Here is a 72,089-nt window from a genome sequence, read left to right on the forward strand (position 1 = left end):
AAATCTGCCAAAGATTGTTTCCACTGCGCTATGTCCCACGAGGATCTATCAAAAGCCGGATCGTTAGCTTCATTCACCAATTTGATTCTGGCCTGAAGAACTGATTTGGCCGCCCATATATTTTCCTTGTTGGTAGCACGGGTTATCTCGTTCTGCATCTGAACAACAATTGTGGATGCATGATCCTCAGCTTGCTTCTTCTCCTTGGTCATCTTGGCGAGTGCCTTATCCTTCGTAGCGGCTATAGACCTCATCCCAGCAAGAGTCTCCTCATATTCTTCGACAATATTTTCATGGTGGCTTCAGGCCGAGTTAACAGCCTATACGAGAAAACGAGACAATATTAGAATAATATTTGATCCATAAATAAGGGCTATCAGGATAAAGGATCCTTACAGCAGTGAGCATCTCGAGAAGCTGTTTCTCGGTGTCAAAGGGGTTCTCATGCTCTGATCTTTTCTTCCTCTTGGCTCCTGAGTTGGCTTGGGTCGTGACTGGACGTGGCTCGTGCATTGGAGTGGACTTCAGAGTCTTTTTTTTTCACGAACATGCCGTCAATGTCTTCGAGGGAGAACTTGGACGTAGACTTGCCGGACTTTTGGGCACCTATAAACAAGTATTCACAGATAAGTTTTCAATTATTTTTACTTTATATTAAACTTGGTTATTGTTAGGGCACGGAAATTTGACACTGTGGATACGTTATCCTGACATATGTTCTTGGATCAGTTATCCTTAGACAGATCCTGTCAGGATCAGTGGTCCTCAGTACTTGGTATTATTAAGAATTGTTTATTATGTGTAGGTTGTTATTTAATAAGTATAACGACTTCAAGACTTATTCCACCGGATATCTCGCTATTGGACTTGTCAAACACGTGGTTAAATGGTTGTATCACGTTTAGTGGGAGAAGTGGCGGATTTATAGGACTTCTTGTTGTGTCACAAATAACTGAGTACTGAGGATATGTTATTCTTGAAGACATGTCTAGATCAATTATCCTTCTGAAAAGTTCCAGAGCTATGTCAGGATCATGGATCCTCGGTATTTGGTGTTGTTAACGGTTGTTTCTTATATGAAGGATGATATTTATCAAGTGTAACGGCTCAAGGACGTGGTCTACTTAATATTATACTATAAGGCACCTCCAGCACGTGGTCAATAGTGAAGACTAAGCTAGTGGGAGTAGTGCCATAAAAATAGGAGTTAGTTAGCCTTTATTTTATATATATTGAGATTATGATAAAAATTAGGTCACAACACACTCATTAGCTGCAGTCATTTCACAATACTCGGTTAAGAACTCTCTCTAGCAGTTCATACACATACACACTTAGATATTCTTTGTAATCTTTGATCATATCTCCACCTTTGTAACCCGATTTTTAACATTAATAAACTTGACGGTGATAATTTTCACCATCCGAGGGTTTTTTGTGCCGGAGATTACTATAATCACGTACTATCCGACCAAAGGTTACCTCGTTGATCCTTGACCGAAGTGATTCGACCAAAGATTACCCTGTTAATCCTTGACCGAAGTCATTTGATCAAAGATTGCCTTGTTAAGTTTTGACTGAAGTAAGATTATCGTAATTAAGGGCTTTTTCCCTCGTGATCAAATCATTGTGTTTACCAAGATTACAATTACACACTCGTCATTTCCGTGTTAGCACTATACCTCACTTAACAAATTTGGATACATTATCCTTAGCAGATTTTTGCCCAAAACAATTTGGCGCCCACCGTGGGGCAATTGGTGCTATAATCTATATTACTCCTATCAATTTTCGATTTTTTCATACCCATATCACTATCAATGGCCTCTCAATCAACCTCTGCTTCATCAACTATGTCATCTTTGATTCCTCTCTCATCAAGGACTTTGCCACCGATGCCTCCGCCAATCACAGGAGCATAACGGACGGCTGCTGCTGGAAGCAAGACGCAACTACCAGTCTTCCAGAGCTCTAAAACCGCTGCTGCTAGCGCCGGTGGTTAATACTTACAATGATGTTTCATCTATGTTTTCGCAGGTTAAAGCATATATGGAGCAGCATAACAAGACCAACCAGAGGATCCTTCGTGAGATAGAAGATCTCAAGAAAACTAAGAGGCCAGCGGAGGATCACACTCCCCTGATGCCCAGGATGCTGGATTTCACCAGCCCAGGATCCATGGCTCAGTTCTCGCAAGGATCATCTATCCTTAAACAGGTGTCCATGGGTCAACAGGCTCAAGGATCCTCACTGTTTCAGCCAGGATCATCTATCCTTCAACAGGGGTACATGGGTCAACAGGCTCAAGGATCGTCACTGTTTCAGCCAGGATCATCTATCCTTCAACAGGGGTCCATGGGTCAATAGGCTCAAGGATCCTCACTATTTCAGCCAGGATCATCTATCCTTCAACAGGGGTCCTTGGGTCAACAAGCTCAAGGATCCTCAAAGCTCAAGGATCCTCACTGTTTCAGCCAGGATCATCTATCCTTCAACAGGGGTCCATGGGTCAACAGGCTCAAGGATCCTCACTGTTTCAGCCAGGATCATATATCCTTCAACGGGGGTCCATGGGTCCACAGGCTCAAGGATCCTCACTATTTCAGTCAGGATCATCTGTCCTCCAATAAGTATCCATGAGTCAACAAACTCAAGGATCCTCGATCTTTCTTCCAGGATCATCCATCCCTAACCAGGGATCCGTGGGTCAACAAGCTTAAGGACCCTCAACATTTCAGCAAGGATCATCTATCCTTCACCAGGGGTCAGGGGGTCAACCAGCTCAAGGATCCTCAATCTTTCAGCAAGGATCATCTATCCTTTACCAGGGGTCCGTGGGTCAACCAGCTCAAGGATCCTCAACCTTTCAGCAAGGATCATCTATCATTCACCAGGGATCTGTGGGTCAACCAGCTCAAGGATCCTCAACCTTTCAGCAAGGATCATCTATCCTTCACCACGGGTCCGTGGATCAACCAGCTCAAGGATCCTCAACCTTTCAGCAAGGATCATCTATCCTTCACCACGGGTCCATGGGTCAACCAGCTCAAGGATCCTCAACCTTTCAGCAAGGATCATTGATCCTTCAACCAGGATCCATTGGATCATATCTTCAAGGATCCTTCAACTTCCAGCCTCAAGGATCCTTCTATTAGGGTCAAGGATCCTTAGGAGTTCGACATCAAGGGTCTTCAGAAGTCCGTGAAGGAGATATAATCCCCATGCGGACCATAGCTTCTAGTGGACCAACGCCTGTAGCAGACGCTTCTTACATCAGCCACTCTTCTGGAATGCCGACGTTCACGCAACAAAGAGGTAACTTGTATGATCCTATATCCTTAGATGCTAACCGTGGTTCCATGCAGGATGCAAGTATCAACCAAGCTATGGCTAAGGAACTACAGAAACTCAAGGATATGATATCCAATGTACCAGGGGTGATCCGTCCAATTCCTGAGATACCAGAAGGAAGCCACAAACTATCCAGATTTGCTCCACCAATCTGTGACACGGAGATCCCAAAATGCTTTCGAACCCCCAACATGAAAGTGTATGATGGTACCACTGATCCTGAAGAGCATGTAGCCCAATACAGGGAAAGGATGGAGATCAATCCGATTCCTGAGAGACTCAAGGAGGCTTGTCTGTGCAAGGGTTTCGGATCCACACTAATAGAATCTGCATTAAAATGGCTGCTAAGTCTTCCTCCCTTTTCTGTTACCTCTTTCTCACATTTTGTTAACTTGTTCAACAGCCAATTTTCTTGCAGTAGGAAATTTGAGAAGTTAACTAGTGAATTATATAGAGTTGTCCAACCCAATGATGGATCCTGTAGGGATTTTGTTACGAAGTTTGGCAGGGAGGCCCTGGAAATCCCTAATATTGACATGGCTACGGCTGTAGAAGCCTTCAAGATGGGACTAAATAGGGGCTCCCCCTTTTATGATGATCTTGTGATGACTCCTTGCAGGTCTCTAGATGAAGTCAGAAACAGGGCACTTAGATTCATACGGTTGGAAGATGACAAGAGGATCCAGGATCGTTTGGGGGACTCAAACGAAGCAAGAATCCCCTGACAAGAGTAAAGGATCCTCGTACAGAAACAACCACTCAAAGCCTTAAAGGATTACCTATCCTCTGCACCAGCTCTGATGAAGCCTGTGGATGGAGAATCCTTTTATCTATACCTAGTTGTTTCAGGAAATGCCGTAAGTGCCGTCCTTGTGATGGATCACGAAGGTGAACAACACCCCGTCTATTATGTAAGTAAAAGTCTTTTAAATGCGGAAGCCAGGTATTTTCATTTAGAAAAATTAATTCTTGCACTCATTATGGCTTCTCCTAAATTGAGACATTATTTTGAAACTCACCTTATTATCTTGAGAACTAACTATCCTGTGAAGAATGTTCTTAGAAAACTAGAGTTATCAGGTAGGATGGCCAAGTGGGCTGTAAAATTAAGTCCATACGATATCCAATACGAGCCAAGAACAGCAATCAAGTCTCAAGCACTAGCGGACTTTGTGGCTGATTTCACTAGTGATCTACAAAAAGAAGTTGACTTGGAGGTCCAACAACTGGAAAAGACCAATGATCCTTGGATACTCTTCACAGATGGAGCATCCAACATGAGAGGAACAAGATTGGGGATCCTACTGAAATCGCCACAGGGGGGACATATTACCCCAGTCCATAGCTTGTGAATTCCAGGCAACAAACAATGAAGCAGAGTACGAGGTTCTAATCGCAGGTTTGCAATTAGCCAAAAGCATGAGGATCAGGTATCTTCAAGTTTATGTAGATTCTTTATTGATAACTAACCACTTTAATGGCTCATATGCTGTTAAAGGTGAGAAACTAATGAAATATTTAGATGTTGTGAAGGAGTTATCGAAATCCTTCGAAATATTTAGTATTACACAGGTACCGAGGGAAGAAAACGATGGGGCAGACGCCTTGGCAAACTTAGCCTCATCTTTGAAGATTCCCGAGGATTTAAAAATCCCAATAATCCATATTCTCTCGCCAGCAATAGGTGAACATGAAGTTGGTGAGATAACGAATGATAAAGAAATCGTTATTTGGGATCCGTTATCCTCCTATAAGCAAGGATCATGGATCCATCCTATCAATAATTACATTCAAACTGGAGAAAATCTAGTCACCAAAAATCCCAAGTTCTTCAAACTCATGGTATCCCAATATATTTTGTTAGATGATATGGTATATAGATAATCTCTTGCAGGTCCAAATCTGAGGTGCATCGAGGATCCTGAGATCCAAGAAGTATTCAAGGATTTTCATGAAGGAGATTGCGGCAATCACACATGTGAAAGAGCGTTATTTTCCAGGATACTCAGAACTGGATACTTCTGGCCAACAATGAAGAAGGATGCAGTGGAGTATTCGAGGAAATGTGATTCTTGCCAAAGACACGCGAACATCCTTCATCAGCCGGCGGAGCCTCTGTATCCTATATCCTCTTCATGGCCTTTCATGAAATGGGATATGGATATTGTAGGCAAGCTACCAAAAGCACCCGGTGGAAAGGTTTTTATGCTTGCTATGACTGACTACTTTTCCAAATGGGTTGAGGCAGAAGCATTCGTACAAGTCCGAGAAAGGGAAGTAATATCTTTTATTAAACTAAATATTATAACTAGATTTGGCATTCCTGCTGAGATTGTTTGTGACAATGGTTCCCAGTTTATCGGGAATAGAACCACTAACTTTTGTGACAGTTGGGGCATCAAAATGATCACTTCAACTCCGGTTCATCCTCAAGCCAATGGTCAAGCAGAGTCTAGCAACAAGATCCTTATCAACAACTTAAAGAAGAAGCTAGGATCCAAGAAGGGAAAATGGGCTGAAGAACTTCCTTATGTTCTCTGGGCAGACAGGACAACGCCAAAGAATGCGACAGGTCAAACTAAGTGAAATACATATAATCGGTTTTTCAGACCGTTTATTCTTTAATTGTATATTTGTGTCTATCTACACAACGTTGGTCTCAAACTCTAGCACAAAGTACATATGCACGTTATTCAAACTTTTTGATCACCTGAAAAGCATGTTAAAACGGGTCAACTACAAATAGTTGGTGAGTTTCATAAGTTTGTACGAGATCAGTATACGTAATCGTAGTATTCACATTATGTTTTTATGTATATGATGTAATTATGCTAAGCCACAACTGAACCCTTGACGTGTTATACCACGTGGCCTCCACTGCCACGCACTCCCCGTGGTCTCAACTACCATATGCCCCCAAACATGTACTATGTCTAACACCACATAACATGTTACAACAGGTTTATATGGTCATGTTCAATTGCAAAACATGTCCCGACATACCCCACCGCCCCTGTCAATTGGGTTTGTTAAATCAATAGTACTATTCACATGCCACTGGTTCAAGATTAATCACTCTAGTTTGTGGGGACCTTAAGTGTTATCACTTAGACAATTCACAACATACATGTTTTCAAATAGATAAATATACATACGTGAGTAAATGTACAGTTTGATAAAATGACTCGACTTATAAAAGAAATTTAGGGTTTCAGTATCGGGATTGGTCGCAGGATTTGTTTTTGTTTTCATACAGGTTTAAGTTTACACAACGCGTACAATTTACTCGAATTGTCCGGAAATCTCTTTAAAAGTTCATTTTTATAAAATTCATTCCAAACTATGATATTTGAGCACTTTTGACGTTTTGATATACCAGTCAGTTCGGTAAATACAATGTTGTCGGCTTTATCAAAACATATACAAATTAAATCTTCAAATTATTATAACACTTTATATAAATATATATAAATTATGAGAATTTTTTACTAACAAATTAAAATATATAGAATTTTATGAAAATAATTCCAGAATTATTAAACTTGTTTAGTTATTTATGAAAATTCATTTTATATGTTATACTTAACCGATAATTCACTCGTTTATACCAAACGATACCCGAAAAATCTGATTATTTTTCTTGGTTGTCAAAATACCATCAAATAATCCTTGTAAAATTTCCAGAACTAAACTCTTTGGATAAAATTCCTTTTTGCGCATAATTCACCTGTTAAAACTCGATTAAATGAGAATGCACAACCCATATTTAGACTTATCCAATTAAAATGACATTTCTGACTTCTCCACAATATTTCATAATTTTTCAAGCAGGTTAGCTATTTTTCAGAATAAATAACCAATAAACGGTAATAAAATCGCCAAATATTCTCCGTTAATCAAAATATTACCAAATTTGGACAGGGACTCATTCATATGATTCTTAATTTCCTTGATGAATTTCAAAGGCTAACAACAAGCACGTCACAATCTTATCCTAAACATCCCCTAAACGAGCAATCGGTTGTTACCTTTGCGGTTTGCCGAGTGTTTAGGTCATTTTCTCGTCTCCCGGATCCATGGTTCTCTAGTTAGTACATCTACAGGTAGTATAACACAAACCAATCATTTAACATCAGTCATCAAGCCTTGTAAATTAGGATTTTGGTTAGGGTTTGAAATCGAGTTTTCAATCCATAAAAACGTAATAAACGTCCTAATCAGTGTATTTGATGAAAACATAAGATAGCTTATTTAGGAAGATTACTCAGGGGAGGGGGGGTCCCACCCCTATTTGCGGTCGCCCCATATAAGGGCTATTGGGCCTCTCTTTTGGTTAATTATGCCTCGTTTTGCCTGAAAAATGTTAAATCTCGGTCCTAAATTTAGTTCGGATTCGGTTTTTGGTGAGAGAAATAGTTCGGGTTTGATACACAACGCAAAAATGAGTGTGTTTTAGTTAATTTTTGAAGATTTTTAATAACGTACTGACTCATTGTAAAAATCCAAAATATTTTCTCGGATTGCTTAGAACATCTTATATAAGTGTTCTATAGGTCTTTTTCGGCTTGACTGATGATACAATGCTTGTTTTGGTACTAACGGTCGCGTTTAAGTTAACAACGTATAGTTAAATGAAACCCATTTTGTTAAAATGGTTTTGTACGTGCTGGGGTCTTAATATCAATATGTTAGTCACTAAAATATATCACCTATATATACACCTCCGGTATATATACGGGTCATAACCAGTATCATTCGGTTAATCGTTTAATCGCTCGGAATAAACGATTAATTGTATTATCGCTACATAATAAATAAGCCGTACCTAATTTTGTTACGAATGTCACATCCCCCCCCCCCCCCCGTTAAGAAAGTCCATCCCGAAATTTGATGTACCAACGACTTTCTTTTTAGGAAAAATGTGTGGGTATTTCTTTTGGAAATCATCTTTTCGTTCCCATTTGTATTCGGGTCATCATTGTGAGTTCCACCTAACTTTTACCAATGAAATTTTTCGTGTCGTAACTGTTTGCTTTTCCTGTCTACTATTTCTACAGGTTCCTTCACAAATTTTAGCTTATTGTTTACCTGTATATCTTACAGTGGTACTATTACCGTTTCATCAGTAAGACACTTTTTCAGGTTCGATACGTGAAACACATAATGAATAGTACTCAATTCCAAGGGTAGTTTCCGTCGATTGGCTACGTGGCCAACTTTAGAAATAATTTCATAAGGTCCAATATATCTTGGAGCTAATTTACCGGTCTTGTCAAATCTTATAACGCCTTTCCACGGGGAATTTAAATCACTTTATCGCCTACTTAAAAGGATAATGTTCTTCTACGAACATCAGCATAACTCTTTTGTCAGTCACGGGCGGCTTTCCGTTTCTGTTTAATCCTATGAATCTTATTGGTTGTTTCCTGAATCAAATCGGATTTTGTAATCTAAGTATCGCCAACTTCGGTCCAACAAAGTAACGATCTACATTTTTGCCCGTGTAATGCTTCATATGGTGTTGCTTGTATACTACTGTGATAACTATTATTGTAAGAGAATTAAATAAGTGGGAGGTCTTGGTCCCAATTCCCTTTAAAATCCAGTACACAAGCACGAAGCAAATCTTCTAGTGTTTGAATTGTTATTTCGGATTGGCCATCTGTTTGAGGGTGGTAAGAGGTACTTAAATCTAGGGGTTCCCAAAGCTTCTTGCATTACTTGCCAAAATGAGAAGTAAAATGACTATCCCGGTCCGAAATAATCGAAAGCGGTACACCATCTCGAGATACAATTTCATCTTTGTATATTTGAGCTAGTTTCTCAGCTGTATAGTTGTCACGAATTGGAAGTAAATATGCAGATTTGGTTAATCGATCAACTATCACCCAAATTGTATTATGCCCTAGAGGTTTTGGGATGGTGCGTTACGAAGTCCATGGTAATTTTTTCCCATTTCCACTAAGGTATTTCGGGTTGTTGTAACATACCCGGAGGTTTTTGGTATCCAGCTTTAACACGTGCACCTGTCACACATTTACTTGTATATGTGGCTATATCCTTCTTCATACCAGGCCACCATAAAATTCTTTAACATCTTATTGGTACCTGGATGAATAGAATATATGGACTTGTATACTTCATCAAGAATAAATTCTCGAAGGTTATGAAGGGTTGGAATCCAAACTCGATTTTTGAAGTAAAGTACTTCCTCAGTTTTCTATTCAAATTTCTTCTCTTTACCGTGCAAGTCTTCTTTTTCTAAGAAATCGTATTTTAAGGCTTCATTATGGGCGATACAAATCTGTTCGATAAGGCTACTCTGGACAATCATTCCAAGTGCTCGTACCCTCAAAGGTATAATTCTATCTTTTCGGCTCAAGGCATCGGCTACTATATTGGCCTTACCTGGATGGTATTTAATTTCACCATCATAATAATTTAGTAATTCCACCCATCTTCGTTGCCTCATTTTCAATTCCTTTTGATCAATTGCGTTGTGGGCTTTTGTGGTCCGTAAAAATTGTACACTTGGTACCCTACAAGTAATGTCTTCAGATCTTAAGTGCAAAGATAACTGTTCCCAATTCCAAGTCATGAGTGGTATAACTCTTTTCATGTACTTTTAATTGTCGGGAGGCATAGGATATTACCTTGTTTCTTTGCATCAGTACACATCCTAAACCTTTACGAAATGCATCACAATAGACTACCAAGTCATAAGTTCCTTCTAGAAGACTTAATATTGGAGCTTCACACAACTTTTGTTTTAACAGTTGGAAGGCCATTTCTTGTTCTTCTCCCCAGTCATACCTTCAGTCTTTTTGAGTTGGGAGGGTTAAGGGTTGGGCAATATTTTCAATGAAACGCCGGTAAATCCAGCTAATCCCATAAATTGGCAGATTTCTTTTGGTGACTTAGGCGCTTGCCGATTCTTAACAGCTTTTATTTTACTACGATCTACCTGAATTCCTTGTTGGTTTATGATGCGTCCTAAAATTTGTACTTCTTGTAGCCAAAATTCACACTTGGACAACTTTGCATACAATTTTTTCTTCCTTAACAACTCCAGAATTACTCATAGATGTTTCTCATGTTCCTATTTAGTTTTTGAGTATATCAGAATGTCATCAATAAATAGTATTACGTACTTGTCAAGGTAAGGTTTACAAACTCTGTTCATGAGATCCATAAAAATTGCCGGTGCATTGGTTAATCCAAACGACATAACTAATAATTCATAGTGATCATACCGAGTTCGAAAGACTGTTTTTGGAATATCTTCCTCCTGAATTTGGTGATAACCTGACCTAAGATCAATTTTTGAAAAATATTTCGCTCCCTGAAGTTGGTCAAACAAGTCTTCAATTCGAGGTAGAGGGTATCTATTCTTAATAGTTACCTTGTTCAATTCCCGGTAATCGATACACATTTGAAAAATTCCATCCTTTTTTTTCACAAACAAAACCAGTGCTCCCCAAGGCGAATAACTAGGTCGTATAAAACCCCTATCCAATAACTCTTGTAATTGATTGGACAATTCTTGCATTTTAGAAGGTGCAAGTTGGTAATATGCCTTAGCGATTGGAGATGCTCCTGGTATTAGGTCAATACGAAATTCAAATTGTCGGGTCGGTGGTAAAGCAGGTAAATCATCGGGAAAAATACCTGAATAACCTTATATACGTTTTCTATACGTTTTTCATTGGGGCTCTTAATTGTCGGGATGTTTTCTATATGTTTTTCATTGGGGCTCTTAATTATTACCCTTTCCAAATATACCATACAACCTTGGCGTAAATACTTCGGTACCTTAAGGTGGGATACGAGAGGCATTACATTACCATATTTCTCTCCTTGTATACTGATCGTTTCATTGTCCGAAAGGGGAATTCTATCAGTTTTATTCTTACAAACGATTTTTGCCTTATATTTAGATAGCCAATCCATACCGACTATCACATCAAAACTTCCTAATTCTACTAAGAGTAATTGATAAGGATTGGTCATTTAAAATAAAAGGGCAGTTTCGAACTAGTTGGTTAACCATTGTAGACTTACCGTTAGCGATTTCTATAGTATACTGATCTATTAGTTCACTAACCGGATTATTCCCCAAAGGTAAAAAGTTAGCAGATACAAAACTTTTATCAGCACCCGTATCAAACAAAACTGAAGCATACTGACAAGAAACTAAGAATGTACCTGTCACTACATTTGGGTCATGTCTCGCTTCACCAGATCCAATTACGAAAGTGCGTCCCCTGGCTGGGTTGGAAGTTCGTGCCTGTGCTTGGTTTTGCCTCCTCATTTCACCTTGATTCAGTTTGGGGGCAGTATCTCCTAAAATGTTCCGTACTACCACACTCATAGGAAGTACGAAGATTCATTTTGGGTGGAGTTTGTTGGTTGAGTTGTTGTCGGTTTGGTTAGGGTCGAGGTGGTTAAGGACGACGAGTTTGGTTTGTTTGAGGTGGCCGGTTAACATTTCTGTGGTGGCTCTGAGTTAGGGGCATAGTGCCCGGTCTTTCCACATTTATGACATACTACCGATCGACATTCACATACGTGATGCAAATTACATTTCCAGCATTTCGGTAAGGTCCATTTATACACTTCTTGTTTTACATCAGAACTGGTCATGGCATAATGTTTGTTCATCGGACGGGCTCGTTTATTCTATGGATTCCCTTGTACTTTAGTCCCATAATCAGTTCGTTTCAAACCTGATGATTCCCCTTGCATTCTTATCACACCACTCCTCATGAGATCAAAAGTGACTACACGGCTTGCGAAACGGTACTTTCCAAGGTTGGGTGGGCTATAGAATTTACTATACTTCTCACTGAAGGGGTTAATCCCCGAATATAGCATTCAATATGTTTGGGTTCCAATGTTACTAACCATGGTACTAAACGAGATAATTCATTAAAACGGTTGGTATACCCCACATGGTCAGCACTTCTAATTTTTAAGTTCCAAAGCTTTTGTTCCGGCCTTTGAATTTCGTTTCTTGGGCAAAAATGTTCCAATAGAGGGGTTTTGAGTTCAGCCTATGACATAGGATTTATCGCTTCTTGTCCCCTTGTTTGTACATTTGTGTTCCACCACATTAAAGGATGATCCACAAACATGTAGGTAGCATACTTGACTATACATTCTGGTGGACAATTACCAATATTAATTACTGTAAGGCCCCATTACCGGTGCCTTACTTTGGACGTTGGATTTACTCAAACACAGTTCTAAATATCATAGTTAAATAAAACATTCGCAGAATAATAATAATAATAATAATAATAATAGTCAACCATTCAGTACAAACATTCTTTACTTGTCTTTTAAAACATAACATAGATGATAATATCAAAACATCATGACAAATCTTCAGATGCCAGCTTATTCAATCTTGCCATGTGTCCTGCTCAAACCAGCTGTCTCAATCTGTTAACCTGTGTGCATACTAAAAGTCAGTAACGCTGAGTGAGTTCTAGTTAATCAAATCACTTCCTTTACATACACATATACGTGCCTGAAGGTATGCATTACATACTTAACCTGATCATCATTCTTCCATATACGTTCATAACTAACCTTACATTATAAAGAGTATTTTGCCTTATATACCTCAGATATTATTAGGGTCCGGTACCCTCCATCCTCTTAAATTATTTGGGTCCGGTCTCCCTTCTTCCTCCGATATTATTAGGGTTCGGTGCCCTCCATCCTCGGATATTATAGGGTCTGGTACCCTCCATCCTCGGATATTATAGGGTCCGGTGCCCTCCATCCTCGGATATTATTAGGGCCCGGTCTCCTTTTTTTTCTACTATCATGCCATACCTTTCAATATATATAATTGTAAGTTTCATACGTACATACATCATTCATCCATCATATACAACAATCATATCATCAAACCATCACCTGGCAGTGCATGCAATATACGAAGATCGTTCACGCTCCGACAAGCTTTCATTCACATTTAAGATATACATAAATACCATACAAATCTTACATGGAAAACACTCACCATTTAAGGTAAGTGTATTAACTATCACATCGAGTATGCACACAACCCCGAAAACATAACAAGGAATGGGGCTAGAAACTCACCTAAACACGGTTACGTTCACTTTTAATTGTTATTCCTTTCTTTAGCTGTGCGCGACTAACTGTATAACAATTACACGCATCAGTTAACTATCACTACTCATATCGTGTTTCTAGTCTAGTTATAACCCTTAACGAACGGGGGTCCAGGGGCAGCGCCCCTGGAAGCAGGGTTCTAGGGGTGGCAGCCCTAGCGGGGTCCAAGGGGCAGAGCCCCTGGCTGGGGTTAACTGTCTTAACACATTTTTCATTAGGATTTTTAAATTATTATCTACTTCGCTAACTCGTTCGCTATAACAAATTAAGTCTACTTCGTTATCTGCCATAGCCTAATTCATGGCCTAATTCTTAATCAGAACATGGCCTGATTTGTTACCTTAACTTAACGAATTGGTGAGTAACGAATCACCTGATTCGTTATCCTACATGATCTGATTCGTTATCCTAGTTAGTTAGCCTAATTCGTTATCTTGACGTGACTTGATTCGCTATCTTAATATAACGAATGGATAGATAACGAATTAAAGGTTCATTCGTTATGACCGCGTAACGAATGACCAGTCATAACCAATTATAAACAGTTCTTATCCAGACTTTGACTCAGGGTCAAAGTCAAAATCATCAAGAACACAAATTAGTCAACATATACCAGATCTGCAATTAAACCTTCGATTCTTAACGAAACATCACGATTTAGGTATCAACGAACTCGTATTCCCAGTGCCAACAAACCCTAACCATCAAATCAGCCAAACATGCGCGTTTAATGGGGTATTTGATTCACGTTTATATATGGTTCTTTTAGACTAACAATTAACCTATCAAGTTGTAATGGATTGCACTGTAGATTAGTTCGTTTGATTCGTTTTCATCACATTCACACAGATCTTGGATTACCTAAACAAATCTGGACCTAAATAAACGATTTCTAATTATAAACGTACCTTAAACGAGTCGATCTACGAACACGATCTAGTATTGATGTTGATTTGGTTCGTCACAATGTTCTAGCACCAACAAGCTCGGGATATAAAATGGTGTTCGTGTGTGCTTTTGATGGTGTAGGCTATGGTGTAGAGATGTATAAAAATGGAAAGGTTTAGGGTTTAAGGGGTATTTATACTCCCTTAAGCTCATAGACCTAAGGCCCATTTCATATCTTATTCCATCTTCTAAAATCCAAGCCCACCTTCTATTAGTTTATTTATCTAAACCGATAAACGACACACTATAAAATATACGAAATTTATTTTATTAATTCTTTTTAAAAGCGGGATGTTAAAATTACGAACTCAGTCTTTTCGATCCATTTTACCAATCTGTTGGGTCCCTCAGTACCCCTGATGTCTATCAGTTTACATGACGTAAATTGTTTAAGCGAACACTCCCGACGTGGGGGATTTGCGTTACCAGAAGTATTGACATTCGGTGGGGGAGTTGTATTCGTGACATTATTGGTGTTCAATATAGGTTCCGGGTTTGCAGTAACATTAACATTCGGCCAAGTGTTATTGTTAGTAACAGTATTAGCATTCACAAGGGGTAGTAACAGTTGCAGATGTATTAGTATATGGCGGAGGTGTAATATTAGTGGTCATATTGGTGCTCAACGGATGTTTAGAAGTTGTATTTTCACGAATACCAGCAGTGACTTGCGCTACTATAGTTAGAATCACTTCTTGTAATTGTCAGGCAATCTTTTCGGCCACTTCCGCCTTAGATATAGTATTAGCTCTCTTCGGAGCCACTCTATAACAATAATCAAATATATTTTAATTTGTACAATTTTCACCAAAGGAAGCACATTACCGAGATAATCATAATCATAAACACACAACTATGCCAAATAACACAATTGTATTACCCATAACTGTTATTGTACATATGCATGCAAAATTAGCGCATAGGCTTAACCTGGTATAGGCCAGCGCTTGTATATGTGTACCGAAATTTGTCACTAAGTGATAGACAGACTTAACCCGACAAGGGCCAGTGCTTGTAATGATAGTTACTCAAAAGCAATCTCCATGTCAGCGCAACATGCTGCTAGAAAATGCGGCATGGGATATCAAAAGCCTATGTACAACAAAACTATACTACTCGTGTTTCTATCCATTCATATGTATATAATATAACAACCACATAATAGCAGCCATCAAGGCCGTAATGATCTCCATGCAAATCCCCAACTTGGTCTTCACTCGATCCAAGCGCCAACGGTAATGAGTGTTTGACGGTTGTACGCCTCTCACTTCCCGCTGTATATACCAAATGTGGTGTTGCATCTCATGTATGTGTTGGTTGATGTTGTTTATTGATGTCGATTGTTCTATTATTTGATCAGTTAATAGTCCTAACCATGCTGAGTCGGATAAAAGGGGTGGCTCCGGGACTGGTGCAGGTAAACCGCATGTAGGGATAGGTATCTCAGTAACCTGGTCATGCGAGGTTTCTCCCCTACGGTATGTTGATCGAGGTGGGGAAATGGTGTGCTCAGGTGGACGTACACTCATACGGGCTATCTGGCGGATCCTATGAGTGGGTGCAGGTGCTGGAGTATGGTGTGTAGGTGAAGTTGGGGATCTAGGAGCTCTAACATGGGAATGGTAAGACATAGTGGCTCCGAACTCATGCCTAGGTGATTCCTAAAACGGATAACTATCACATCGGTAGCCCGATAAATCAGGTCGATCTGTACGTACCTCATGTGGGACTACTGCATCCCTTAAATTCTCATATACTTCCTCTGGTTCTTCTTCTAGATCTTCTTCTCCCTCATGCAGTACCAGTACCTCATAAGATGCACGATTCGTATCTCTTGACATATTTCTACACAAGGGTTAGAAATAAGAATAATATTTTTCATTAATATTAATCATAATAAGATACATACATGTAGTCATACAAATTAGCATATAATAATTTATATATAAATAATTAACATTAAATTGTATACACATATGTCGTCGTTTTTACCTATTTGAATGCTCAACGATTTTTTCCTGAATCTCCTCGTACAAGCAAGTCTGTTATTACGTTCCGGACCATAATAACTCCCTTTCCCATTCGAGTTCGTCCCGAAAGTTATCATTATATATTATTAATGGTTTTTTATTCCTAGAGATAATCGAGCCTACAGTTATATATTATGGTATCCTAAGGGACATCCTAATTCTTTATAGCCAATGGCTATGATACCAACTTTTGTCACACCCCGACTAGGTAAATGCGGAAGTGTAATACGGGAATGTAACAGACACATCTTGTATCAACCACATTGTTTATAAAGAAAATTAACGAACTAATTTACATCATGTTACATTGTTTTGTACTATGCTCACAAACTAAGTGAAATATACATAACCGTTTTTTCAGACTTTTTATTGTTTAATAGTATATTTGCGTCCATCTACACAATGTATAAAACCAGTCTTGGCTCAGTTTCACCGTTTTTCGTGTCTGGCCAAATTGGTCGTTTACGGGTTTTGGAAATAGGTAAGGTCACACAAACTTGAGTAAATTTACTTTTTGATAAAATGATTCGATTTATAAAAGAAAATTAGGGTTTCAGTATCTGGATTGGTCGTAGGATTTGTTTCCGTTTTCATACGGGTTTAATTTTACATAACGCGTACAATTCACCAGAATGTCCGGAAATCTCTTAAAAAGTTCATTTTTATCAAATTCAATTCATACTATAATATTTGACCACTTTTGACATTTTGATGTACCAGTCAGTTCGTTAAACACAATGCTGCCAGTTTTATCAAAACTTATACAAATTAAATCTTCAAATTATTATAACTCTTTATTTAAATATATATATAAATTATGAGAATTACTAACAAATTAAAATATATAGAATTTTATTAAAATAATTCTAGAATTATTAAACTTGTTTAGTTATTTATAAAAATTCATTTTATATGTTATATTTAACCGATAATTCACCCGTTTATACCAAACGATACCCGAAAAACCTGATTATTTTTCTTAGTGGTCAAAATACCATCAAATAATCCTTGTAAATTTCCAGAACTTAACTCTTTGGCTAAAATTTCTTTTTACGCATAATTCACCTGTTAAAACTCGATTAAACGAGAATGCACAACCCATATCTAGACTTCTCCAATTAACCCAAAAGGTTCTGTGTGATCTTACAATGATATTTCTGACTTCTCCACAATATTTCATAATTTTTTAAGCAAGTTAGCTATTTTTCAGGATAAATAACAAATAAAGGGTAATAAAATCGCCAAATATTCTCCGTTGATCAAAATATTACCAAATTTGGACATGGACTCATTCATATGATCCCTAATGTCTCTGAAGAATTTAAAAGGCTAAAAACAAGTACGTCACAGTCTAATCCTAAACATCCCCTAAACGAGCAATCGGTTGTTACCTTTGCGGTTTTCCGAGTGTTTAGGTCGTTTTCTCGCATCCCTAGTCCATGGTTCTCTAGTTAGTACATCTACAGGGTGTATAACACGAAACCAAGCATTTAGCATCAATCATTAAGCCAAGTAAATTAGGCTTTCGGTTAGGATTTTAAATCGAGTTTTCAAATAGTTAAAACGTGATATACACATTATAATCCGTAATTCTTTGGCCAAAAAAGCGTATGCTTCTGATTACTAACTATGTCTAAGATCATAACATGTTTTTTTTATTATTTTAAGGTTTTTTACATGGTTAATATACATTTTTATTAATCGTAGCATGTTCTTATGATTATAACAAGTTCAAAACAAGTTTAACACTCAAGAATTTTTAGAAATTAGATGGTGTTTGAGTTGGTTTGAGTTTTGTGAAAAATATCAAAGGAAGATAGCTTATTTAGGTAGATTACTCAAACGGGGGGGGGGGGGGGGTCCCACTCCTATTTGCGGCCGCCCCATATAAGGGACCATTGGGCCTCTCTTTTGGCCCAATATGCCTCGTTTTGCATGAAAAATGTTAAATCTCGGTCCCAAATTTAATTCGGGTTCGGTTTTTGGCGAGAAAAATAGTTCGGGTTTGATAAACAGCGCAAAAATGAGTGCTTTTTAGTTAATTTTTGAAAATTAAGAAAAACGTACTGACTCATCGTAAAAATCCAAAATATTTTCTCCGATTGCTTAAAACATCTTATATAAGTGTTCTATAAGTATTTTTCGGCTTTACTGATGATACAATGCTTGTTTTGGTACTAACGATCGCATTTAAGTACACAGCGTATAGTTAAACGAAAACCTTTTCGTTTAAACCGTTTTTTACGTACTGAGGTCTTAATTGTTGGGTATTATATTTTAGACCGACGCATCGAATCGTTACTCGGTAATAATGAGAAATTAAAGAAAGACAACAAGATATTATAACGAGTAATTGAAGCATTTTCCGGGTGAAATGTTATATTATATTTTATTCCTTTGGTCTTATCCAAGTGGCGGTGGAGTGAAGACCAAGGCACAAGACTAGTATAAATAGATGATTTAGGTCATTTGTTTAGATCATGTGTGCATTGTGAGAGTTTGCCCCCAGGGAAGAGCTCTCCCCGGATGGCCGTTTCTATATGTTTATGTATGTATGTATGAATGTATGTATGAGGGTTCTTGATGAGAATCATTCGATTAATGAAATCACACTTCTACATCTATCTTTTGTGTTTTGATTACAATTGTTCATCCTATTATTGATTGTTAATCAAATCGAACTCTCCACATCCGTCCATTATTATCATTCAAGAGTGAATATGTGTTATGATTCGATCCTAACCCGGATCCGAGGTCCACTGTTAATACCGATTATTCATGCTTCTGCACCGGGGCTTGGTTCACACAATTGGTATCAGAGCGAGGTTACCGAATCTTTCAGACTAACCGCAGAACTAGATTCAATTCGCTCTTGAATCCGCCATGGACGTTAAACTTGAAGTTCGTTGAAGTTTTTGTGGGTTTTTGCATGGATTTGGATGAACTTTCATGATTGAAGGATGATTGATGTGGATTGATGTTTGGGTCGATGATTAGTTTGGAGATTCAACATCAATTTCATGTTTATATATCCAGTTTCGTCCAAATCTATTGTTTTCGGTCGAACTAGTTTATATCGATGTTCTAGATCTGAGTGTTTGATGAGATTGATGATAAATTGGTGTTAGAATGATGATTTCATGGTGATATGGACTGATTTTGATGCTTAATTTCATGTTGATATTGTTTATCATGGACAAGTTATAGTATATGCTGTTGATAGATTAAGCTTCGAACAGCTGAGCCTGAATTGTTGCTACAGATGCACGAACAACTGCCGCTGGTACAATTTTTATGCTAAAAAATTGTAGCTGAACTGCTTATTAATTATGAGTAGTTGTGAATTTGGTTGCGAACATATAAGTGGTGTTCGAGCACATGCAAGTCTTATATGACACAAGCAGTTAAAGCTTACGAGCGGATAGCACAGAGAGGAGTGCAACACAATGGTCTCGAGCAGATTGTAATTTATGCTGATGTTACATGTATTCTGCAAGTGCAAATAGTTAAATTTGGAGCATAAATAAGGTCATGAGCTGATGGAACATCATGTGTTTACGAGTGTATTTTTTTTAATTGCTGCTATTGTAAGGATGAATGTCGATGTTGCACTATTAAATTTGTGCAGAATATTTCGAGCATTTTCTGCACTATTTCGAAGCAGATGTTGTAGGGGCAGAACCGTCATTTTATTTCGTATTTTCATCATTTTGCAGCTGAAACGTTGCAGCTTGTATGTGTCGAACACTTAGTGTTCATGGACAATTTTGTACTTTCACCAATGTTGATGCTGCAATATTTTTATATGGGACGTTTGCTGCATATTTTGAGTACTCAATCAGCTGCTGATATGAAGAATAATGTCCCGAATAGATGACTTGTTGTGTAGATATTTCATGAACTGTTTGGTACAATTTGATGCTGTTAGATGAATTCCGAGCAGCAGCAGTTGTCAGCTGATATGGTCAAAGACACGAGTAGTTGCTGCAAGTCTTCAACATGTTTGCTGAAATGAATAACAAGGGGCTGCTACACAAGAATAAAGGGCATATTCGTCTTTTTTATGGTTCGAATTTAATGTACAGAAAATATAGACGAGTTTGATGAGTTTTGTAAAGATCTAAGTATTGAAAATGGGAAATCGTGTAGGGTTGACAAAGGATGCGGGGTTAGGATATTGCATGGCGGAAACAAGTTAGGCCTTCAAAAGTATGGCAGGTGTGATCAGGTTACCCTAATGATGGCAGGCTTGAAGCATGAGGTCAAGCATATGATTGACACAAATGGTTAGGTATAGGTCTTGCAGATGGGTGAGTGGCGTTGAGTTTGGGTAGTTTTTAGCAATAAATGGTAATTGAATCTACCACAAATTGAAGTAGATCAACGTTTCAGGGAAGTAAAGTGGTGGAATTTACACATACTGTACAAAGGGTGTGTTTCAGCGCGAGGCCTTTCGGTTGGGTTTAGTTTGTGTTTCCAAGGATGGTGCTGGGTTTGAATTTGAATTAAAGGTGCAATCAAACATGGGGTGATCGGGATCGCGGAGGCCATTTACTTGATAACTTGGATTGTCATTTTGCGAGTTGAGTGTGACAACTAGGTAAACAAGGAAGCATGATATGAAACGTGAAGAATTCGCGTGACTTGAGACATTGTTATATACTTACACGAGTGTTCAGGCAAGATGCGCTTAAACCACAAAATGGGTCGATCATTCACTAAATGTTCAGATACTTAGAAAGTTCAACATGATAAACTTATTGAATGAATACATCCAAATATGTAAATTTGCTTTAAGTGTTCTACAAAATTGATCTAGAATAGGATATGCATTTGTCCCATCGAGTAGTGAAGTCAGTCTACCTATAAGTAAACGGGTAAAATAATAATTCGCAACAAAGGCACACATATTTCATGGGTTATTTACACATTAGTCACATGACTAATCAATACGGATAAAACTTACCGACACATCAGCTTACATCGTCATCACTTTTCACCCAAAAATCACACACAATTTTAAATCAATCAAATAAGAAACGAAAGCCATGCTATACTCAAATCATCACATCCTTTTTCCGCATCCAAGTTGCCCGAAATAACGAACAGAAATCATAAACAAAACCATTCGTATAATTAGATTGGGGTAGAATCGAAGTTTCCAAATGAAAGCCTCAACATACCTTGACAGTAAGGTCAAGCGAGAGCGCGTTATGCAATAAGTACTGATTCTTCAAAATGTGATGCAACTATGAGTTGTGATTAAATTTTTTTTTCCATATTTGCTTGTATGACATTGTAAACATGTTAGCTAAATTTTGACGACCCATTTCATTTTGTGTGATTGTATATATATATATATATATATATATATATATATATATATATATATATATAGTATTGGGATCATGAGAGAACTATTTTGAAAGTGGGAACTTTTAGAACCATTTTGAACCCCAAAAACTCAAAAATAAAAAAAATCATAAAACAAAAAAAACACAAAAATAAAAAAAAGTAAAAAAACCAAAATTCTTATTTATTATCCCAGTTTCATAAAAAGACGTCTCGGTTTAGCTAAATTATACATATATGTATAATATGTACATATATGTATATACACGTTTTTTTATACACATGTACAATTTAAGGTAAATGATAATGTGCATATGTGTATATTGCGTAACTAGAGATTAAATGAAATTATACATATGTGTATAATACGAAGTTTTTTTATTATTTTTTTATTTTTTTATGAAACCGAAATAAAATATAAGAATTTTGGTTTTTCTACTTTTTAAAAATTTTTGTTCTTTGTTTTATAATTTTTTAAAGGTTTTTTTAGTGGTCCAAAATGGTTCTCAAAGTTCTCAATTTACAAATGGTTCTCTTAGGATCCTTACCATATATATAAGGGATGGTTCAGGAGAGAAGTCAAGTTATTACTAGAAGTGCGAGAAGTGATTTTTAGCCCTTGATTAACATTGATCAATGGCCTATATTAATTATGACATTTTTGTACTTATTAAGAGATAATTAAAATGTTTACAACTTGAATACGACTCGTTTGTCTCATTTAGTCAAATTGCTTAAAGGCGTCAGGTTTGGGAACCACTAATCTGCCACGATTGACACCTATATTTCATCGAAGGTTCAACATATTTGTGTACCCTCTTGGTTCAACCAAGCCAATTTACATCTTAGCTACCAAACCATCTCGGCCCGTTGGCAGCTAATAACCAAATCCGTCACGTCAATCTACAGGTGTTATAATGTAAACATATTTGATCTGCAATAGAAATTTCTTCTTTCCTAGCATCACTTCTCAAAAAATAAGTCAAATATTTCCCAAGCTCTCTGATCTCGACCACTAAGTTGACTACTGATGTGAATTTGACACCAACCAAACAAATCATGCTTACCCTATTTATAAAATTCACCTAATAATTCTTAAAAGGGTTTACCTTGTTAATCTTTTTTTCAGCTTCAGATCTTCAGAAGCATTTAACTCCTCTTTTTTACTCGTTTGGCTTTTTCTTTGTAAACCCTTTTATTTAATTTTATTTTTGTGCTTTTGCCACATCAGCGTATGTTGAGAGTTTGTTGAAAGGCATTGGTGTTTTAAATCTTTAGAAAACTATTTTAATTGTTTACAGAAAACTATTATAAACGCGTGCACTTACATTTACCCATTCCCCATTTGGGTCGATATCCCATGTCATTTGGGTTGATATCCGAGCCACACTCTACTTGAAAGTAGCCCAATATTTCAGCTTACCAATAAAGCAAGTTTACAATGTAGTTATTGTAATCTCATCAAATGTAAGAAATTCAACAACAAAAAATAACAAACAATAATTGTTCGGTGTATTCAAATAGTGAGAAAAATAATAAGAAACAAACAGGGAGGAAAAACTGATAATCACGCACCTCAAAAATTAATAAATTTCTACAAAGTAAAATATAGACTAGATTCCTGCAAGATTTCATGCTCTGTGACAAGTATGCAGAAATCAAGTTAACACTTTTAGTGTTTCTACCTGTCAGAAATCTTGATCAACGAATATCTCCCTAAGTAAATCATAATCTCCATGGCTATCCGGCCAAAAATTGTTCGGTCTACTAAAAGAAGAAATCATAGGAATATTAAAATTCTGTTAGTTTTGATCATTTACTATCTCGGTCTATAATATGACATTCAATACCTATAAAACAAGACATTCTTCAGTTCATTCTAATGTGGATGCATGATCATCAACCAATCATAGATTGTAGTCTTTAAGCAGCTTTATTTTCTTTTAAAATCAATAATGTTATTGTTGTGAATAATAACATGTTTCTACTTGGTTTCATCTACCCATGCCTAGTTGTTGATGTATAATCCATCAGTTCTGCATGAGGTAACAGGATGTACCTGCAAGACATTGTTTTTTCTTTATTTTCATAGCATACTATTAACAGTTTTGCAAAAATAAGGCACAAATGAATGAATGATTTACATATTTAAAGCCCAATTAAAAGCAGGCTGATCATTAGCATTCTTTGCTTTTGAAATGGTTGAATTTTTAGCCCTTCAATCCACTTTTTAGTAACTAACTTTGCATCCGATGTCGAGTGCATATATATCCTACAGTTGCAAATATAAGTCTGTTCTTTTTCCCTGGTGGTGGTAGGACATTCGGGTGGTCTAGGGGTTTCACCTTGTCATAATTAGCAAATGATTTAAACCCATTTTGACCCACTTAATCAGAATTAGTATAGCAGATAAAACTAAGCGAAGATGATTCTTACAGCAAGCATGTCATCCAAAAAGTACACATCATGGTTTCCTTTAAGGTAGGGAAATCGATTAGTTAACCAGACCATACCAACCAAGATCTAGTATTTTATTTCAAGTATAGGTCTTCTGTAAGTGAAGTTAAAAAATCCATGCAAATGAAACCAAAATCATTAATTTATGTTAATGATGTTCAATATATTATTATTATTATTATTATTTTGAAACATGATGTTCAATTTATCATAATAACATGGGACTCAATACATGTATAAGAGAAGTTGGTATCAATGACATTGAGCAGAATCTGAATCGTTATAACTTAAGAACAAACTAACGATCAATATGGTTAAATAGAATCATTACCAGATCGTAAATTGTAGAATAATAACTACCAAAAGTTCCATCTTCATGATGGTTTTTGAAACAAACATATATTTTGATCCTTCCACCCAAACAAACCCCATTAAATTCCTACAAAATCAGGTTAGGCATTTTCACAAACAATGGGTATGCATTAAAATTTTAATAGAAACTTACTTGCAAATCCATTAACCAACAAAAGAGGAGCTTGGATCTCTTCAAGTTTAGAAGTTTGAAGAAAAACGAATCTAATCTCCTTAACGGGTCCTAGATCCAATGAGTCCATGGGGTAGGATACAACAACAACCAACACGATATGAGCACAATCTCCCAAAATCCAGTGACCGAAACCTGCAAAACAGACACCGTGAGCTCGTTACGGGAAGGACAAGAGGGGGGGTCTTCCCGTAACCACCCTCCAGCGTGAGAATAAGTACCGTTCTAAAGAGAGAAAGTACTTAAGTATTTAGAGTAGATAGCTGGGAGTGAATGAATACCTCAAGGAGATAGTGAAGGTATTTATAGCTGAAAAGGGAGGGAATATGATTGGGCCAGCTGTCCCATTCTAGAAGATGCTCTCGTAACCACCTGGACACGTGCCCTCATATGATAGGTTGAGCTATACGTTGCATTTGCATGGGTATAACAACTTGGACACGTGTCGCTCTATGATAGGACGAGTTATCACCCTAGCCAGGTGCACGATTATAACAACATGACCAGGTGTCCTTCATTCATTGGTTGATGGGTCACGTATTCTTCAAGTAATAACCTTGGTAGCTCTTCTAGAAGGTAGTTGGTTATTTACAGCTGTCTTGTGGCATTGCCTTCTGAGTATCCTAGCGGGTGAATATGTTACCTCGCGGATGATCTTTGAGGGTGCCTGGATACTTCCGCTCATGGTTCCCAGGACTGACCATCTTTCTTTCTTTAGTGGGTTATGCGGGTGATCCGTATGTTCCGCGGGTGTCATATGAGGAGCTTCCCTCTGACCCGCAGGTGATACTTAAGGGTATTTGGATCTTTTTAGTACCCTACCTCTATAAGTCCCCCCAGTCTAGTGTTTCTTCCACGTGAAGCTTTTATCCGGGTGGAATATTGGACTTAAGGTATAATTTGGGGATTTTTGAATTTTGGAGTTTGGTAGAAATATCTTCTGTTGGTGGTGTGGATAACCATGAAAAGGACAAGTTGACCACTTGCAGGCGCGTGAACAGGTGACGAGACGTTTATGCCAGCTGTCACTGTACCCGACTATGCACCTTTTTTTTTCTCTTTTTCGAATTTCCCACATAACGTGGCGTCTGGCGAGTGGGTGGTGGCTTTCTCTCTCCACTGTTCGTATCCCACCGCATTAATTGCGATGGGTATAAATAGAGGAAGTTATCTTCTTAACGAAGTTTTATTGCGTTTGATATCTTATTTCTTCTTTGTTTTTTCTCAATCTTCTGATTAATCTTTCGATATCATTCAAGATTGCTCGTTGTTTCCCTTTTGCCATTGAACCTATGGCCAGTGACAAGAGATCATTGATTCCTAACATCGACGATGTGGAAATCGATTGGGACAATGCCGAATACGAAGAATTACTTCGTACTTATGGCATTCCACCGGAGTGGGGACCCGAGTTCCCTACTGCCGGATTTGTAGCCAGCAGGCCACCTGTTGGAACGATGGCCGTGTATGCCAACTATTTTATCCATGGGAATCTTAGGTTTCCGATAACCAAGTTAATTATCAAGGTACTTAGTGCCTATGGGATCCATCTTTCTCAATTGCACCCGCTTACGCTTACACATATTAGACAATTTGAGTTTGTGTGTAAGGCGAACGGAATGGTGCCCCGTTCTGATCGATTTCTGGTTTTCTACCGGCTGGTTAACCGGGGCGGATGGTTCAGAGGCATCCCGATAGCTGAAAGGGTTATTAGGATTGAACCTACCGAGGGTTATGAAAATTGGAGGCCACGATTCTTCTGGATCTCGGAAGACATGATTCTTGACCCGATGGTTCGGCATCCGGCCAATGAGGCGTTACTGGATGTAGTTACAGCTCCACACGAGAACCAGAAGTGGTTCCACCTATTGGTGTCAAAGCCTTCTCCGATGCGAGCCATTCGAGAAGAAGCGTTAGTTTCGGCGGGTATGAGCCGTCTATGGCCATACCCTGACTTGGAGCCCATCTTTATGGACGTGAATGAACGTAAGTATTATATACTTTCTTGATTTTGCCATTTTATAAGACTCTTTATTGAAATTTCCTTGTGTATATTTCAGGCGAAGTAACTATGTTCAATGCCCTGTTTGACGATAGGGGTTGTCCTAGGAAAAGGATTCGGGACATAAAGGAGACGCCTGTCCTGGAGAGGACACGTGGAAATTTTCTTTCCCAACCAAGGTTCTCGCGGAACCACTAGTTTCGGAAAGCATCTTCCAAATAGGTGTGTATATCCTTAATCCTCTCCCACTTAATGCTATTACTTCCGATGGGGTGATTGTCATTCTTTCTTCGAGTGACGAGTCATCATCCCAAGAAGATTCTGATTCTGAAATTTCTGAAATCTCATCCGTCTCGCACGCCTTAGCAGAGCTGGAACGGAAGCGAAGGCTGCACTTCACTGAGGCAGGTGACGCGGGTGCAAGCCACGCGGATGCCGAAGGGGAGCCAACGACGAAAAAGCGTCGGACTCATCACCCCAAGAAACAAAAGGTTAGCCTTGCTGAACGCATGAAGGGGATGACCGGTAAGTCACAGTAGCGCCTTTTCTTTTTTACTTTTGCTCTTTAATGACTACTTATATGTAGTTTTGCTATGTAGACTCATCTGCAACTGTTGGTGGAGGTATTGTATCAGACAAGTTACCGTCTCCAACGTCTGAAGACGAGAAACTACCATCTCCCCTGCCGGAAAAAGGAGATAAACCATCAAATCCTCCGTTCGAGGAGAATCAAGAGGTTCCCTTACCTCCGCCGAAAACTGAGGACCCACTAGCCTACTTATTTGGGACTGGGGATGCGTCCAGTTCCAAAGGGAAAGACCCGACTGTGGACGAGGAGGCACCTAAAACACAAGAGTTTCTTTAGCCATCTTCTCCTCAACCTCCTCCATAATTTTCCCTCTCATCTTCACCATTTCCCATGGGTGAAGGGGAGGGTTCTTATTCTCGACGTCCATCCTTGAACGTTGAAAGGGTGGTGACACGTGATACACCACATCAATCCTCCTCTACCCCGGTGTGTCCCCAAGCATCAAGTTCCGATTATTACGGGGAGCCAAATTCGGGGGAGGATGATCACATGTTTATCCCTAATTGGGATATCGTGAAAGGATCCCGCTTCACCGATCCGGGCATTTGTGCGACATTTGTCAATCAATATGTCCCGCCTGCGGAGCGGATCCATCAGCGTGGTCGTTCCCACCATGGCCTAAACTATTCTTCGTCCCTAGCCAATACAATGGCTTTTGGCCAAGAGATTTTGTGTGAGTGGCGATCGATGGGGGAACGGTGGGGTGAGTTGACTCGATCCGTTGAGGATGCGAAGAAAGAAGCACATGAGCAACGCTTGGCGGCCAATACTGCCAAGTGGAAACTGTCTGACGCTGAGATTGCTCTAAAGGCGGGGGTGGACAAACATGCCATTGCGTCTCGTCAATGGAAAGACTCTTGTACTAGGCAAAATGTTGTCCTTCAGGCTGCTCGGGATGAAACCCAGAGGAAGAAGGAAAATTTGGCCAAGGCACTTGAAGCCAACTTGGCCTTGGAGGCCCAAGTGACCCGCCAAGGTGCTCTTATCCAAGAACTTGAAGCGGAGTCCAAAGTGCAGAAGGAGCAGGCGGAGCTTAACGAAAAGAGAGCTGTTGATATGCAAGCCGCCTATGACTCGCTTCTGCAAGCACGTGATGAAGCGGAAGCCCGTGCAGCTGAATACCTAAATGATAAGCAAACAAATAGCTGATGGGTTCCTTAAGCTTCAGGAACTGGCGGAACGAGCACTCTTTTGAAGAACACCCATTACAAGGGTTTGATGTTGCTCAGGAATATGAGATGCGCATTAAAGAATACGACAATTTGTCATTTCCTTTTGATGTGTGTCTAATGAATGCTTTTTCTATGGAACTCACAACTAAGCTTTAAATTTATAAAGCGAAACTCCTAAAGAAACCACACACAACCGGCAAGTGTACCGATCTTAAGCAGTATAGAACTAAGGAAGTCCGAGTATCGAACACAAGGACACGCGAAACGCTTATGATTACTAAACCCTAGACATGACCTTCCTAAGAATAATAATTTTTATTGATTTTAAATAATTAACTACTTGACCTAACTTACTTTAACTAAATTAAAAGACTTAACTTAACAAGACTTAACGAAACTTTACGAATGAGACTGACAATGGAGAAAAACGTCTACCTAGGTAATATTCATATTGAAGGTCTAACAAGCTAATGGATTGAATGACCTCAAGACACCGATATCTAAAGATGACACAACTAAGATTCGCTCAAGAAAGCTATATCACCTCTCGGTCTCACCAACAAACTCTAACTTACACTTAATTGATTTTAAAAACAACCCGGGAAACGAATTGCTAAAGTGTTATAATGTCGACTCTCCTCTCGGTCTCACCGACACACGACCCTAATGGAAAGAATACTACGCAACCAAGGATAGAGGAACTATTTGGTTTACCTTAAACTAGACCAACTAATCGCTCACAAACCCAAACCTGACAAGAACCGAACCCGCTCTCGCGCGATCCTAATCCTAACAAGTTAAAGCTATGAGACGAGTTTACTTCCTATCACCTCTCGGTCTCTAAGAAGGTGCCTAACCCGCTGAATTCAATCAATAACACACTCAACAAAACCCTATAGTTGTACACACCGCAAACAATCTCTAAACACAAAGTAAAGAATCAAACAAGCAACAATCAATCAAAACTAATTCAACTAATCGAAGCAAGGGGTTTATTAGTATAATTCACAGCCACTAAACACAACCTAATTCAATATTAAATCAAACTTTCATTAACAAATCAGGTCATGATGATCAAACAATCCATAAAACTCACTAAAACCTAACAATATTCATCAAATCTATGTAGAACTAATAAGTTTAGCCTCTCATGATTTTTGGACAGCAGGTATAACTTAATGTAAACACCATATTAATCATCACAAACATAGTTAAAATCATTCAACAATCAATCATAATCAATAATAACTCAAACCCTAATTCAATTGCAAAACAATTAACCTTAAAGATCAAAATCAAACTACTTATGAATGTAAACAAGAACACAAAGATTAAGAATGTTATACTATCATGTAGGCTGAGTTTTATGATGAAGAACAACCCCGAGCTGCTGTCCACCGACCTCCTTGGCTGCCTTCTTTTAGGTTTGCTGTCCAAAAATCCCGATCGGAGGTACGTGGTATAAAAGGGTTAGGTTATATATTTTTTTTATGATTGTTTGCTGCCTCTATTCTCCACGTATGACCAGCCCAAATTTCTTTTAGTTGTTCCTTCTTTTTCCGACCACAATCTCACCAACTTGAATATTATATATTTGTTTTTCTTTGTGAGATGTTGCTGCCTACGCTACCTTCAGCCACACAAATATTATTGTGTGACTTTTTAAAACCAACAAAACTCTTTTTGCTCCATACTAGCTGACCAAGTCAATTAACAAACTTTTCTTCCCCTTTTGTTGTTTCCGATTGGAAAATAATTGAGTTGCTAGGGTGCTTAGGGTTTTTTTAGTTTATAATATATTATATATATAATACATGTATGGCTTTTTTTTTGGGTTTGGGTCGGGTCTTGAGTTTTGGTCTTGTTAACTTGATCATAAAAGTCTCAAATGTCTTCAAAAACCCGAACATTTTCTCCTTTAAAACTCGTAACCTATACAAAATAATAAACTTTGTAAGATCAAGTTAAAGCGAGTTAAAAACATCATTTATTATATACTTAAGACATTAAAAGATGATAAAAAGGTACGGAAAAATAAATGTGTCTTACAACACATCAAACATCCCCACACTTAAGACTTTTTCGTCCCTGAAAAAGAAATCTACACAGGACCATAACCAAGTGAAAAACAACAAACTCTTAGATTATTTAACATTATTAAAGCATAAGAAACAACTCGACATATTGACCGCGATTGCCGATATTGTTGTCCACTTAAACTCAGCAACTAACATATCAAGCCCCCAATTGCATTAAGCATTTTAAGTCCAAAAATCAAGGCTACACCTATCCTATTTCAGACAAAGAGAGCTAGAAGACTAGAGTCGAAGCAAATTGGTTCGACAAATCACCATAAGCCAATGACTCGTTGATGGTACTAATTAGACGCACTCGGTGAAATTTGATGGATGAATGGTCCTGTGGAGGTCGTACGAGCTATTTCTAAATATTATTGGACTTTGTCCTATAAATTCCTAATTTGATATTTATTGACTAAGAATCTTCGAACCCCAATAGTGTATCATCAGAGTCACTATCCCCTTGGTAACACGTAAACTCTAAGTCCAGTCTAGTATGTGCATCTTTGGCCTATTTTACTAATTTTGAGAATGCTTCTTTGGCATTTTACATTACATATCTTTCTCACAATCATTTGTTTTTTGGAACAACTTTTCAGAATACTCATAAATTTCATAACTTACTTCTTTTTTTTTCAATTTTTTTTATATCGCCCTAAAGTATATAACTATTTCTAAGCTCGTAAAAAGATGGACATGTGGTGGTGTGCTGGTTTGAGTGCATCTAAGTTCTTACCATCTCAAAGTTTTTAGATTATGGTAATCCTCCCTAAGCATCGAAATTCGGTTTCACCGTTTTTCAAATTATAATATATACAAAATCTGCTAAAGAGGACTATCAAAGCTAGTTGGGCCTACCGAAACATCCCAAATCAGATATGCAAACAATCTCTTCTTTTATTATTATTATTATTATTATTATTATTATTATTATTATTATATATTCCCAAAGTTTCGAGAGTTTGTTAACACAACGGTAATAATATCATTTACTGCTTAATGTTGAAGAAAAACAATTTTCAAGGGACATTTTTCTTTAAAAAATTTTTTTTATTTTTTTTTCAAATTCGAACGCCCCTGTCACTATCAATTTTCAGGTAAATGGCTATCTCGTATGTTTACAAGTAGATAACAGGACCACACATATACAAGTATATGTCCCTCAAACTTGAGTAACCGACATAATTTTCAGCGAAAGAACAAAACAAATTTTCTTTTTAAATTTTTTTTTTCTGCAACTAAGTAAAATATATTCTCCCCACACTTAGAACGAAATCGTCCTCGATGAGAACAAGGATAAGAAATAAAATAAAATAAAATAAAAATAAAACTTAAAATAATCAAAAGTAAAATAGAGAACGAGTTACTCCCCTGCTTTATATGCAGAATATTCACCAGCCGTGTATCAATCGAGAACCAGTTCCAAAACACCATCAGAGCTACCATGCGCATAATAATACCTGCAACAACTCAAACTCGCTCGCATGTAGCGGCATACAAAATAGAAAGCTAAAACATAAGAAATAAACATATTTTTGTGTTTTTGATTTTTTGATTTTTTAATTTTTTTATTATTTTTTTAATTTTTTTATAATTTTTTATTTTTATTAACTAACAAAAATAAAATAAATTAAATATATAATAAAGAAAATCGTAATACACACTCTACAACTCGGGTTGTCTCCCGAGTGATGCATCCAGCACGTCGACGCCTCGGTGAATAAGTCAAGGTAGAACACCTCGACTGTCTGATCTGCAACTGGCTCACCTATGTAGTGCTTCAACCTATGACCATTCACCTTAAACTTCCCGCTTTTATCTTGTATCTCAATTGTGCCATGCGGGAATACCTCAGCGACCATGAACGGTCCCGACCATCGGGATTTCAACTTTCACGGGAATAACCTCAACCGGGAGTTATACAATAAAACCATATCCCCACACTTGAGCTGCTTATTACCCTTCAGCTTTCTATCATGTGGTTCCTTCGTCCACTCCTTATACCTAAATGACTGTGCATACTCGTGATCCCGGAGCTCCTATAACTCATGCAACTGGTGGAACCGAGGGCCTTCCGCAGCGGACAAATCAAGATTAACCCTCTGAAGGACCCATGAAGAACGATGCTCCAACTCAACAGAAAGATGACAGGATTTCCCATAAATCATCCGAAATGGTGTGGAACCAGTCAGAGTTTTGTAGGCTGTACGGAAGGCCCTCAAAGCGTCATCTAATTTGCCGTACCTATCCCGACGATTCGTACCAACCGTTTTCTCAAGAATACGTTTCATTCCCCGGTTACTCACTTCCACCTACCCACTAATCTGTGGGTGGTAGATGGTCGCAAGCTGATGGGTGACCCTATAGTGCTTCAACGCCTTCTTCATCTGCACATTACAGAAGTGAGTACCTCGATCACTGATCAAGGCTTTCGGGACTCCAAAACGAGAGAAAAGATTTTTCAAAAATCTCACTACAACTCGGGCGTCGTTAATGGGTAAGGCTCTGGCTTCGACCCACTTGGAGACGTAATCAACTGCCACAAGTATGTACTTGTTCCCTCTAGATGACAGGAACAGGCCTATAAAATCAATACCCCAAATGTCAAAATCCTCGCATACCTGAATCGCATTTTGGGGCATCTCATTCCGGGATGAGATATTACCGACACGTTGGCATCGGTCACAGCTTTTAACGAACGCATGAGCATCTTTGAAAATCGAAGGCCAATAGAATCTAGAATCAAACACCTTCTTCGCCATCGAACTCGCACCGTGGTGACCTCTTGTCGGTCCAACATGACAATGGCTCAGAATCTGACATCCCTCCATAACATCTACACACCTCCTAATCAGATGATCAACACCGATATGGAAAAGATACGGGTCGTCACATAGGTAAAACCTAGCATCAGCAAATAATTTCTTCTTTTGCTGGTAAGGCATCTTCGGGTGGTACAATTCAGCAAGATAGTTCGCGAGGTCAGTGAACCACGGAAAACCCTCCTCCTGTGCGGTAACAAACATGAGAATCTCTGTCGGAAAACGATCGTCGATCCTGACCCCCGAATCTCCTAACTCTTCTTCCTCTAGTCGCGAAAGATGATCGGCCACCACATTCTCGGCCCCCTTTTTATCACGAATCTCAATATCGAACTATTGAAGCAACAGGATCCATCGGATAAGACGAGGCTTAGCATCCTACTTGTTGAAGAGATATCGAATAGCAGCATGGTCCATGTACACAATCGTCTTGGACAGAACTAGATAGGACCTAAATTTATGAAATGCAAACACCACAGCTAAAAGATCTTTTTCGGTGGTGGTATAACTCTCCTGTGCACCATTTAAAGTCCGGCCAGCGTAGTAAATCGGATGGAAGTGTTTATCCTTCCGATGTACAAGAACTTCTCCGACTACGAAGTCACTCGCATCACACATCAGCTCGAATGGTAACGACCAGTCGAGAGCAACCATGATCGGGGCGTTAACGAGCTTGTCTTTCAAAGGATCAAATGCCTCGATACACTGCTCAGAAAAAAAAATGGAGCATCCTTCTCTAAAAGTTTGGTCATGGGTCTCGCGATCTTAGAAAAATCTTCGATGAACCCGGCATGACCTAGAAAATTCCGGATGGATCTCACAGAAGTGGGCGGGGGAAGATTAGAAATGGTCTCGACCTTCGGTCGGTCAACCTCTATCCCCGCACTCGAAATCTGATGCCCCAGAACAATGCCCTCGGAAAATGACACTTCTACCAGTTAAGGACTAGGTTGGTGTCAACGCAGCGGGACATCATCCTCTCAAGATTAGACAAACAATGATCAAAGGAACTCCCAAAAATAGAGAAATCATCCATGAACACCTCCATGGAATCCTCGATCATATCATGGAAAATAGCAACCATGCATCTCTGGAATGTGGCTGGAGCGTTACACAGTCCGAACGGCATACGTTTATTGGCAAATGTTCCGTAAGGACAGGTATATGTGTTTTTCTCCTGGTCATCGGGAGCTATAGGAACCTGGAAATACCCGCAGAAACCATCTAAGAAGCAGTAGTACTGCTGATCTGCCAAACGCTCCAACATTTGATAAATGAAGGGTAAAGGAAAGTGGTCTTTCCTGGTGGCATCATTCAGTCTGCGGTAGTCGATGCAGACTCTCCATCCAGTCACAGTCCTAGTGGGAATGAGCTCGTTCCCCTTTTTAGTAACCACTTGAACTAGACTCACCCAAGCACTATTAGAAATGGGGAAAATGATCCCCGCATCAAGGAGATTAATGTCGATAATCTTCCATGCAATCGCCTCCTTGTGCTCACGTAGCACCCTCAACAACTTCTCTCTCTCAACCTCCGTCAAAGCAGATGAAATAATAATCGGCAGCTTCCTCTCTTCATCTAAAAATGCATACTCAAGATGGGCAGGCAAATCCTTAAGCTCTAAGGAAGACGGAGGACTCTCGACGGAAGGTCGGTCCAAAGGATCGTCTCGTACGATCTCAACAGACACCCCAGATACAGGGATATGTGACTCGGTGTCATCATCCAAGGACAGATCAAGGTACACAAATATTATTACGTGACTCCTTAAAACCAACAAAACTCTTTTTGCTCCCAACTAGCTGACCAAGTCAATTAACAAACTTTTCTTCCCCTTGTGTGCTGTTTCCGATCGGAAAATAATTAAGGTGCTAGGATGCTTAGGGTTTTTTTTAGTTTATAATATATTACATATATAATACATGAATGGCTTTTTTTCTTGTGGGCTTGGGTCGGGTCTTGAGTTTTGGTCTTGTTAACTTGATCATTAAAGCCTCAAATGTCTTCAAAAATCCGAACCTTTTCTCCTTTAAAACTCGTAACCTACACAAAATAATAAACTTTGTAAGATCAAGTTAAAGCGAGTTAAAAACATCATTTATTATATACTTAAGCCATTAAAAGATGATAAAAAGGTACGGTAAAATAAGTGTGTTTTACAACACATCACATTTGAAGAACATGCTTCCTGGTTTGCTGCGGCAAGTGATTGTGTAAGCCAGTTGAAGGAATATTTGGAGGATGAATTAGAAGATACTCCGCCTACACCTCTGGAAGATGCTTCCTCCCAAGACCCATAGAATAGGTTTAGACTTGTAATTTCTTTTCATAGTTTGTCACTGACTTTCGATATGAATGAAAAGGAAAAATTTTGTCGTCTTGTGAGTCTTACATTGTACCATACTTTGGATATTTTCTTTTGAGATATTTTGAATTATCCATATTTGAATTTTGCAAGTGGGGCAAAAGCGATGACATGGTAGAGAGAGAAATGTCGCAGAACAACTGACAAGACGTGTTTGGTAGTCTATTCTAAATTTTTCGTCTTTCCCGCCTGACATGCCAACCTCCAATCAGGCCGCTTTTTCTCATCCATTCGCACCAAATCAGTTGCATTAACTGTGATGTGTATAAATAGGATGGTTTTACTTTCTTTTCGTTCTTATCTCCTTCCAATTATTCTCCTTTTTCTTTCTAACTCTATATCTGAGTTTTTAGAAGTTATTCTTTAATCCTCAAACCTAATCGTTCCAAGAACCTGTGTACACTTTGTGCTTTTTGATGGCAGGAAATAAGACGTATGCCCCTGCTATCCACGAGGTTGTATTCAACCTTAAAAGGAAAGATTATGATGATATTGTCAACGTTTATGGTTTAGCGCCTGAGTGGGAGCCTGAATACCCGGCGGATGGCTTCATTGCCACTAACCCTCTGGCCAAGAAAATGGCCGTATACACCGACCACTTTACTACGTGGAACTTCTGGTTACCCGTAACGAAGTTTGTTAAAGCCATCTTGACAGTTTATGGTGTCCATTTGTCGCGGATTCATCCTTTTGGGATGTTAAGAGTTCGTCATTTCGAATTCAGCTGTCAGGCCATGACATGGAACCCGCGGTTAGCCGGTTTGCTATTTTTTACAAGATGACTAGTCACGGCGGATGGTACGGCTGGGCAACTACTGGAAAGGGTGCCATTGGTACCGAGTGGTACCGGAGCCTTCACGAATGGAAGCCAAAATTTTTCTGGATACGGGAAGACGTTATCCCGTTTACGCTGACCTATCGCAAACTGGATGATGAGATGTCGGTGGTCCGCGCTACCACGCAAGTGGACCTTCCATGGTTCAAAACTCTGACCTGTACCCCCACTCCGATGCGAGCGATACACGAGGGGGCACTTGCGAGTGCAAAGATGAGCTGCCTGTGGCCGTTCCCTGCGTTAGAACCGTTTTACGAGAAGCCCAATAAGAGTAAGTTTATTTTTATTCCCTAACGTTCCGCTTTAAGTTCTAACAATACCGTTTATGCAGGTGAAGGGTCCATCCTTAGCTCGCTTCTCAATAAAGAGGAGGGTCTCATGGTGCGTCGTCCAATTGATCCGAAGGACGCACCCATCCTTTAACGCACCTGAGGCAAGTTTTTGTTCTCCACCACCCTCCGCCCGGAACCTGTAGTTTCCGAGGCGATGTTTGCTCAAGGTGAGGAGTTCATTGCCAAAGGTGAGGGAATTCTGAAACCTCGTCCTATTACCGATATCACTTCTAGCAGGGTGATAGTACTTCTTTCTTCCAGCGAGGAGTCATCACCCCGTGACGAAGGGGTATTTATTGATGGTACTAACTCTGTAAATACCATGCGTCCGACTGTAGTCCTAACCCGCATGCGGAATAAGAATCCATCCACCAGTACGACGGTGGATAAGAAAGATGCTGATGTCACCGTCGAAGATGAACATCGAGCTAATGATGTCAACTCCGAGGATGAACACCGAGCTACAGATGACGTCACTGTCAAAGATGAACATCGAGCTTCCGATGTTATCATCGTCGAAGATGAACATCAAGCTGTTGAAGCGGGTGCTTCCAAAGTGGCCGGGAAACGTAAAATGCAATCAACCAAGGCCGTCCCTTCCAAGAAGCACAAGAGGACAATGCTAGGAGCTCTTCTTCAACAGCTTGCACCCACAGAGGTTTCTTCAGGTAACTTTAATACTTTTAAGTTTGATAATTGCTTCTATTTTATAAGATATGTTGTTGACACAGAAGTATTGCTTTGCAGATTTTCTGGAGAAATCTTCTAAGGACCTTTCAGGTCCGAGGGGAACGACTCCGCCTCCTCCTCTGCCGCCATCTCCCTAAAAGGTGTTCAGGATCCGGTTATTATTGCGGATACCTCTCATCTTGAGGGTAAGAAAGACGGTAACTCTAAAGACCCCATTATTTCTTCACCTCTCCACGCTCTTTTCCGTTTTAAAGATCAAGAGCGGCCTAGCACCTTTGCCAGTGGTCCGAAAGCATCCACGTCCCAACACGAGGAAGAACCCTCGGTGCACCGTTCGCGTTGGTCCTTATGCCAGGACTCAACATTTGCTGATATGGACATATGCCAAGAGTATCTGTAAAGAGGTCTTCCTCCTGCGGAGAGGGAACGTCAACGTGGACGTACGCGTCAATAGTTATTGAATTCTTACACTTACTGCCTGGCTAATGCCGTCTCCACCAGTCAAGAAATATGTCAAGAATGGTTAGGCATTAATGAAGCATGGGAAGATTTGGAAGTTAAAGCAGCTCAGGAGGAAAAAGAAGCCCAAGAGGCTATAAAAGAAGCCAAAGACCACTGCGTGGCTGCTGAGACTGCTGAACTTCGGTTAGCAGATGCCTAAACGGCACTGGATGGAGAGAAGGCTCGCCGATTCCTTGCTGAGGAAGCCAAAACTACCCTCCAACAACAATTAGTTGAACGCGACGAGCTAATAAAAACTCTGAAGGCTGAAGTGTCCTCTGAGGATGAACGTCTTGCCACTCTTGCTACCAAGAATAGGGAGCAAGCCTTGGAATGTGCTTAGCTCAAAATGGAACTTGTCCGAGCCAAGGCTGACAAAAAATGGTTATTGGCGGAAGACTTTCCCTAGGTAACTTTTACGTCTTTTCTACTTCCTTCATGAAAAATAATCATATCTACATCTGTTGTTCATATCCTTTATTTTAAAAAGTTATTGCCCATATCCGAGAAGGCGATGAACTTGGGAACTGTCTCGCGTTGCTACTGATCGCGTCTTCTCAGGCTGGTCGCCAAACGGGCTTCCAAGAGGGTCTCCAATTCGCGGAAGGAAAGAGACCTCTTGAGGAATATTCCTTGCACGAACAGGACACTACCAAAGCTATTGCTGAGAAGACGAAGTCATTTGACGATTTGAAGTTCACTATTGAAAATCAAATCGTCGAACTTGCGGACAGAGAAGATGGGATTGATCAGCTGAAGGCCCTTCTTGCAACTGATGAAGAAGATCAAGAACACGTGGAAGATGAAGATGCAGCATTGTAATTTTATAATTTGGTAAACTACATAGATCGGCCTTCCTTGTTATCAACATTTAAATCCTTTTGTAATTCCATTTGAACATATATAAAAAGTTTGTTTCATCCGGTACACTTTGTTTTATTCTTCATAATATAAGTGTTTGTAAGATCTTCTTATTTCTCAATAAAGGATTACATCATTCTTACTGTACGGACACATGAATCCCGTCTGGTACGCAGACCAGAAAATGTATGTTACATGAAATTAGAATGTGGGACTAATAGAACTTTCCATAAAAAAGGCATAAGCCAAACTGATTTACAAGTAAATGACATTGAATGTCTTCTTACTAGTCTATTAGGCACGCAGGCCAAAATGAAAAAGCAAATAACATATCTTGTTAAATGTAACACTTCTTCAATTATGCCACATTCCATGTTCTGGGGACCTCAGTCCCGTCCAACTTCTCTAACTTGTAAGCGCCCTTGGATAATACTTGTTTAACTTTGTAAGGGCCTTCCCAAGTTGGGGCCAACTTGCCCGGAGGTTCTTGGCCGAAAGCTTTGTTATTGCGGAAGACGAAGTCTCCCACATCAAATGTGCACTTTTGGACCCGCGAGTCATAATATTTCTGCAATTGGCGTTTATAGTTATGCTCGCGGATCGATGCTAATTCCATCCTTCCTTCAAGGAGATCTAGTTTCATCCGCAATTCTTTATCATTATCATTGATCATTAAAATTCGTGCAGATGGAATCCCGATTTTCAGCTGGGATCATGGCATCAGTGCCATAGGTTAAACTGAATGGTGTTTCAGAATTACTGGAATTCTTTTAGGTGAGAAAGGCCCAAAGTACAAAGTGAAATTCGTCAACCCAGCCTATTCGTTTAGTACCTAATCTAGCTTTAATCCCTTCCTTGATTGTTTGATTGGTCCTTCCGACCTGACCATTGGCCTGCGGATGGGCCACAGATGTGAAAATCTGAGTGACTTGAAGTTCTTTCAACCACTCTTGTAGCCCGCTGTCCGAAAACTGGGTCACGTTGTCGCTCAGAAGTTCTCGCGGAAGACCAAATCGACAAATAATGAATTCCCAAAGGAATTTGATGCCGTAATGGATGCGACTTGTTTAGCTTCTACCCACTTGGTGATGTAACCAATGGCCACAATTAAAAATTTAACTTGTACCGGGGCTTCTGGAAAAGGTCCCATAATGTCAATAACCCATTTTTAGAACGACCAGGCAGACGTTACTGGAACCAATTCATTTTTCGGGCGCAATTTGTTGGGAGCATGACGTTGACAAGAGTCACACTTCCTGATCTAGTGAACTGCGTGCAAGTGCATCCCTGGCTAGTAATACCCAACATTCATAAGCTTTGATACAACCATCCTTGGGCCTGCGTGGAGGCCACAAATGCCTTCGTGAACTTCCCTTATCAGGTAGTTTACGTCCTCAGTGTCTCCACATCGTAACAGTGGGGCCCAGGAATGATCTCCGGTACAGAACACCATTTTTCATTTGATAATTAAAGGCCTTGTGCCGTATTTTTCGAGTTGCAGCCTTCTCTGCCGGTAAGGCTCCTAATGGCAAGTAAGCCATGATCGGCATCATCCACGACTCAACACCTGTCTGAATTACCAAAACCTGATTCTGCGGGACAGATGGGCAATCCAGGACTTCAATGCGAATGTCCTTAGCGAAGTGCTCGAAATTTGTTGAAGCCAACTTGCTAAGGGCATCCGCCGATTTGTTTTCACTTCTCTTTATATGAATAACTTTGCATGAAGAGATTTGAAGGATCAAATCCCTTGCCTGTGACAAATATGAAGCCATTACGTCATTTTTTGCCTCATAAGTTCCATTAATCTATCCCGCGATCAACATGGAATCCTCCCATGCTTCTAGGTGCTTTACCCCAAGCTTCGTAGCTATCCTCAGGCCTACCAAAAAGGCTTCATATTTTTCCTCGTTGTTATTACTCTTGAAGTCTAACTTGATGGCGTAAGTGAATTCATGGCCTTCGGGATTGACTAGCCTAAGGCCTGCACCAGATCCCTCGTTTCTAGAAGCTCCATCCGTGAATAGTGACCAAACTTACCCTTGTTCCGGAGGTACTTGGGGTTGTTGTTCAACCAAACATTCTTTTTCCTTGTGTTGCGGGACTTCAGTGACGAATTCTGCCAACACTTGTCCCTTGATTGATGGTCTGGGTTTGTATTCAATCGCATGCTCACCCAGTTCGATGACCCATTTCGCCAATAGGCCAGACAATTCCAGCTTTCTTAGTACATTTTTGAGTTTATACCCAGTTAAGACATTGATGAGGTGACCCTAGAAATACATGCGGATGCGTCGGGCAGCATAAACCAGTTCCAGGACCAGTTTTTCAAGCATTGAGTACCTGGTCTCTGGATCTAACAAGTAGATTGGTGTTTGAACATTCTTTCTGTCTGTCAGTAGTACGGCCCCGATGGCAATATCAGATGCCGACAAGTATAACGTCAAAGGTTCTCCCACATATGGTAACGACAAGTATAACGACAAGTATAACGTCAAAGGTTCTCCACATATGGCAATATCAGATGCCGACAAGAAAATCTTACTCGCGGCATTTTCTGACCTCCAGGAACGCTTGTTCAGCTTCCGCGGTCCACTTGAATTGTGCCTTCTTGAGACAATTTCTCAAAGTTGAAACAAACGGGTAAGATTTGGCTGCATGATTTGCTAAGAATCTGTTTAATGCAAACAATCTCCCGTTAAGCGTCTACACTTCTTTGAGGAGGAAGGAGAAGGCATACGGGCTACTGCTTGGACTTTATCCGAGTTAGCTTAAAACCTGCGCCTGTAACAATCACTCCTAAGAATTTCCCTTCCTCCATCCCAAAGGAACACTTGGCTGGATTCAACTTCATGTTGATACTTCTCAAAGTCTCAAACGTTTCTTCAATGTCTCTCAACATTTGATCTTCTTCAATGCTTTTTATCACAAGGTCATCCATATACACCTCTAAGTTTTGACCAATCTGATTTTTGAAAGCTTGATCCATCAATCGCTGATATGTGGCACCCGCGTTTTTCAATCCGAATGGCATCATTTTGTAACAAAATGTGCCTTGGTGTGTGCGAAACGTTGTCTTGTCCTCCTCACCCGCCGCCATGCGGATTTGGTGATAGCCTTTGTAGGCATCGAGGAAGCATTTAAACTTGAACGGAGCCACAACATCTACTTTGAGATCAATTTCAGGTAATGCATAACATTCTTTTGGGCATGCCTAGTTCAAGTCTTTGAAGTCTATGCACATTCGCCATGTTCTGTTACTCTTTGGAACGATGTCCGAATTAGCCACCCATGTTTGATACTTGATTTCTCGAATGATTCCAGCACGAAGAAGATCTTGCACTTGTTCGTTCATAGCTTTGGTTTGTTCTGGACCCATCTTCGGTTTCTTCTGGACAATCGGTGTAAACATCGGGTTTACCCTTAATTTGTGTTCCGAAATATTCCGCGGGACATCAGTCATGTCCGCGGGTTGCCAAGTGAAGATGTCCATATTCTTAGTTAACAACTTTTAAAAAAGTTCTTACTATCTCCGAAATGACCGGTCCAATCATGACTATTTGATCCGGGAATTTTTTGTTTAATAGTCATTTCTCCGGCTCAGTTCTCTGAGTCTGCTTTGGAACTTTGCTAGGTTTTGAGCTTTTAGTTGCGAAGAAATGTCGATTGACATGAATAATTGCTATGCTAGTGCGGGTTGGAACCCCTACCGCACCATGAGCTGTAGATGGATGAGCATTAAAGTGACCAATCGCTTCACGCCCCAAGATGATGTCATGCTTGGATGTCGCTGGTAAAATTAAAAACTCAACGTCTTCCGTTCTTGAATGAATTCCATCACTAAGAGTGACTAGAAAAGATATAACGCCTCGCGGGTGCATCACCTCGCCTCCGAATCCAGATACAGGTGCATGAATAGATTTCAACCTCACCTTATCTTCCTTATCCAACTGCTCAAAGCACTGTTCATACATTATGTCCGATGTACTTCTAGTGTCAAATAAAACATATTGCGAACGGTAATGACCAAAGAGGACGGTGATTATCATTCTTCCATTCCTCATCCATAAATTCTCTCATCTTTCAGCCGACTTTATATCTGCTTTGAATCATATGAACGTTCAGGTCCTTAACCTGTTTCCTGACGGACCCACCCTAATTGTCTCGCGCGGGAGCTTTACCAGTCCCTGGTTTAGCACCTTTGATCAAGTGTCCAAGTTTCCCAGATTTCACTGCTGCTTCGATCGCATTTTTCAAGGCTACATACTCTTTTGTGTTATGCCCTATGTCATCATGGAACGAGCATTGTTTCTTGGCGTCAAGAAAGGACCTCCTCGTCATTTGTTGACGTTTTCTGAAGCTTACGTTTTAAGTTGTGAGAATTTCTGAAGGTGTTTTGGACAAAGGAGTCCAACTGTTAGTGGTCCGTGCAAAGAATTTGTCTAGTTTTTGTTCCCTATCAGAGATCTGGCATAAAATGACTTTGGTGCCTCAGCGGATGGCTGGAGTCTGGACCAATTGTCCATTTTTCCTGTTTGTTTGTCCGCGGGGTCTGGAATTCAACCTTAAGGTTTTGCTTCTGACCGTTAGTTGCCAAAGTCTTTTGAGTCCTTGCGAACAACTTTGCCGCGATCATAATATCATTCCAGGATGTAGGCATCTCGTCTCTGCCAGTCAGAGTCGAGATTAATTCATCACTCTTCACATTTTTGCGGAAAGCTCCCCGCAAAATGTCCTCATTTACTCCGCCGATATTGAGAATTTCATTGTTAAACCGGGCAATGAAATCCTCGATGGATTCATTGTTCCGCCTAACCACGTCTAATATTTCGGATGGATCACGAGTGTGTTTCCGCTGCTGACTGAAGTGCTGGGAAAATTTGGCAACAAAGTCATCCCAGTTTTTAATTTGTCCATCTGGTAACTTCTCAAACAACTCCCAGGCTGCACAAGTGAATGTTAGAGCAAACATGTTACACCAGTAGGGAATAGTCCAACCACTGACTCTTCCCACAGCCACAAATTTCATTAGATGATCGCTGGGATCAATCATCCCATCGTATTTTCTAACAGATGTTAGGATTTTCGCATTGACCGGAAATATGGTTGTTGCAATACGTGCAATGAATTCTGACTTTTCAGCAAAATCAGCTGGGCGATAAGGCTTAGAAAAGTCTTCCTCGGCATTACTGTGGTATTCCGTATAACGAACTACCACTCGCGGGTAACTAGTTCCTCCTCGTAACTAGAGTCTGCTATCACCACTATAATAAGTGACGTCACCCGGATGATAAGTTGAATTATGACTTTCATACTCGTATAAGTAAGCGGGTACACGCATGACCCTACGAGGACGGTAAAGCATTCTCCATATCTCCTCTGGATCTCTCTTCGTCTGAAGGTTGTGACGGATCTGGGTCCTCCTCGCCGTTCCAGGAAGGGAAAGAGATCTTCTGGGAGATTCATCATAAGTCAGAGTACGAGCATGGAGTCGCTCTTCACGCACACTACGCTCGTACACAGCTACCACATTCTCTTGAATCTGGAACCAGTCATCAGGAGATAGGAGTCCTCTAGCTTTGGAGCTATGACGATGAGTTCTCGCCGGTTCGGAATCGTCAGAATCATCTTCTAGAACTAATTCTGAACATCTCCGACGAGTTTCTCTTGTGACTCGCCCTAGATTACCAAGGTTGGAACCTCATAGCGCCGTGACATGCCCTAAGTCCATTGGGGTAGGACCCCCGGTGCCGTAAAATGTCCTAGGTCACCTGGAGTAGAACTTCCATGTGCCGTAATAAGTGTGAAAACACTTGAAGCAAAAACTCCAGGTGCCTCCGTATCAGTAACACATGAAACAGGTGAAGGAGTTCCCATCAGCCCTTCGAGAAATTGACTCATATCGTACGAACCAACAAAAACAAGGTATTATCGCAGTTCTAACACAAGCACGGATGGCGTCAATAAAGAAACACAGATCTAATCCCCTTAACGGGTCCAAGATCCAATTAGTCCACGGGGTAGGATACAACAACAACCAACACGATATGAGCACAATCTCCCAAAGTCCAGTTTCCGGAACCTGCAAAACAGACACCGTGAACTCGTTACGGGAAGGACAAGAGGGGCGGTCTTCCCGTAACCACCCTCCGGCGTGAGAATAAGTACCGTTCTAAAGAGAGAAAGTACTTAAGTATTTAGAGTAGATAGTTGGGAGTGAATGAATACCTCAAGGAGATTGTGAAGGTATTTATAGCCGAAGTGTGGGGGAATATGATTGGGCCAGCTGTCCCATTCTAGAAGATGCTCTCGTAACCACCTGGACACGTGCCCTCATATGATAGGTTGAGCTATACGTTGCATGTGCATGGGTATAACAACCTGGACACGTGTCCAGGACGAGTTATCACCCTGGCTATGTGCACGGTTATAACAACCTGAACAGGTGTCCTTCATTCATTCATTGATGGGTCACGTATTCTTCAAGTAATAACCTAGGTAGCTCTTTTAGAAGGTTGTTGGTTATTTACAGGTGTTCTATGGCATTACCTTCTGAGTATCCTAGCGGGTGAATATGTTACCTCGCGGATGATCTCTGAGGGTGCCTGGATACTTCCGCGCATGGTTCCCAAGACTGACCTTCGTTCTTCCTTTAGTGGGTTATGCGGGTGATCCGTATGTTCCGCGGGTGTCATATGAGGAGCTTCCCTCTGACCCGCGGGTGATACTTAATGGTATTTGGGTCTTTTTAGTACCCTAGCTACTGATTCATCCAAGGTTTATTCCTCTGAAACAAGGGGTCAACAAAAACCTAGCGAAATAACAAAAAACCAAAATGGACGCAAAGAGTTTTTGAAGCGGAAAATGGTAGAGCTTCATATTGATGTACATTAGCTCTTTAAACAAAAAACAACTCTAAATCTTACCTTTGAAACTCTGAGTTCTTGTTCGTTCGATTGTCACATTCTATTGGCTTAAAGGAGATGTAGGCGTCGTTAAACAACCGCTACATTGAAGAGAAGGACCTGATTGGTTTTCAAATTATTAGAATGATGATATGTTATTGGTACCAATCCGTTCACCTGATCGATCAGAATTAATGGTGCAAATGATATTATTATAAGCACAACAATTGAATGAAGGTTACAATCCTTACTGAGGATGAATTGGAAAGGAAGGTCGCCTTAAATGCAATTTAACGTTGCCGGTTTTAATTGCTTGAGATGACGTGAAAGGTTGCAGTCGGTGAATTCATTTAACTTTAACAAAAATGCCCAAAAGATAGAATAGTAATTTAAGAAAAAATGAAGTTTCATAAACTTGTACCAAACGCTTTAAGAACGGATCAGGGTATTGACAAATTATTTTTTCTGGCCAATTATGAAATGTCATTTTTGTCCCTCTCATGGAATTATGAAATTACGTTAACTGCCCATCACTTATGCTTAATAATATAATATCGATATATATTAAACAAATTAAATGAACCCAACCCTGCTCCTCATTTTAATCAACCTAGAATTAAAAAAAGAAAAATAAAGTTATCAGCCACACCCAAGTCACAACACCACGAGAATAACGTTATCACCGTCAATGACGAACCTGTTTCGACATAAAACACCCAAGGTCAACCGCATGCCACCGTCTTCCTTATTTTTGTTCCTACTCCCCGTCCTAACCACCTTCCATCACCTATAATTTTTGTCCCATCCAAACTTTCTTCCACCAGTTATATTTTTCGGAGAAACAAAATCACTCTTCTTTCCCGTAAAAATCTTTTAACTTATGTCGATGGCCCTACCATTTGTACCACCTAAAACCATACTCATTGCAGACAAATCTTCACCAAATCCAACCTGTATCTCTTTGAAAGATGATGATGATCGACCGTTGCATTTGATTCAGCCGCTCTTAACAGCGAACACCATGGTAGAGGTTCTCGACCTCTCTTCTTCCCGACAAATATGGTTAGCCTTGAAGTTGCCTACCGCCACGATTCGATGGAATGAATGCACAAATTACACAACTCCCTTCATCAATTAAAAAAGGGTACTTTTTGTTAGTCGTGAAAATCAGATGCAAGTTCATATCATTGTGTGATCAGACACCAACAAAACTAATTGGTTCCTACGTGGTCTAGGGTCCTATTTTAAGACTTTTTCTAACCACAACAGGCAGTATACCCTTTTCCATCATTCTATGAGCTTTTCTCTCAAGCGGAGAGTCACGAGATCATTTGCAGTTTAATTGTAGTACTCCAACTCCACAAGCCGCCTTTGTTTCCCGGCCATAACACATCACCTCTTCTCATAAAGGTTCTAGTAGTCATTCATGATACCGTACAGTTTTAGGTTTGGTTGGGGTGGTACTCGACTCCCTCTACATTGTCAACTTTGTAAGCAGGAAGGGAATCATGCATCTATCACACCCCGACCAATGGCGGATTATACATCGGGGCATAACGTTGATTATTCATAACACAATGACACAATTAAAAAATAAAAATTTATTCATATCATTTCATTATTTGCCAAATGTTACATGGAAATTGAAATAAAATACAATCTGGAAAAACAAAAATAGTCGTTTGGTATTTTTTGATGACCAGGGGCTATCTATATGATCTTCATGTGTGCAACTCTTAACCAAAACGTACCCGTAACATTCATAAAAATAACCGGTTAATTAACAAGTAGTTGGTGAGTAAACATCAGTTATACATACATACATATATATATATATATGTGTGTATATATATGTATATATATACACACATATATATAAGGGATGGTTCATGCGAGAAATGATATTAAGCGAGAAGTAAAAGAAATGAATATGAATCATCCATCGTGTTTAATCAATGATACATAGTTGAAATGAGATAAGTAATTAATAAGACATTGTAACAACATGATTTTATTGAAAATGGGGTACACCTGTCTTTTGTGTATAACACTCTTTAAATCACACTTTAATCTCCTATGTCGTTTCTTCATTTTATGCCTTAGTTAATGGATAAATCCAACAATTAATTTTTGTTAATTATGATGAACATTTTTTAACCCAACCGTTTCGGCTATATACATATATGACATACACATACATATATACATATACTTATATACATACATGGCATATACATATACGGTATACATACCTACTTATACGCCTACATGTAGGCCTATACATACCTACTTACACACCTATACATATACGGACATATACATATACGACTTATACATATACGTCATATACTTATATGACCTATATGTGCAGACCAGCTTTCTACTTCGCGTTTTTTAAGGTTTTTCTTCGATTCTGCCGCCGTTAGCCTCCGTTAACCACCATGGTTGGCCGGATTTTGATCGTTTATAATCCAGGTAGCTTCGGGGTTTCCGGATCTAAGCTAAGGTGGCCCTTAAGCTCATTTATGGTTGATTAAACACCCGAATAAAGCTAGATCTAGATTGAAACGGCTCATTCGGCATCTCGGGGCTGCGGTGTCGGGTTCTAATGTGGGTTGGCTGAGATAAAAGATTTCTTACCTTCAGTTGGTCTTAGATCGTTGAATAGAATAGTGTAGAGAATGTTTGGCTTAAGTGTGTGTTTTTTATGGTGTAGGCTAAGGTGTCGAATGATGAAGATGGAAATGATATAGGGTTTAAGGGGTATTTATACTCCCTAAGCACATGGACCATAGGCCCATCTTCATCTTATGTCAATAATTAATTCCATCTATTTTAGCCCACAACCCTTTTATCTTTATTATTATTATTATTATTATTATTATTATTATTATTATTATACTAACTCAATTAATTCTTTCGACGTAATTAGTATTTTAATATTAATCTTGGAAATTTCTGGATGTTACACTAATATGCCCTAGTATTATATTTAACATAAAATAAAAAGAAAATCATATGATTTGTTGGAAGGATTTTGTCGCACTTTTCACAATAAGAAACACAAATATGTAAAATAAAAAATTACAAATAAATAAATGAGTAAATCTTGTCCACATACTGTCTCCATGAAGATGGGAAGGTGTATGATCATAACTCGAGTTTGGTATAATGCACATGAGCCATAATGATAAATAAGTCAATAATCATGAGGATGGGCCAATAATCACATATCACATAATGACATAAACATAAAGAAAGTATCACACATAACAACATGAGGTAGAACTGTACGTGTAGTTGATATAAAACTTGGTAAGTGGTAGTATAGTCTGCATGCTACTCCAAAAGTATACAATGAGAAAATGGGGTATGAATATTCACTTGTAATATGGAGTTTGAGCGAGATATGTGATAAAGATGAGATAAAAAAAATGGTTCGGTTCAACAAGCTAGCCTAGATGGATTAGTGTGCAAAGTTAGATATCGGTTTGAATATAGTTAACATGGGCTCTGTTTATGGTCTTGGGCGCTTATAAAAGAAAAGGATTTGTAAAAGTATGTTTGGTGATAAACAAGTTAAAACTGGTAGAGTTTTGTTTTAATAAAGTTTGAAGACTTTTGTTTGTTCAAAATAAATCAACCAATTTTAGATGCTCAATTTGAGAGGTTAAAATGAATAAACGAAAAGTTCAGTTTGGTCAGACTCGAACCCAGGATTAAGTCGGGTTCGGCCCGGCAAGTTCAAAATGTTAAAATAGTTTAGAAATGTTTCTAAAGTCATATTACATGTTTGTTGTGAATTAGTTTAAAAAAAGATACTCAAGCTAACCATAAACCAATTGGATATGACATTAACGAAATTTACAAAGTGATTACGATGAGATAAACCGATTGGATATGACAGATGTTCGGTTTTAAAGAGGATAACACCTTTGTCAATAGAAACGTACAAAGGGGTTTTGATTAGGATGAGATAACAACTAGAAAAATAACACGAGGAAGGATCGATCGAAGGCTAGAACTTAAGTCAAGAATCGGGCCAGTTTGACTTTTAAAGTCAAACTTATTGAAAGCCTATGTTAGTCTGCTTAAGTTCTAGTCACTTGTATTGTTCACTTATTGTATTTGTTTAATTCTTTGTGTACCTATGTGTAACTAATATTTTTGTATAAGGCATGCACGTCCCTACCTTTTGGGATATCCATAGTTAATATCATTCATGGTATCATACGCCTAAATCGATTCTCGTTTCTTCCTTCTCTCTTCCCTTCGACCTTTCTCCAATTCTCCTTCATCTCCCCATGCCTGCTTTTTCTTCCTCAACCGATTCTACTTTATCGATTAATGACTTATGTCACATGATTCCTATCAAGCTATCATCAACAAACTACTTGTATTGGAAGAATCATATGTTACCACTATTCTACTATCAAAATCTATTGTCCCACATTGATGGTTCTGTTGATGAACCTGTGTCGGAAACTATTGTGGAAGGTAAATCCGTTGGTAATCCTCTCTTTGGACCTTGGGTTACTACTGATCAGAAAGTAATCATCATTATCCATGCCTCCTTAACAGAATAAGCATTTTCCAAGATAACTTGGTTGTTTACCGCCAAACAAATCTAGCTTGGCCTAGTATCTGCTTACAATAATTCCTCTATGGAACAGATTTAGAATTTACGGGGCCAACTTCACCAATCAGTCAAAGGTTCCTCCATTGTTGTGGAATTTGGCCGGAAATTCAAAGGTCTATGTAACCAACTTGATGCTATCATTCATCCGGTGGGTGATTCTAACAAATTACATAGGTTTTAATGTGGGTTAGGACCATTGTTTGAAGGGTTTTCCACAGTTGTCCGCAACACTCGTCCGACCCCTATATTTCGTGACCTGCTGGCTCAAGCAGAATCACATGATTTTTTCCTTCACCCCATCTATGGTACTACTTCGGCTCCTTTTGCCCTCCCTGATGCAAACAATGATCAATCGAACCACTTCCGATGTTATGATTGTAACAACCCAGCTACCGCTGCACCATAATATTGTCCACTTTGGCCGGGACGTACCACCATCGCCTCACGGATTTGCTTTTGATTTTCTCAGGTGGAGCCTTCCCAGGAGGTCACCCATCCTCATACTACTCCCACCTGGGCACGCTTAACTGTGGAGTTCTCATCTCATCCACTACCATTAAGCGCCTAAAACGCGTTATGACGGGGAAGATATCCACCTCCTTATAAAGAAGGCTTAGTTATCCTCCCCAACCGATGTGGGATGTCACAATGATGGTGGAAGGCCCATTAGGGGCTTCTTTGGTGGTCGTGGGAAGTGTCGAATCCCACCTAATTGTCAATTATGTCGTACCAACAATCACTATTCTAATGTATGCCCAAATATGTCTTAGTTTGCTTCAAAATCGGTTCCAGCCGATGTGGACCTTGCTAAGGCTTTTCACGCCTAGTGTCATGTCACCATGTTTGGTCATGATTGGCGTGTTGATTATGGATCAACATATCATATGACTTCCTCAAAAAATAATGTGTCTTATACCATGCCTCATAAAGGTTAGACATATGTTACATTTAGCAATGGTAATAAATTACTAGTTTCATATATTGGACATACTAATGTCTAAAATCATATTACTGTGAATGATGTGTTGGTGATTCTAGGTCTTGAGAAAAATCTATTATCTATTAGCAAACTAACCACTGTTAATAATTTGGATGTGTTGTTGTCTCAACTAGACTTTTATATCCTGGAACGGAAGACGGGACATGTGCTAGTCACAGGAAATTGTGAAAATGGATTGTATGTTTTGACCCCGAAACACCAAGCCATTGTTGCAGAAGCATCAATGAAGGCTTGTTTTATACTTTGGCCTTTACATTTAGGTCATGTATCATTTGACACTATTTTTCTGTTAAACATAATGGGATACCATTCTCTCACTTCTATTTTACCAAAACCGGTTTTATGTCTTTCTTGTCCAATGTCTAAATGATATCGGTTATCTTTTGATATTAAGAAACAAAAAACTCAACACCCATTAGACCTCATTCATTGTGATTTGTGGGGCCCATCTCCAATTACCTTGGTTGATGGATATCGATATTATGCTTTATTTGTGGATTATTGTTCATGTTTTAGTTGGCTTTATCCATTAAACGAAAAATCAGAATTCCCACACATTTTATCCGTGTTTATAAAATTTGTGCACACTTATTTTTCTGAAAAAATCAAAGTGTTTCTAAGGGTGTATCCAAACTTACATGACTATGCTCTTCATAAACTTGTTCCGAGAAGTATCCCTTGCATCTTTATGGGCTACTGTTCTCAATACAAGGGATATAGGTGCGTTGATCCCACAACATCTCGAATATATATTACTCGACATGCTCATTTTGATGGGATTTCATTCCCATTTTCTAGAATTCACACACAACAACCCGTTAATATACCACCTTTAGAATCATTTCTATATGAAATCCCACAAACTACCATCAAATCATCTAAAATCGTTACAACAAACCCAACCCAATCCACATCAGTCGGTCCACTTTAAACCTTGTGGAATTTATTTTGACGAGAGTACTCCTGGCCCAGTCCCACAAACTACAACTCCTGGGTCAGAACCATTAGAGCCCAACGTTCAAATAAATCAGGAAACAACAACTGATCCATCAGTTCTTGATTAGCCTGCTTTTGTTTCAAATCCCAACACACCTACACAACCGGCATCTCCCATTGATGAAAGTACTACTACTTCTCCACTGGTTCCTACACCGGCATTCAATGCCCATCCAATGCATACTCACTCGATATATGGTATTTTTAAACAAACATAGGGCCGGCTACTCTCACACTAATCATCTTGCCTTATATTCTGCCCTATTTTCTTCTAGTGGCCCTAAAGGATTTAAGCATGTTGTTAAACATCCATAATGGATAAATGCCATAGAAAACAAACTTGCGGCTCTTCACAATAATAGTACTTGGCCGTTAGTACCATACCCCGAAAATCATAATGTTGTGGGTTCTAAATGGCTGTTTCGCAAAAAGTATTAATCTGATGGTACTACTGACTGTCACAAGGCTAGAGTTGTTGCTCAAGTTTTCAGTCAAGTGGCCGGTCTGGACTACTCTTTCACATTCTGTCCTATGGTTAAAGCTTCGACTATCCGTGTGGTTTTATCGTTATCCGTTATTCATGATTGGACTCTTCATCAACTTGATGTCAATAACACCTTCCTTCAAGGTCATATAAATGAAACTGTTTATATGGAGAAACCGCCAGGGTTTGGGTTTGTTGATTCTTGGTTTCCAGATCATGTGTGACGACTTAATAAGGCATTTTATGGCCTAAAACAGGTTTCACGAGCTTAGTTTCATCGCCTAAGTCAATTTCTAATTCATAGTGGATTTAACTGCAGCCATGTTGATCCATTAGTATTCATTTTTACACATGGTACATGTATTATGTATTTAATTGTATACATGGATGACATTATTCTAACTAGAAATCAGCATTCGGTATTCAACTCGTTTATTGATCGCTTGAACCGAGAGTTTTCCATCAAAGATCTTGGTGATATAAACTATTTTTTGGGATTAAAATCACTAGCAACAAGGATGGTTTATTTCTAATTCAGTCAAAATATGCTTGTGACATCCTCAAAAGGGCCGATCTTCTTGACTCAAAACCAGTTCACACCCCTCTAGCCAAGAATGAGTCATTTACCACTCTTGGTGAACCATGCAAGGATGGAACATACTCTCGGTCTCTAGTAGGGGCGCTTCAATATTTGACTATTACCAGGCCTGATATTTCTTATGTTTTCAATCAAGTGAGTCATTTCAGGCCCCTACTACAACTCACCTTAAGTAGGTCAAACATATTCTTCAGTATGTTAAAGGCATATTAGCTTTTGGATCCACTTACCAAACCAGCCCATACCTCTATCCTTGGCTCATTTGATGCAGACTGCACTCTATGTCTTGAGACTTGTCATTCCACATGCGGATACTCTATCTTCCTAGGCGGGAATTTAATTTCTTGGAGTACCTTAAAACAACCCACCATCTCACGTTCAAGTTGCGAGTTTGAGCATCATGCCTTGGCTAACACGGCGGTTGAGCTCATTTGGATAAATCATTTGCTATGTGAATTGCATGTTTTACCACCTGGTCATCCCTCCATCTTGTGTGACATCCAAAGTTCTCTCTTCTTAACACTTAACACAAAATCGGATGGCCCACATACAATTTAAGCACGTTGACTTGGACTATCATTTTATACGGGAACTGGTTACATCTGGAATGCTTCATACTAAGTTCATTCAAAACCAGCTTCAAGTGGTGCATATCTTCACTAAGACCCTTCCTCGCTCTCAGTTTGAGTTCATTCATGACAAGTTACATCTTGGATCTCTGCCATTTCGCTTGAGGGGGGATGTTAGTCTGCATTAGTTCTAGTCACTTGTATTGTTCACTTATTGTATTTGTTTAACTCTTTGTGTACCTATGTGTAACTAATATTTTTATATAAGGAATTCATATCCCTAACTTTTGGGATATTTAGAGTTAAAATCATTCAACCTCAAATTGAAGAATAAACACACGAATTTAGAGTGAAATGAAGTGTGGTAAATGTTTAGTGAAAGATTAGAGGACGATCTATAGGGAGAATTCGTTAATAACAAGGTTGAATTCATTTAATGAGTCAAAGCTAGTCTTAACGTAAGGTTTAAGCAAGAATAAATGCAATTGAAGACTTGTGGGCTGAATTGATGGGTGAAAACAAGTAAATGAGTGGCATATGGTTAAGATCATTTAATAAAAACTAAACGAGTAAAATGAGTCAATTTAGGTGTTAAATCGGTCAAGCGGAAGACATGCAGTGAAAAACATAGATTTTGGCGTATCTAGATCCCTTCGCGCGTCACGAAGGGCTAAAGATAAATGCTTTCACATGTCGCTAAGGATTGGCGCTTTCATAAAGTTTTGAAATTTAGCAGGTATGGTTCCTGGACTTTGATTAAATGTGTTTGTGACATGAAAAAAGCGAATTAAGGATTGAGATTGAGTTTGTAATACATGAGTCATTATAAATAATAGAAATAAACTATAAACATAGATAATTAACATTAAATTCATCGTTTTATTATTACATTAGGATTTGGCTAACGTTGAGATTTAACACAGTTCGGGTTCAGAATTAGACGAACGTCACATCATCTTGCTTTCCACAATAATGATTATAAATCCCTAAGAAATAACAAAAATACAAATAAATAGTCTTTAGAACCGTAACTCAATAAAGTTAATGATAGGCTTTTAACCTTGCATCGTTCTAGCTTGTTATGACTAAGTTATTGCTCAACCTTTTTCGAACATTCCTGCTATAAAACTTGGAACATTGTAAATAACAATGTTTATGATGCTTTGAAATGGACTTTGATAAAGAAAAATTGTGAACCACTCGTGATATGATAAATACAATATTTTTGGTCATGTATCATTATAATCCATATGGCTCATGAATTAAAATAAATTAAACAAAACAAAAACTTTAAGAATGTAAGAACTTGTTAAGGTATGTCCAATAAAGATAATCTTGCAACCTTATGTTCTTTGTCGTCTCTACCCAATATACGACAGTGTATGAGTTAGGTGGGATCGAAGCCATGATTCTATGATGATTTTTGAACCATTATAGCAAAAATAAAAATAAGTAGGAACGAAGAACAAACACATAAAACACGATCAAGAAAAGAGACAATATGAAAAACATAAATTAAAACTTTACTTGAAGGAATGTTTTAGGGAGAGAAAAAGAAAAGAACGAGCAAAGGAAATAAGATGAAATGAAGGGTATTAATAGTTGTGATTATAAAATTAATTAAGGCATTTCTGGTTCAGCGTGTAAGTTAACGATTACACATGTAAACAATGAAATAAACATAGAATCACGTATTTGTAGGATACTAATTATGAATAATGATCATTAGTGCAGCATCTAAAACCGAAAATAACAATCATAACGAAAATAATGATCATTAATAATATTAATTGTAGATCGGTATTGAATGTCTCAAAAACAAATGCAAAAAACTTCCTCACGCGGGCCTGGGTTTTTAGAGCTGCATTGGTGTTCGCGGGACGTGAGGGCACGCACGAGTTCGAAAAATTTATAGTCCAGAAATCCAATTCGGCACCCTACGTGCGCGGGTATGACTTATGCTTAAACACATCATAAAGCTTCAATTAAGTAGTAAAGGCTATACCTTATAAACAACTCTTCATTTTGTTCCCAAACCGATGTGGGACAAGCTTACCCCTTTTATATTTGAGACATTGATTCACGCACACTTATACTCAAAACTTCCAACAATCCCCCACATGAATGGAGGTCGAAACAACATTATTCCAATTAGATATCAGCAGTTGAATCTTGCATACAATAAGTAGGTGTTACTGTAACATTCCAAATTTATATATGTTTAAAATATTAGTTGGAAAATATCATTTTTAAATATTATGACGACCCGTATATAATACATATGTTCAAGTATTTTAAATAGGGATTGGTATTTTCAATAGTGGTTATTTTATTAAAAAAGTCTATATAAAATAAGAATAAGTTGGTGTTATGTGAGAGAAAACAAATTTGTTTTAATTGTTTCTTTTAAGAGATAAGAAGTTGAGGGACTGTTATTGTCATTAAAGAATTTTTGTCTTAATTATAGAGAGAGAGAGAGAAATTGTGGCGAAATCAAAGGACCAAAATTTGGTTGTAATCTCTAAATCATCAATTGCATGTCGAAGATGTTGTCAGAACAAGAGATTATAATTGAATTCTAGTAAGATGAAGTCCAAAGTATGTCATATAAACCCTAACTCTTGAGATGTTTCTAAGTTGAATGTGTTGTAGCAATGAAATTGGAAGTCCGTGCTTGTTAATGATTGTAGATGCTTAACTCTATGTTCTTATAGTTAAAACTTCATTGTGATGTTGATTAAGAGGTGCATGCTTTGAGATTCATGAATAATTAAATGGGTATGAGAGGTTAGTTGTAAATTAGGGCTTCTAATCAGTTGATGATACAAAATAGTTAAACACTTCACACATGATATTGATGCATAAATCAATGTTTTGGTTAGTGTGTGAAGAATTCATTGTCAAATGGATCATTTGTATAATTAAAGACATATGCCCCACAAGGTGTTTGTTGTAACATCTTAACCAAAAGAAATTACAAGAATATATCTTAAGAATATACTCGTTGTAATTTGTTTAGCACATTGGCAAATTAGTGAATCTGCAGACTTTCATTTTGCTCTTAATGTGCCTAATACAACTAAGAGAAGTGGTTTGATTAATGGTTGTGATCATTTGACGTGAAATGAAAACTAAGTTGGTAAAACTAATGGAAATAGAAATATAGTTGTTGTCACTGTTTTATTAAATGCATATAAAATCACAAGAAAATCATGTGAGGACGTATTATATACACTTGAAAATCCCTCTAGACATACTATGTTTTATCTTTGACCTTAATAAGCTAATTCAGATTGAAAACGAGTCAAAACAGTTGGATAAAATGACTAGTCGAAATGTGCAGCATGTTGTATGAAGTTATTTTTGAATTTGTCCTGTTCTTTAAAAATTTGCGTAAAATCATAGAAAAATCCTATCGAAACGTACCATATATATTTGTAAAGCCCTTCAAGTATACTACGCTCCATCTTTGAACATGAAAATCTGATTAAAATGTTACAGATGTCCAAAGGTGGCATAAAAAGGTGCTGCGCAAAAAGTGCAGCACAGAAAATGAAGTTTATAAACTTTACAAAGATGGATGAGTAGACCCGTTTGGTTTATACTTGAAATATAAATCTAGAATAATGTTGAAATTTTGATTAAATTTTGTGAAAATGAGTAGCATGCTAATTTACAAACGATTCATGAGTTGACTTCAGGAAGTCAACGGGCCGCTGGACGAACTAGAAATATAATCAATCCTACGGGCAAAGGTGAGTAATTATATACTCCATAGAATTACAATAATTACTATTATATTAATGAGTCATAGTTCTAATTTGTTTTATGTACAAAAAAATAAACCATGATTTGATTATTATTTTTAATGAAAGGTTGACATGGTATCGAAGTCAAATTGTTATATATATTCTTAAGAGCATAAAGTGAGAATGGGATTTCTCACCAACTATGTATAGAAATAGATCTTTTAATTTAGCAATGTAGATGTGTGATGACTAGCATGAATACATACATCCTGTTTTAAGTAGATGGTAGACTAATATTCAAATTTTGATGAAGATAAATGTGTAGATTGGAAATCTTAATTTTTAACCTGCTATATATTAAAACCAGTTGTGTAGACAAATTTGTAGATTGGAAATAATGAGATAAAGCTCGGTGTTGTAGTAGAACTAAACTTGAGTGAATAAGGCGTGATCAAGGTATGTGTTTACTTAAACCCTATAGCTACATAATGTACTATTTTTGGTTGGGTTTATTTACAAAAGGGTGTAACTTCTTTGATTAGGTGATGTTGTTGTTTAAAGAAAGTAAGTATAGATCATATCATATAGTTTCAATCTGTTCATTTAATTAATAGGCATGGTTGATTCTTTTTTGAGGTGTGTTAAATGGGAATTTTTCTTTTATAAGGCTGGTTCAAGGGTCAGGAACTATCCTTCCCTAGACTCATATGGGTTATTAAGGGGACGACTTAAGCTACGTTAGTTTGGGCATAAGACTAAGACGATTGGGCTGACTTTTCCGTTTAGCGATGTGAGTTGGGCGTAGGCTACGTCTTACGCCAAACGTTCTTCTTAATTAAACTTGTTCTATCATCCACGTCTAGTTATACTTTCATGATTTGCACAATTGTACTAACATTTCCAATGTGTTTTGGTGTTAGGAGAAGCTTCGATTAGTAAAGATGATTGTTTGAGAATCAAAGGTCTAGTGCTCGGGACGAGTCATGAACACACATCAGCTAGTTCAAACCTCTTTAATACTTCAAAATTGTCAAATTGAACGTTTTTATTTATTTTATTTAAGTAAACTTATGTTTTCGATAAGGTTTGTATTATACTATATGTATGTAATAGAAATGAAAATTTTTGGGACCGTGTTTTCCGCTATAAAATATATGCTAAAAGTCGTTTTAGATTTAGGGTGTTACATTTACCCTTTAAACCTTTGCTTATAAAGCGCAGTTAGCCCATTGTCTCTTAGTAGACAACGATGTTTTTGAACACGTCTTTCGTTTGTGTAGACGAAAATACACTTCACACAAGACTCTCCCTGAAAAATTCAAGTCCTTATAGTTATGTTCGTTATGGTCATGAATATGAGCCTGGTTCTCTGAGAGCCATTAAGTATTGTGCCCCAACAATACCCTTCGAAGCGACCCCACTTCTCTCTCACATTAGTGATTCACTATGTATGGCTACCTTGGTCGAATCATTAAAAGTCACATGCTTAGCCTCACACTTGTCATTTTAAAAATGGACCAGGAAGTTTACCAAGCCATGTAGTAAACTCCTTTTTAAATACGTAGGGTTACCCCCCCCCCCCCACACACACACACAAAGTGACCTCATTAATTTATACAATTAGGTTTTCTTATTGAACTCAATTCTTAGGATCTCCAATATTTTGAGTTAGGTTTCCTTCGTATGAACTTTAATTTTTCAAACGACTTCTGAACTAACTCTCTACTTCAGCCTTTTGTTAGCAGATCCGCAATATTATCCTTTGACATAACGTAGTAAACAATGATAATTCATGTACACTGCATTCTCGGGTTTAAAATAAAAGGAAAAGAAATGATAAGATTGGATACAGGAAGAAAGGAAAGAAAATATACACTTAAAAGGCATTCCCGAGTTACAATAAAAGAAAATAAAAGAAAGTATTAATTACATTTTTGAGTTAGATTAGAAGGAAAAAATAGGAAAAAAATTGTAACTTTACAATTATGTCCTCATAGCAACATGAAAAAGAGAATTAAGACAGGGTAAATTAGTAATATGGTAATGGGTTATAAACTTTCATTCACAATTAGACAATATTTGGCTGGCAAGTATTGGAGGAAAAAAGCCCTGACTTTTCTTTTCATTCTCTTTCTTTACTTTTAAAAACAAAACTCAAGAATGAAAAAAAAATTCCTTATCTTTTCTTTTCTAAACCCGTAAATTAAAAACTCAAGAATGTAGTGGTAGAGATTAGTTGTCGTACTGAATTATGTCTACGTCTAATATGTGTGTTCTTACCATTATACATTGTGCTATGAGCTCTGCCAATTTCCGATTGGCTATCCCAATGTATACGAATGGCCGATCCCGGCTTAGGCCATCTTGGTATATCCTCAACAAATTGACGTAACCATTCTGCCTCTTCGCACGCTTTATCTAGGGCGATGAACTTTGATTCCATCATGGATCTAGCTATAACCATTTTCTTTGACGATTTCCATGATATAGCCGCACCTCCAAGTTTGAATACATACACACTTGTTTCTATGGAATCATTCGTGACAAATATCCAATTTGCATTACAATGTCCTTCGATAATTGCTGGATATCTATTGTAATGCAACACGTATTCCTGAGTGTATCTTAGGTACCAATGCAACAGAATCACACGATTCCAATGAATTGAACTTGGGTTGCTCGTGTATCTACTTAGCTTGCTCACAATATATGCTCAGTCTGGTCTAGTACAACTCATAAGATACATCAAGCTGCCGATAATTCTTGAGTATTCCAACTAGTTAACAACTTCACCTCTATTCTTAGCTAGATGTTGACTTGTATCAATGGGAGTTCTAGCTTCACTAGAGTCATTCGCATTAAACTTCCTAAGAATTTTGTTCACGTAGTGGGATTGACTTAAAACAAGTCCACTTTGGGTTTGTGTGATTTTAACTCCCATAAACACATCCACAAAACCCATGTCTTTCTTGTCTAATCTTTCTTTTAGCATATTGCAATGAGCATATCATCTACGTATTGCCACAAAATGACATATCCATATGATGTGTTCATATACACATTTTTAACATTCATTGATTTTGACCCCAACATCAAGCATGACATGATCAAACTTTTGGTGTTATTGTTTTGGATCTTATTTCAAACTATACAAGGATTTCACAAGTTTACACACTTTATTTTCTTGCCCACTGGCTATGAAGCCTTTAGGTTGTTCCATGTAAATCTCTTCCTCAAGATTTCCATTCAAGAAAGTTGTTTTCACATCCATTTGCTGAACTTCTAAATATCTAATGGCGGCAATGGTAAGCACTAACATGATAGAGGTTATTCGCTTAACTGGCGAATATGTAGCAAAGCAATTTAAACCTTCTCGTTGCTTATATCCTTTGATCACCAACCTTGCCTTGTTCTTTGTTAGTGCACGGTTTTGCTTCTGGAGTCTTTGTATTTATCGTTAATGTTTATTTGATAATTTAATGTAATATTTAATGTTTATTATTGACTAGTTCGTTAAGTTAAATCTAGTTCGCTAGGGATGTTAGCGTACTAAGACTAGTTCGTTAAGTTAAGTCTAGTTCGCTAGGGATGTTAGCGAACTAAGACACTATAATGTATTCCCTCCTGATTCGTTAGGGGATATTAACGAATCAGGGGGCGGTTCGTTATGTTAAATTATGTAACGAAGGGGAAGCTGGTTCGCTAGGGGATGTTAGCGAACCAGGTCGCCTTCTATATATAGTGAACTACTGTTCACTTTAATTTAAGTTTTTGAGAGAAAGTTTTGAAAGGCTTTGCTGTCCAGATCTCTCTCAAGCTTCACCTAATATTATACTAACATTATTGATAACTTATTGATAATATACACACCTATATACAACACTGAATCAAGATTAATTATGAGCTAGATCCTTACTCGTATTAATCTTATATACAGATCTGAGATCTGTTTATTGTTATTGATTGGTGATACGGGATCCAACAAGTGGTATCAGAGCTGTTGGTGCTCTTTACACTTGATTTGGTGTTCTAATTATTTCGTTTTTGTTAGTTTTCGGTTTTTGTTTGGTTTTGAATCAATTTGTATTTGATTTGGATGAATTATGGACGAATTAGATTGAATTCGTGTTGATTAAGGTATTGTTGAGGTTTGGTTAAGAGGAATTGAGGTTTGATTTGGATTTGAGTGATTTGATTTTGATTTCGGCTTAAGTCCGAAACAGGGGTTTGTGTTTGGCCAATTTGATTTGGTTAAGGTGTTAATCGATTACGAGATAATGTGTATTGGATTCGGAATTTGATTACGAGGATTTTGATTTGTTATTTATGCAATTTGGTTGAGTAACGAGGTTGTATTACAGATTTGGTATTGTTGGGTTTCTGGGTTGATCTTCAAAATTTCTGGAAAACTTGTTTGAAGATTTGAAGATTTGAAGATGAACGTAATTCGCTCTCTTCTTCCGGGTGATTCGCTATATGTTTATTTGTGATTCGTTATCAAGAGTGTTACTTCGCTACCATGTTCGTTAGCCAATTCGTGTGAGTTATTGATTCGTGTTATCTAGTTCGTTAACTAGATTAACCGATTCGTGTGACACGTGTTCTTCTTGGGATTTGTGTCATAACAACCTTTGCCACGTGGCATAAGGTGTCAGAGTTTGTTACAAACGGTTGTAACAACCTGATTCGCTATAGTGTGATTCGTTAATCCACTGTAGCTGATTCGTTAAGCATTCCTTTGTGATTCGCTAAGTTTATGTTGGAGATTCGTTATCGATTATCATCTGATTCGCTAAACTAATCATGTGCAATTCGTTTGGTAAATTTGTTAAGTTGACTTGGTCAATTCGTTTGGTCAATTCGTTAAGTTGACTTGTGATTCGTTGAACCTTCATCACATTCGTTATCGGTTTCGCCATTTGGGTGATTCGTTAACCTTATTTGTGATTCGTTAAGTTGACTCGTTAAATTGACTTTTGATTAGTTAAAACACTCATCTCATTCGTTAAGATACTTAGTTACTGATCAGTCTTAATTTTATTAAGGATTGATTCGCTATAACTGTTCACAGTTCGCTACAACTGTTCATAGTTCGCTATAGCTGTTCACTAATTCGTTAAGATATTTCATTATTTGATTCGATTTTCAAAGATGGCTGGTATGTATGCATTAGCGTCTCAAAACATGTTGATGCAACAGATGTTGCAACTTGATACTGAGATAGGTTCACATTCTAAATGTCCAAGATTGATGAAGTTCAGTGACTTTGCCAAGTGGGAACCTCGGTTTAGTGCACATTTGGGATCTGTTCATCCTGACTGCTCATATTGTCTTGATGAAGTTTATGTTGCACCAATGATTGGTGACGATACTATTGGATATACTCCTAAAGCTGTTTCTCAATACTCACAGGAAGAGAAGAAAGCTTTAGAAATCGAGATAAAAGCATATTCTACTTTGACTATGGCATTACCAGAAAATATCTTTCATCAAGTTGGTAGTATCAAGAGATGTGCGTCTTTATTTCAACATCTGCGTATGAGAAGCATGGGAAACACTGCTGAAAGTAAGAAAGTGATGCTCAAGTTTCAGTTTCGAAACTTTAATTTATTGAAAGGAGAAACAGTTGAAGAGATGACTACAAGATTTAGTCATTTAATTGCTGAAATGGACAAGATGAAAATGGAAATTTCTGAAAGAGATAAAATTGACACTGTTAATAGTGTGCTTCCAAGTTTCTACTCAACATTTCTAATGGTTTTGAAAGAGAATGATTATTTTCTGAATGAAGACTTGACGGCACTTGAATTTCTACAAAATATCGAAGCTAGAGAATATGATCTTAAGTGTCAAAAATCCTCCAAAGAAAATCAAGATCCAGCTTTCTATGGTGGAAGTATGCCTCTTAGTTCAACAATCTCTCCAATCACTGCTTTTCTTACTCATGCGGCAAGTGAAAAAGAATCAACAATGTTTAATGATCCAAAAATTTGTTTCTACTCTGCTGGTAATTCGGATGGTTCTGGAAGTTCAACTAATACAAATCCATTTGCTACACCACCTAGTGTTAATATGATGGAAGCTGAGCAAAACTTTGCTTTTCTGACGGCTTTTATGTCTTCATATGAAAACTTAGTGAGTAGTAAAATTGCCACAAGTGATTTAACAGATGAGGACTATGATCAGATAGATCCAGATGATCTAGAAATCATGGATTTGAAATGGAACATGGCTATGATCGTTCGTAAAGTTAAAAGATTCATGCAGAGAACTGGAAAAGATCTTCCAGCTTTAAACAAGAAGTTGGATTTTGACAAATTAAAAGTAAAGTGTTACAATTGTTAAGAATTTGGGCATTTCACGAAGGAATGTGACAAGCCAAGGAAAGAATACACTGGACCTCGTGGTCAAAGTCAAAATGCTTCTACACCACGAGGAAGTGATGCTGAAAAGAAACCATCTTCTTCTACAACACAAGCAATGTTAGCAGATGGAACTGATTGGTCACAACGGTTACTATGCAATGATGTTCAAGCAAATTTGGCTGTGTTACATAAAGATTGTCAAGATGCTACTGGTAGTGAGATGTCTTCCGATAACGATTCTGGATCTGATTCTGACGACTCTTGCGACAAGCCTTCTGATTCAAAGTTTGCTTGCATGGCTAAGATCAATGAGGTTAGTAATTCTATTTCTACTACTTCATTTGTTAAAGCATCATGTGTTGACTGTGAATCTAACAAATCGAAGTTAGAAGCATTGAAAAATCAAAATGATAATCTTATAAGAGAAATTGCTTCTCTTAAGGATACTTATCGACAATCTCTTGAATCTCAAAGGAGATCTCGAGAAAAGATTGAAGCATTGTCGACAAGTAACCACGATCTCAAAGCCGAGTTATCAGTGAAAATGACCATTAATGATCAAAAGTTTCAGGAAATCTTGAAACATCGTTCTAAGATAACTGAGCTTGAGAATGAGGTTCTTGAATTGAAGAACAAATTGGGAAAATTTAGGAATTCATCTTTTCTGTTGAATGAAATTATTGAAGTATCTGGAAAACAAAAAGATTCTAAGAAAGGTATTGGTTTTGTTGAAATTCCACCACCTTTTCATAATGATTATAAAATTACTCCTTTTGCAAGAAAAGAAGAGGATTTTATTCAAAAAGAATCTGTGATTTCTGAAAAACCTAAATTGGTTAAACCTAAAATTGTCAAATCCCAAGTTGCTCCTCAAAAACCTCATGTGGAAAGTAAAAAGGTATTTGTTGAAAATGTTGATAAAGTAATTATTGAAGATGTGTTTGAACCTGAGATAATACACAAGAATAAGAACATTCCTAGTTCTAATCATATTCTTTGCGAACCTCAAGAGTTTGAGGAAGCTGTGTATGTTTCATTCAAATCTCAAATAAACATGGAAGAAACTGTGAAAACCAAACCAGTGAGGACAAAGAAATCAGTTAAACCAAAGATTTCTGACGAGGACTTAATGCGTTTCATTAATCCTCCGAGTTCTAAGTCTTCTTCGGCTAGAGTTTTTAAGTTAAAAGGAATGGACACAATGTTCACGGAAAAAGACATTCCAATCAGTATCATTAAACCTGAACTAATTTAGAGTGTTTTTGTCAATGAAACTTCAAAAATTCAAGAACTTGAACGTGTGTATGCTCAAAAAAAAACTTTAGTTCAATCTGATCCATTGACTAAGGCAAAACAATTTTTAAAACAAGCTAAGAAGATTAACTTTGTGAAGTCAACTGGAACAGATACCCTAAAAAGCTTTTCGAACTGTTCTAATTTAGATTTTTATTTAAAGAAGAAATCTGACTTATCTGATGAGTTTGCTAAGAGCATGACTAAAAATGTGAGTCATCATCAATCATCGGCATCATTTATTCCAATTACTTCTAAACATTATCATGTGGACATGCGAACTTGTTTTTTATGCGGTCAACAAGGTCATGTTGTGAGGAATTGTAGTCAACAGATCTATCAGAATCCTCATCCTTTTATCAAGGACAAATCTAAACCAATTCCAGTGGTCAAGGAGATTCTGAAACGACCTGTGTCGTATGCTGATGATACTCATATTTTGTTTTCTGATGTGAATCCTCGGAAGGTTTTTCATATCAATGAGACACACGGTCAAGTGAAATCAAAATTCATTCCAACTGAACCTATATGTCAAAACAAGAATTCAAACATTGTTCAGGCAGCTTACTTAAGACGAAAGTCTAGGAAGCCGGTAACTTATTCACAAATAGCTGAACAACAGTTGAAATCTGTTAAGGTTAATGATCAAAGAGAAAACCAAAAGGTGCCCAAAACCGAGGCCTGGGCTGCCTTTTTGAACTAATTACTTTTGTTTGTGTGTAGGGTTCATCCAAGACCATTTCTGGTGAAAACTGGATCATGGATAGCGGATGTTCTCGTCATATCACTGAAAATCTCAACCTATTAACCAACGTAAGAAATATTCAAGGGGGTTATGTAGCGTTTGCTGGGAATTCTGGGGGCATGATCACACAAGAGGGTGAAGTGTCAAATGGTCACATTACGTTTGAGAAAGTGAATTATTGAGACAAGGTTGATCATAACTTATTGAGTGTATCGCAGATTTGTGATAAAAAATATACTACGATATTTACTGACAAAGAGTGTCTTATCTTGAAACCGGGTTATGTTATTCCCGAGGACATGGTTGTCATGCGATCACCACGATCAAATGATATTTATGTCTTAAATATGAATTCTAAGATATCAACATCGATCGAAACATGTTTTGTCTCTAAAGCAACTGAGAAAGACTCGATTCTATGGCATCGTAGAATGGGTCACATACATGTCAGAAAGATGAATTATTTAATGGCAAATGACTTAGTTGAGGGTGTCTCGTTAAAGAATTTTAAGTTATCTGATCACTGCGTTGCATGCAAAAAGGGCAAGCAAAAGAAGATGACACATCCCTCTAAGTTATTGAATTCCTTTGATACTCCTCTTGAACGACTTCATATGGATTTGTTTGGTCCAGTGAATCGTGCGAATATTTCTGGAGACTGGTATTGTCTTGTAGTGACAGATGATTATTCAAGATATTCATGGGTGTTATTTATGAGTTCAAAAGATCAAACACCAGTTTTGGTACAAAACCTTATTACTAAGATTGAATCACTGTATAAACAAAAAGTGAGGATAATCCGAAGTGATAATGGTACTGAATTCAAAAACACTATATTGGATTTCTTTTGTATTCAAAAGGGAATTCACAGAGAATATAGTGCACCTTATGTACCTCAACAAAATGGTGTTGCTGAAAGGAAAAATAGAACTCTGATTGAAGCTGCACGTACAATGCTAGCTGATTCAAAGCTTCCTGTTCAATTTTGGAATGAGGCAGTGAATACATCTTGTTATACGCTTAATCGAGTTCTAACAGTGAAACGACTCAAGAAGACAAGCTACAAAATCTTAAATAATAGAAAACCTAATATAAAGTACCTGGAACCATTTGGGTGTCCGTGTACAATGTTGAAGAAGGATTCGGGTAAATTTGAAGAAAAAGCTATCGAAGGGTATTTCTTGGGATATGCATCTCCAAAGAAAAGGGTTTTTAACTTCACATCTGGCTGTGTTGAAGAATGTTACCATGTGGATTGTCAAAAGTACACAACTCCTCTTCAAGGGAAAGGTCCAGACTGGATGTTTGACTACGATAGTTTATTTAATTCTTTTACGCCTTCGACTGAACACATCGATGAAGATCTGGTTCGAGCATACTTTGAAGATCATTTGGCAATTACAAGATTTTCAAGTTCTAACGAAGTTGAAGCTCAACCAGATGCTCCAACTGAAGAACCTCCAGTTGTTTCTCCAGTTGCAATTGATACTGTTTCTACTTCTTCTGATGATGATCAAGCTGAAATTCAAGTTATTGATCTTGACAGTGATAATGTTTCATCTCCCGAGTTGGGTGAACATTACACTAACTTGTTTGATAATGTTATTGTTCCTGAGAATCCCACTCTTCAGATTCATGGATATCATCCACAGGAAAATATCATTGGAGAACTTGATATGGGCGTTCGTACACGTCATCAAGTTGCTTCGTCAAGTGGTAATAACATATTGTGTGCTTACACTAACTTACATTCTTCGGGAATTGTGAATATTGCTAAATTCAATTGCTTTCTATCTCAAGTTGAGCCAACGTCAGCCCGTAAGGCACTTGAAGATCCTTCTTGGGTAGAAGCTATGCAAGAGGAATTACAGCAGTTTGCACGATTGGGTGTTTGGGATTTAATAGACAAACCTGCTAGAGTTAAGAAAGCAATTCCGACTAAGTGGGTATTTAAGTGTAAGAAGGACGATCGAGGGGTGATTGTCAGAAACAAAGCACGTCTAGTGGTGCAGGGTTTTCATCAGCAAGAGGGTATTGATTACACATATGTATATGCTCCAGTTGCAAGATTAGAGTCGATTCGAATCTTCCTGGCTTATGCAGCTCATAAGAATATCAAGGTCTATCAAATGGATGTTAAAAGTGCTTTTCTCAATGGTGAATTACACGAGGAAGTGTTTGTTCAACAACCACCTGGTTTTGAAGATCCTGATTATCCAGACCGTGTTTACCGATTAAACAAGGCCCTGTATGGTCTACATCAAGCCCCGTGAGCTTGGTATGGCACGCTCGCCGACCATCTGACAGATAAAAGCTTCAAACGAGGAACTGTTGACTGCACTTTATTTCATAAAACTGTTGGTGACGATCTTCTTCTAGTCCAGATTTATGTTGATGATATTATTTTTGGGTCTACAAACGACACATTGTGTAAGGAGTTCCAGAAGTCCATGCAAACAAAGTTCGAGATGAGCTCGATGGGAGAGATGAATTTCTTTTTAGGGTTGCAGGTTCACCAGTCTGCTCACGGAATTTTTATTCACCAGACTAAGTATGTGAATGACGTCTTGAGCCGATTCAAGAATTCTGCCAGAAAAATCCCTTCTACTCCTCTTCCAGTTGGGCACAATTTATCACCGGATGAATTGGAGGATTCCGTTGATCCTACCCTATTTCGTGCCATGATCGGTTCTTTAATGTACTTAACGGCTTCTCGCCCTGATATTATGTTTGCTGTTTGTCTTTGTGCTAGGTACCAAGCTAGTCCCCGAGTGACTCACCTGGCAGCGGTTAAGCGTATTTTGCAATATCTACGGGGAAATCCAGACATCGGGTTGTGGTACCCCAAAGATAATACTTTCGATCTTACCGCCTACTCAGACTCAGACTATGGAGGATGCAAGATCAATTTCAAATCAACGACTGCAGGATGTCAATTTTTAGGAAACCGGCTTGTTTCCTTGCAGTGTAAGAAGCAGACAACGGTCTCCACTTCAACCGCCGAAGCTGAATATGTTGCAGCCTCGAGTTGCTGTTCCCAGGTTTTGTGGATACAACAACATCTTCGCGACTACAGTTTGAAGTTTCTTACTACTCCCATCTTGATTGATAATTCTGCTGCTATTAGTATCACCAAGAATCCCGTACAACATTCTAAAACAAAACATATCGAAATTCGATATCATTTTATTCGGGATTGCTATGAAAAGAAATTAATCGATCTTGAGAAAGTACATACTGATTTTCAAAAAGCCGATCTATTTACCAAAGCGTTTGATAAAACACGTTTTAACTTTTTGCTTGGTTTAAATGGATTGAAGACCCTCGCTGATATCCTTAAACAATGATGACTATCTTTATTTTCTGTCATTTCTTTCTTTTAAAATTTATTTTGGTTTTAAGGGGTGAAAATCTAGAAAATAAAAAAAGAGTGTGTTTTCGTTTGTATAGATAAAATCCAAAAACATTAACAAATTTCAAAATTCAAAAATATTGTGATTCCTGTTCTTTAATGTTTTTCCTTTAAATATTTAGAAAAACCAAAAACATTTTAAAAATTTTGAAAAACCAAAAAGAATGTGATTTATGTTTTGTACAGAAAAATCCGAAAATCCAAAAAGATTGTGAAGTTTATTTTGTTTATAAGAAAATTGAAAAAGACAAAAATATTGTGTTTTTAAAGTTTGTACAGAGAAAAACCAAAAAGATTTTTGCAGACGTTTTTAGATTATTTTCTCGCTGAAAATTACGTCGGTTATTTAAGTTTATGAAGCATGCTTGCATGTCTTGGTCCTATGATTCACTTGTGAATTGATGGTTAGCCATTTATTTATTAACTTAAGTTAACTGGGGCGATTAAATTTATCTTTTCTTTATTTTATGCTCCTCAAAATTTTGAGTTTTTGAAGCAAAAAGAGAACATGATAGTACATTAATTATCTTGACCCCAAATTCAGCAAAAAGTAAGCTTAAAAGACTGTGTGCTTAATTGCATTGGTGCATTGGTAGGTCTTAAAACAACCCAGTAGAGTAAAGTATGTGATATAAACATAAAGAAACGCCAAATTGAAAGGGGTGTTAGTCTCTAGCAAAAGTCTTGGTGATGATGGCAGAAATGTAATAACCAGTCATACTCAAGCCTTATATTTGTTGAAACACCCAAAAATCAAATAAAGAAAATAACAAGCGTTAAGATTCTGGACACTGTGAGTCTTTATGCGGCTTAACCATCTGGGTATTCATAAGCGTGAATATTTCACTCGCCTTCTAGAGCAAACCCAAAGTCATTAAACTTGATCACCACTGTACTTCGTACAATTTAAATTACTGACTTGATCAAAATCCGCTGTTAGTCATACATTTGTTCCTCCCTTGCGTGCGTCTTAATACCATTAAGAAATGGACCCCAGGGGATACAATGTATGTAAGCCGACAGATGGACTTGTGCATACTCACTCACAGTAAAGGAAACTTGATGCATTGCTCAAAATTTCTACAATTGGTATCAAAATTTTGATCAACAAAATAATGGTTTAAGTCAAGTTGGGGTGATTTGGCAAAAATCAAATTAAGCTTGAACCGTGATTAGAAGCTGATAGTTTCTGATATTCTGTGCTTTAATTGAACTATTTAATCATATCACAAAAATACTTGAATGTGTGTTATTAGATTTATGTGGACAACAATACCAATGACCGACTTATCGCCAGTCATAATATCACTGAAATATAAAACTGTGATGGAAGGGCAATTTGGTCAATATGATTCTCTGCTCAAACTCATCAAAAATACAAAAATATGTACTGTTTTTGATAAAATCATTGAAAAATACAAAAAGATTGTCTATTTTCTTTTGTAAATACATTCTTTAATTTCCTACAAAATACCAAAAATATTTTCGTCTTCTTTCTACAAAATACTTAAATAATTTTTAGTTATGTTTCAGAAATCTGAAACATTCTTAACGTATTTGGTTGTCGGGATAAAAGGGTTTCTCGATAACCTAATTTATTTATTTATTTAATTCTTTAATTATTTTTTTAATTCATTTAATTATTTAATTTAAAAAATTAAATAAAAGAGTTTATTTCATTAAAATCCAATTCGTTATTTATGGATAACGAACTAGGTGATTCTTTAGCGAACTAGCTTCTGATTCGCTAACCTAATTCGCTTCCGCACTCTGTAACGAGTCAACCCTTCGTTATGCATATTTAACGAATCATGACACGAATCATGTCTTGATTCGCTACCTTTAATTTAACGAATCACGTAGCGATTCGCCAACATAAGGTAACGAATGAGTTAGCGAATGGGCTAATTCGTTAATTTTAAATTACACGAATCGTCTGATTCGTACTAGCGTACCTAGGGTTATGTGCACTGTTATATAAGACAAGAAAACGAACAGTCTTCCACTGTTCGCCATCTTTCTTCATTTTTAAGAAACCTGTTCAAATTCTCTCTGAAATTTCGACTTTCTTGTTCGAATAATTCAAGGACATATTTGAGTTTCTAAGGTATAGCTGATTATGGCGATATCATTTTCGTCAAAAATGGCTATGTGTTGATAGTTAAATTATGAAATTATAGGAGTTTCAGGGTTTCTGGTATTTTAAAACCCATTTGTGTGTAATTTATGTTAATAACGGTATGTTTTTATGTCATT

At 38.1% G+C, this 72,089-nt stretch overlaps 1 pseudogene; it reads right to left on the minus strand.

Moving 5' to 3' along the window:
• Window positions 1-23,704: 23,704 nt before the first annotated feature.
• Window positions 23,705-24,901, minus strand: LOC143572280 (UDP-D-xylose:L-fucose alpha-1,3-D-xylosyltransferase MGP4 pseudogene; annotated as a pseudogene).
• Between the last annotated feature and the right edge of the window lie 47,188 nt (window positions 24,902-72,089).

Source organism: Bidens hawaiensis, unplaced genomic scaffold (assembly GCF_021521415.1).
Source record: "Bidens hawaiensis isolate Kalapana, Puna unplaced genomic scaffold, B.hawaiensis_p1.1 tig00025791_1, whole genome shotgun sequence".
Lineage (NCBI taxonomy): Eukaryota > Viridiplantae > Streptophyta > Magnoliopsida > Asterales > Asteraceae > Bidens > Bidens hawaiensis.